Consider the following 72,089-nt stretch of genomic DNA (forward strand, 5'->3'; position numbering starts at 1 on the left):
TGCCTCATGTCTATTGGGAAGTGTGGAAAGAGCAGAATAACAAAATTTTCAAGGAGGAAGAAACAAATGATAAAATTGTCTTCCACAAAAGCCTTAACGCTTTGTTAGAAAACTACTCTACCAATAAAGGTCATAACCCTCTTCTCAGCACAAAGGATATGGATACTAATAAGAGGGAAGACTATACATAGACTTGTTGGAAGATTGGAGAGATTATTGGAAGATTGGTTTGATGATGATATGTTACATTCATGATTGAGTTTGTCATTGATGTCAACATAGCATGTTTGTTGTCTTCTGTGATATCTGACAGAAGAACAATGGAAAGATCAAGTTGGTATGGATGGCTAGTTGAGCATGATAACCACCTGAGGTTATGGGAGATACTTCTGAGTCTCTAGCAAATGCAGTTAACGTCGGAAGCAAAGAGGATAAGTCTAGAAGAAGTTATGTAGGTTTTGGTGATGTTTGTTCTGAGATAAAATTTACAGAGGCATGTTCTGGTAAACTTGTTATATCTCTCAGCAAAGTTGATATCTTGAAGATTGAGGTTGAGGACATAGAGAAGACATGTTGAGGATGACATGGCTAAGCTCGCTCATATTAACAATTGGGCATGCTAGTTTAATGTATCCCATTTGATATCTTCAAAGTTGATCAGTAACACATTCAACTCCACATTGAGTACAAAAATTGGAGTTACACTTTTCCTTCTCATTTTCCATAATTGGAGGTTTTATACAAGTACAAATTCCTCTTTTCTTAGGTTCAAATATTCTTTCACAAAATAATTCAGCTCTTATCGATTCATAAGTTCTATAATCTAAAGTATGCTATGTAGTCACTTGTTTGACTCTTTCTCCATTGGGTAATATTCTTTCAAACCAAGCAAGAATCTATTCGGGAGAAACTAATCCAGTTTGAAGTTGTTTATGTTTATTTTGGTCACTTGTAAAAATAAAAAGTTGATTGATTCTCATCAAACTTCCTTCTTTTTATCTGAAAGTCTATCTCAGATAGAATAGTATGATTCAATTCTAGAGGTAAAGATTGTAGTTATTGACTAGTGATTAGAAAGATTCAATAAAACTACTTGGTTTAGGCATTAGTTCTTTGTTAAAAATGGCACTAAATATTCTTCATGAGTGTCGATATGATCAGATTCTCTTGTATATCATGTAAAATTTAAGGAACACCAAAATCTTCTAGAACCCAAATTTCCATTTCTCCTACTCATCACCCTCCTCTAGAGGAATTTCCTTTTAGAGATTGAATAACCAACATATAAGATCCACAATGATGTGCATGAATTTTGTCATTAACTTGATGACACAATTTCAATATGTAAGCTAGTTTATTGAAACAGATTGTTCAAAAACCTTCTTGTTCTTCATCAATTAATCTATATTTATCAAGATGATCAAGTTCAAATACTCACAGATTAGTTGTTTGCTCGCTAGCTCTATAGAGCAAAAACAACACTAATTTTCTAGAAGCTTATTGCTTGTACCTTTTTGTCAAAAGTTATCAATCTATAATATTTGTTCATTGGTTTTCCTTATAAACGAAGCAAACACTCGAAGATCTACTCTACATTCATTCATGAAGGTACCCCTAATGAATCTAATTTTCGTTGGTGTTCTGTTTTAAAATAAAGCATATCTTGCCTAGGTAATTTCTTTAAAATCATACATTTATTACAATGTCATCCCACTACTTTATCACCCACTTGTCTTTTACACATTTAGGGACTAAAAAACACTTTTATTTTCCAATAGGTGCCTTTAATATCCTTTTTTCTGGAGTATTTAATAGTGTCTTCTAATTCTAGTATTTATTTTCATACTATTGTATCATTTGTTTTTATTCAAGTTCCTATCATTACAAGGACGTTTTGATCTAGATGACGAAATAAGCAAAGCATTTAAATGAGGTATTTCTCGTCATTACTTCAGGGCCCTGGTTTGTAAAATATGTTCCAATTTCCTATCATAGAAAGAAGTAAAAATGTATTCATATACTAGACAGTAACTAATAAGTATTGCATCTTCAAAATTGTAACCTTCACATGGCATATGGGCCACTAACATGTTTTTTTCCCAAAGAAAGTTCTCCCCTCACTGTCGCTGTGTTTATTATAATTTGTCCCCTCTTTACATATTCCCCTTGGTGAACTCGGTGTTGTTTATGCATACAAGTATCACTAGTAGAACATTGATATGGAATCAATTCTATTTCCATATTGTCTTGAGCAACACATGAAGTTATGGTGATATTTTCACCATCAATATATTTCATTTTCCCCCTTGCTTGACTATAGCTACACTTCCTGAATTTAGAGCTACTTGACTCTCCAATTCCAGTTACGACAATACATTTCAAATGAGTTTGACTCAAAAACTACACAGTTGAATCGTGATAGCAATATCACAATTTGCAAATATTTAAGTGACTGTGGAGCCAAAAAGGAGATTATATCTTATTTACCAGAAACAAGTTGTAAAGGAGTTGTGGAGACAAAGGGTTACCATCCGTATCTGTTTCTTCTTAGAAGTTTGAGAGTTTTTATTTCTTGATGACAAAAAACCCTTGTAAAAATACTTGTTTGAAGAACAAAAATCCTCCTAGTTGGACTTGGTTTCATCTAGAAGTCATAGCTGCACCTGCGAAGTGAAGTCTTTCAGATTGTTGCTACAAGAATGGAGGTATTTGATGTTTTTTAACGAGTTTGGATTTGCAAATGTTACCATATGTGTGGGTTTATCACTGTTTGAAAGTATTGGTAAAGGATGTTATACTTTTCTTAATGCTAGCCATTCCATACTATACAGGCAATACCACTTGCAAGTGCAAATTAAGATTGATTTCATGGTCTAATATTGATGTTTTCCCTGCTACTTTGAGGGCTGTACAAATTCAGGAAAGAATTGAGAAGGGGCCATACCATCCTACAGACAGGTCACACATCATGCCTAGGATGTATCACTCTAGGTAGGGGCATATGAACTTGGGAGCGAACTTGGAAGTGAACCATTGTCTTTGGAGGCGCCAAGGGTTTAACTTATGACATCAAATTATTACCGAGTGAACTTTGATGATTATTGGTGAGCTTTTTGTTGTTTGCACCTGCTACCTGTTTACTGGTAGCACAGTAAGTTGTTATAGACCTGTTCATGTCTAATTTTCATCATTAGTTTAATAAAATAATACTCCAATGTGTTTTGGATCTGTTTAGCAGTCTTTGAAGTGTTTCAATTGCTTTATTAACGTATGGTGTGTTTCCTTCATTTTTAGGGGTTTTGCATCAGCATACAAAAGAAGTTTGCAGCATGTTATCAGATTGCATCAGACCTGTTTAACAGTACAACAGCAGTTACAAAGTGACACCAATCCTACATCGGCCTCTTGTTTCAACTTATAAAGGTAGTCTTCCTGTCGGGCACTTGAATATATTGTTTACCCATATGTTATTTGATCTCATTGTGGATGTTACTTCAGTTTTATGTTGTAATCAGAACTTTGTATCAGCTTACACCAGTAGCTTATTTCTCAAAATGTTGTTCTGCAATGCATTTTATATAATCTTGCAAACCCCAGATGGTAGCAGTACCAGCCTTTCATCAAATAATTATCCTTTTGTAAGTTCAATAGTTTACTGCAAGTAACTATAATTTTTTTACATTTAGCCTATTTGGCATATGAACAAGCTAGATATAGACTATTAGACTATTTTAATCCAAGTGAGGATAAGAAATTAGTAGCTTTGCATTGCATACGTGTAGTGCACCAAAGAGGTGTTGATAGGCTAGCTTTGTTGTTTGCATTCATATTACCCAGTCCATTGAAGAGTGGTTGATTAGACTGGCTTTGCCACTTTCATATTCTAGCTGGCTTGTCACCATTTCATATGTTACTGCATTTATCTATATTAGTTGTATGGTTGGAAGCACTGTGTTCTCCCCCTGCCCACTACAAGATCTGGGTGAGGATAAGAAATTAGTAGCTTTGCATTGCATACATGTAGTGCACCAAAAAGGCATTGATAGGCTAGCTTTGTTGTTTGCATTCATATTACTCAGTGCATTGAAGAGTGGTTGATTAGACTGGCTTTGCCACTTTCATATTCTATCTGGCTTGTCACCATTTCATATGTTACTGCATTTATCTATATTAGTTGTGTGGTTGGAAGCACTGTGTTCTCCCCCTGCCTACTACGAGATCTGGGTGATTAGAAAGTGTTGAAGTCTAGAAGACATTACATTGAATTTTTCTATTGCAAAAATAAAATTAAAAAGTAGGACTAGTGTATACATGCATCCCCACGGTATGTTATGCATTGTTGGTTAGTGTCTGATTACATTAATCATGTGGGACTTACAATATTTAAGCTCCCATGGGAATGCTTAGAGTATGGGTGCAACAAAGAGAAAAATCACAATAGTTTCACATGCTCTTAAAGAAATTTTAATCTTAGTTTCCAGCTATTTCTTCTTAGTTTCCAGCTATTTCACTCTTTCCCAATGAATGATAATAACTGTACACAACTTAAAAGACAATAAGCTTCCTCCAATGATTAATCACAGAAAATGATAAAGAACACAACTTTTTAATAAATGCATGAACCTCAATTTACCTCACAAACAAGTCTACATTATAAAAAATTGATTTTTGTGCGCCTCCATGCAAGGCCTTAAATTACTAATAAAAACTTGCTAAATACCCAAATATAAGGGTTTCATTATTTTCATATATATAGCTTTACAGTTTTGATATCTAAACGGGACAAACCTAACAATTACACTTGTTTATGTTCAGGTTCAGTATATCAGAGACTGATTATGTTTCACAATAAGATTCCACCAGGAAAGTACAGAAAATCTCTTCAGAGAGAGGGATCCCAATTAATCTAAGATGCCAAACATTGCTTTGAAAATTTCTCACAAAAATTCACACATGCACAAGGATCAATGATACAGTTTTGCACATAGCATCCATGCCTATAAAGCCTTTTAAGATGCCAAAAAGAACAACATGAAATGAATGGAAATCGATTCAATATTGCTCCCAACAGGTTTTGCAAGTTTTTTGTGTACCACCAATTGTTATGCTTCTCTTGTTTGAAACATGTGGACTTAGATCCTTGTTAGGTACTTGAACAAGGAAAAGAAAATCCATACCCCCATCATAAGTTACTGTTCATCATCATCGTCATCCACTCCAACCCAATGTGTAAATGCAAATAGAAACTCTTTGAATGTAATCATTCCATTTTTATCAAAGTCCATTTCTTCTGTAACAAGATCAAAAGGATAAGAAAGAAACAAGAAATGAAGATTTGAAAACTTATGCATAGCTGCTGAAGTCTCATATCATTTATGAGAGATCTTATAATTTAAAAATATAGAAAAGCATAATGAATAATGGACGATAGTAGATACAAACCAAATCTTCTTGTGCCAATCCGGTCTGCAGCTTTTCCTCCCTGAGGAGCTTCATTTATAGCATTAAGTATTTCAGTCTTGCTAACATAACCATCACCGTCTTTGTCAAAAAATACAAATGTATCAACAATAGTATCAAAAGTGGCCTCGAGATCTGGTAACGCAATTCGTGATTTCTGATTGATTTGTGTTAAAGAAAGCTCAACAGAAAAAGGTAAATTAGTAATAGCTAAAAAATTATCAACCATGGAATGGTAAGTGGGGTGAACATCATCAATATTCGCAGTAAATATTTTCTGATTTCTCTTATATTAATGCAAATGAAAAGAATAACAAAGGCAATGTTGCAAGCTTTTGTTGCTCTGCTCAGAAAAGCTTGATTTTGTACAAGTCTTGTATGGATACAGAATTAGGATTATCAGGCTCCTCCAGGAGATAGACAAGAGAAAGTACAACAATAAACTCGTTGAACTGAATTCCTTTACTTTCATCCATATCACATATGTGGTGGAATTCTGTTATTTCCTCGTCAGTGAATGCAACTTGAAGCTCATGGAAGCAGTCTTTCAATTCTTGTACATCTATTGTTCCATTAGAATCTTTATCTGTAGAAAGCAATTACCATTATTCACATCAAGCTTTTCTATTTTAAATATTGTTTTTCTAGTGAAATTATGAGTCAGATATATTGTCAAAGGTAGAGAAAAGACAATATTAACCTTAAAGTAGATGCAATTTCCCAAACTAGTGACACTACAAATTTATAACAAATGACTTGTTTAAAAATTAGTCACTTATCCAACTAAATATCTAGACAACGGAGATTTTAAAAGATCGAATGCAATGACTGTAAAGAATCCAATGTCACCCAGTGGGCATGTCCTGTACCTGGGGGACTTATGAACATGAAAGGGATGTCACCTGCCACTCTCAAGACATGGGGAACAATGGGCAAGGGGATGTCTTCCTCAAAAGAAGGACCTCTGGATGTATTCATCAAGAATGATGCCTCTCAAACATCCTCCTTATGGAAGGAGAATACAGTTGCCTCCTCTAAATTAAAACTAGAATCCAAATCATTATGTATCTTAAAATCTGAGGACTTTTGATGGAGTACAAAATATGAATCAACCTTGAAAATGTGGACACTTCAACAAGCATATATCTAGACTTTAGTTCCTGAGGAAATAAAAAAAGCTAAGAAAGAAAGATTTGAAATGTTAAGGTTTGTTGGGGTATGCCTGTTAGTCTAGACTCTAAAGATCAAATGTATAGTTCAATGATGAACTATCCATACTCGCCCATGGATACCTTTTTATGTTTATATAATTATCACCATCATGGCTTGGAATGCATCTGGCCTTGATTTTTTAACAAATCTTGAAGATTCATTGTTTTCTATTTGAGGGTGGCAACCTCCATCCTATGACTCTGCAAAAGCTCCATGGCAAATCTACCATACACTTCTATGTGCAAGGATATTAGAAAGATTTTGCTTATGATAATTTCATACCAAAACCTTAATGCCAAACATTTAAAGATTCATTAACATTTAACTTTTCAAGGAGATTTACAATCATTAATATATCTTTCATTGACACAATTTGTAGCCACTCTAGAAACCAAAGCAACTATAACTGCAAAAAAATAAAAAACCAACTGCAGATCTGGTAATATATATGCAGAAATAAAGAGCAAAAGGTAGAATAGAATAGTTATGTAAACATAAACAAAAGTAGAAACGGCTCAGTTAATAATAGACACAACATAGTTGTTAGCATGCAAATAGAACCAAAACTAGAAATAGAAGTTTTGCAACTAACATGTGGAATTAGAGAGAAAAGAGCTCTTTTAATTAAAAGGGGGGAGGAGGGGTAAACTTATTAAATCAAGAAAGACAATACAAGAAGGGCCAACAAGCCCCTAGGAGAGAATATAAATAGAAGCTCCAACAAAGAGGGACCCCAAAAGAGTCAAAACTAGCCCATCTTGTCCTCCCTAACAATCCTTTCCAAATCCTGATTATACTCCAAGGGAAACTGACCCCAATCTCCTACATTCCAACCATCCAATCCTTCTGAAGCCCACTTGGCCAAACAATCAGCAACCCTATTTCATTCACAGGGAACATGGTGAAAGGAAACAAACTCGAAAGAGTCTCTAATACTGAGAATTTGACAACTCACCATATCCAAATGCCAATCCACATCACCCATCTTCTACCTATTGACATATCCACTACCACCTGAGAATCTAACTCACAAGTAATCTTGTTCCATCCAACAACAAACCCTGTCTCAAGAGCTAAGAGAAAGGCCAAAGCCTCAATGTAGTTGTTTGGTATAATGGCTCTTATACACAGAGAATAAGAAAATAGCATTACCAAAGATATCCCTACCAACTTCTCCAACCCAAGGACCTCCCCTGAATTACCCCTAGAAGACCCATGAGCATTGACCTTAAGTGTTACCAAAGGAGGAAACCACTTACCATCTTGTTGAGCCTTCTATTTAGCCTAACAACACCTTACCTGTTGCCTCCCAAAAAAACCATCTCCAGGACCTATAGTCATACAAAGATCACATTTAGCCATCAAATTTTCTTGTATCATATCCATCACACGAAATAAAACTTGTTTCACCAACACACTCTTATCTTGAAAGATCCTTTGGTGTCTTTCAAGCCACAACTACCAAATAATAAAGCAAGACCCAATATCCCAAGCCACCTTAAGAAAGGAAGTCTTAGGAGTGGGTTTGCCCAAATTGTTCCAAAAATCAACCAATGAATTGGCATAAATACAAGTGTGTTTCTAAACTCCTCTCCACCAATGCTAGACACAAAACTACCTTTCAATTAAAAGATTAATCTATCTAACCATGGCTTAAGCCTTCTCAACAATTAACGTTGTAATATTTTATAAATCACATTACACAATGCTATACGTCTAAAGGTGTCAAGATAATTGGCTCCTTCCTTTTTTGGAATAAGAGCAAGAAATGTAACATTCAAGACCTTTAGCATTTGTGTGTTCTTTAAGGATTCCTATACAACTTCAATATATCCATCTAAATAATTTCCCAAAATTTAATAGGGAAACCATCTAGTCCTAAAGCTTTCCCCTTCCTCATTCCAAACACAACTGAATCAACCTCAGATGGTAATATAGGCTTGATAAGTTCTTAATTCATTTCATTAGTGACTATGGAGGAAATGCTATCAAGCACTAATCCTTCCTCCACGCTACCAAGAGTAGAATCCTCAGGAAACAAATTCTCAAAGAATCTAGTGGCTTCCTAAGTAGTCTTTGTTTGTGAAGAGAGAGGATCCCTATCTGATGAAATAAGAGAAGTAATACAACTCTCCTATCTTCCATCCTTAACTCTATTATGAAAGAACTTGGTATTTTAGTTCCCAACATGCAGCCAATCCACTCAAGCCTTTTGTTTCCATTAGATCTCTTCTTGAAGCTCACACTCCTCCAGCTCCTTTCTCACAGCTGCTTCCTCTCTATACAAAGCACAAGATAATCCTTAATCCTTAATCTGACAAGTAATAGCTTCAACCTGCAAATTAACATTCGTTTTAGCCATGAATATATTACCCAAACATGCCTGATTCCACCTTTTTATCTTAAACTTAATATATTGCAATTGCTTGGCAAATGAGAACATTGTAGTACCAAGGCAGGCCTTCTCTCATTCCACCAATCAATCATAAGATCATTCAGGGAAGGATCCCAAAGCCACATAAGCTAAAGTTTCAAAGAGGGATTCCTAGACACTTGAACTTGGTAGCAGAAGCTTGATTGACCAATGGTTTGAACCTCTTCAATCTAAAATCTCTAAGCTAGTAGTCCAACTATCTTCCATCTAGAAGCAAGAGACTAAGAATCTATCTAATCTCTCTGCTATGGCTTCTATTATTTCAAGTAAACATCACACTAATGGTTCATCTACTAGCTTCAAGAACACAATATTAAAGCCTCGTGGAAGGATCAAGTCTGAGGTTTCCTCCCCTCTTCTCTTCCAAGCATGAGATGGCATTAAGATAACCTATCAATATCCAAGGTAGTAAAGGAGCAAGAGAGCGAACAAACAAATTCTCCAAAATTTTAGTTGGAGCACAAACATTAGTTAAAAGAAGATTCTCCCCACTATCACAACTTTTGGCCACTAGAGAGATAGAAGCCCTGCTAGAAATCCACCAAGTTGGGGCCAGCGTATGTGGATTCTACAAGAAAGCCATGCCTCCATAGTTACCCTAAGCCCCAATGCATTGGCAATTATATCTAGGCCAAACTTTAGACACCTTGCTAAGCATACCATCAACATATAACTTGGTCTCCTGAATAAAAACCACATCAAGAGAACAAAATCCAATTGAGTATTGAATAACCCTTTGTCTAGGGATGTTATCACAATCATTTTTGAGAGGTAGAGAAGTGAGAGTCAATGGTTTTCAGAAAACTAGACTCCACCAATGTCTCTTCAACCAACTTTCTCTTGATCCTTCTTCCTACCCATATTTATGATCTTCTTGGGGGGGGCGCATTTTCAAGGTCTTTTGATGAATACAAAACATAGAAGAAGTATCATTGCCTTCATTGTCCTCTTGTAAATCTTTCCCCCAAGGCGACCCAAAGCCTGCAAAACCTATCTTATCTTATATTTCAATACGTCCAATTGGCTTTACTATTGTCCAAGCTCCTAGTGGTGCATCTATGTTCATTTGTACCTTCGCCAACCTAAATATTTATACGTTGATCCTTATCTACAATTCCTATAACCAAAAGATCCTAACCACTTGGCATGTTAGCAATAGCCCCATCAAATTGCTCTGAATCATCTAAAGCCTCAAACCTATTGAAGATCTCATCAGATTGCTTGTAAGGGTCCTTTTTTGCCCTCTTCCCTCATTGCAAGTTCTAACCGATCCTTATCTAGAATTCCTATAACCAAAAGATCCTAACTGCTTGGCATGTTAGCAGTAGCCCCATCAAATCGCTCTGAATCATCTAATGCCTCAAACCTATTGAAGATCTCATTAGATTGCTTGTAAGGGTCCTTTTATGCCCTCTTCCCTCATTGCAAGTTCTAACCGGAACGAAGCCTACCTTATCTTCCACTATTGGAGCCTTCTCCTTATGAAGCTTAGGAGGTGAATTGATTGGCCCCTCTCTAGAATTTCCTACAATTTAGAATTAGGAAACATTTGTTGCAAATGGCCATATTCATGACGAATCCGAGAACAAAACTATAACAACCCCTTTTCTCGGGCCCTAGCTAACGACTAGCATATCATCGAAACACAGTTACTACTTCACATTCATGAGAAGGTACTTATAATAGCTATTTTACATATTCATGTGAAAGAGATTAATGGTTATAATCAGTTTAACTGAAATATCATAACTAACAATTGAAGGGCATAATCAAATAAAACTAAATTGAGGATTTTAAGTTTGCAATACCCTGAATTCCAAAACGGAATCCTCCTAGGGCAACAACTGCAAAACCATGGATTAGTCCACATATATCGCTTAGGGCACAAAGGTTATACCACCGTATCATAATAACCAATACCATTTAGGGTAACAAAACCACTGTAATAACCATTTTTCCCATTGCTAATTATGACTATTAAAAATAAACAAAAGATACGTTTATATTCATATTCACATGAATGGAGGACAGTTATAACAACCACCTAGTAGGCTTATCTCATACAGGCAATTACGTTTCATGTTCAAATTCAAAATCAATTGATTTCACTAATTTCCTAATACATTTATAAGGAAAATAATTTCTAAGCATTAAAGGGAATAATTGATTAAATGATATTAACCATCTAACATTTCTTCAACTTAAGATTACAAATATAAAGTAAAATACCTATTACCAGAAGATATTTGAATGCAGATTGTATCTCTGTCTTGTGCAAGCCTTGGCATCTGGTGGAAAGAAGAAGCATTGTCAGGGGCTTAACCTCCCAACCGCAAACCCTTAAATATCCCCACACAATCTCAACCGAGAAAGGCCCTCCCTACCCAGAAATAGACATGGGACACCCTATCCAACCACTGAGCATCCTGGTATTTAGAATGTCAACCCACTGCTCGAGTAGACAACAAGATCTAAACATTGGACCACCATGAGCTGGCTCAATTTAAACTCTTTTTATTACTCATTTATTACTGATCGTTATTTCTCTTATCATGCAGGGATGTACCTGTAGTTTAATGAATATCAATGCAAACCCTCATCTTGACCATGCTGATCTTCTTGGATGAATGTCTGGGTGATTTGCCTTAACATTATATATTCACTGCCAATGCATTATGCCCGACCTGGGCCTATGGCTTTGCAAAGATTCATGTTACTTGTAACAAAGCCTACCTTATCTTCCACTATTGGAGCCTTCTCCTTATCAAGATTAGGAGGTGAATTGATTGGCCCCTCTCTAGAATTTCTTGCAGATTTAGATTTACGACACATTTTCTGTAAATGCCCATATTCATGACAAATCTGGCAACAAAACAATGAAATTTCATAGTCTAATTGTTGAATCCAATTGGTTGAACCCAACTAAATTCCTACAGAATTAGGTTAAAGCTTGATCAAAACAATTTCGACACAAGTACTAGCACAAGTGATTACCTTTTTCTCCATAATCTTGTCAAAGACCCACTGGCTTGACATGCTACGCAAGAATCAAATTGAAATGTCCTTTCACTAGAATTCCAAGGGGAACCATGTGAGTCTCACCCATATTGGAACTCTTCACGGAAGCTCCCTTGTAGGGTTGAATCCAACATGCTATGGCTTGATAATAAACCAACCTAATTATAAAAATAGGTCTCCCTTTGAAAGCCCTATTTCTATCTAACATGCATGGGAACACCACAAGGAAAATAACCATTGGTAGCCAACATCACTTTCGTTTCTCCTTCTAGATCCCATGCGCACCTGGCCCATGACTCCAAAAAGGCAATGAGACACAAATTCCCATGAATTTGCAGATTAGAGCATGGTTCTATAAATACTCAATCTCTTCTTCAACAGAATCAGGGGAAAATTTCCAGAACCAGTCTAGCCTCCCTCTTAGCTATACACTCATTTCATAGGCTTACAAGCCCCAACTTGAGAAAGATATTCTCCCATATCTACACCACTTGCACTGTATAAGGGATTTTTACACATGCATGTAGAACATAGTTTTAAAAAACTGCGATATATCGCTAATATCACGAGATATTGTGAGCAAAACTGCTAGCCAATATAATCGCCAATGACATTTTAAAAAACTCGCACTGCATTTGAGATGAAACAATCACAATTTTTACGATTTTTGGGTCGAAAACCCACTGATTAAGTCAACTTGAAAACAATAAAGTTTTCTAAAAACATTTAGAGTTTTTTCATTTTCCCACAGGCCATGACGGCTAACAAAAGGGTTGTGATGGCTGCTAAGGAAAGGTGTGGTTATTGAGGACTCTTAAGGCACACAAATTCAAACTGTTGAGAAAACATAGATGCACAGATTCAGACACAAGATCTATTTCAATGATATGTCTCAAAGATGCTATCACATGGAGTGCTAATTGCAAGATACACAATGGCTTTGCTCTTCAACAAGTTATGGAAAACATTTTTGGAAATTTAATGTAAATTTGTGTAACTATGCCAAATTTCATCCCCAAGAATGACTTGGAAAGTCAATGCATAGTAGTCAAATCTCCTCATATACACATCACTATTATGCTCCTATATACACATCAGCATCACTATATATATTTTTAGAGAGCTATAAGTTGTAAATTTATATAACTATAAGTTATGAATTGATGATCGCGAGTTTATAGAAAAGTTTATAATATACAAATTTTAATTTACTTGAACTGGTTTTGTAAATTTATAATACTGTATAATACAGATTTATAACACTATATTAATAATAAAGTAGTATAATATTGTATATTAATAAATTCATTATAGAGAGTTATAAATTAGTATAAATTAATAACTGTATATCTAATAAATTATAATATTCTATATTTATTCTTAATGCTAATATGCATATGCATTGTTTATTAACAGCATTTATTAGTTATAAATTCCTTATAGAGAACAAATATATTTATTTAAAGTCTTCATAATTATATATTAATATATATCTATAAAAATTATATATGTTTAAATGTTCAATAAAAGTGCCGATTTATTGCCGATTGTTTTACCAAGTTATTGGTGATTCCGAGTTTTTCAGAAATTTTGAGCTTGCCGAGATATTGCCAAAACCGAGTTTTCCAACTATGATGTAGAAGATCCGCCTCCCATCACATCATTTTTGAACAGCGTGCTTGGTCCTCCAAAAGAACTTCTTTGGGCTTCAATGCACAACTTCCACCCAAAAACCCACCACAAAACCCTATGAACAAGCGCACAAAACCAATACCAAAGACATGCCAAGAGAAATTCAAATGTGCATGTAGAAGATCCACCTCCCATCACATCATTTTTGAACAACATGCTCGGTCCTCCAAAAGAACTTCTTTGGGCTGCCATGCACAACCCCCACCCAAAAACACACCACAAAAAACCCTATGAACAAGCACACAAAACCAACACCAGAGGGGTGACAGGAGAAATGCAACTCACTACCCACACGAGAAGGAAAAAGACAAACTCTATCTCAGCACCCCAATACTAAACCCGCCCAAATAAAAGAATCAAAAACTCCACACTTCCATCACACAGCCACCGACTTCGCACAGAGGAACCACAGCAAAGAGTACTTCAAACCTACACCAAAATGCAGATCAAGTACCAAGAACATGCTGCCCCCTGTTGAAAAGAGTTCTTTTAGTAGTGAACAGAGTATAGAATAGTTATACTAAAGAACCAAAAGTAGAAATGGATATGCAGGTATACAAAATGTCAAACGAGTAATTGCAACTTATTGTCCAAGTGACATAGGTACAAACTGTCTGAAGATTCAATCCTTTAATCTAAACAGAGGCCAACATGAGTCCTGACATCTCATTGCAGACTAGAAAATCCTTAAATACCATATTAGAAGCTTTGTCAAAGGAAATTCAGAGTGAATGCCCCATTATAAAATATAGAGAACGAGGAACAATCATTGAATACCTATTAAATCAGCCTTTAGGATTAGCATAGTGTTTGTTAACAATAATAATAGTCCATCTTCCCCTATCAACACACTGATCAATATCAATTGAAAATAAGTTATAATAGAGCATGAAAAGTAATATCCAATTCATTCTCTTATGATCACATTGCTATAAAGGATAAAATTGAAGGTTGAAAGTAAATGAACTCTCTAGATAACACAGAAAAATAACTACAAAACAAATTATAAATAAAATAGGAATAGAAGATCATGACAATATCAAATCTATAGCAGGTACTCACCGAACTTCTGAAACACATCTCGTACTTTTTCAAAACTCTCATCAATTTTATGAAATCTCATGATGATGCTATTGAATGATTTCACAGTGCTTCCTCCAGAAGCTGCTCTTTTCCTCAGAGCCTCAACCATTTTCTTTTCAATTTTTGAAGGAGCTGTTGGCTTCCTGAAGAAGCTAAATTTAGTTGACTTCCCACCCATTCTGATGAATTTCAGGCACGTATTATACCCCACACATCCAAATCCCTGCAGGAAACATGCCGTCTTTTAAGGAAAATGTTGATTAATGCTTCAAGTTTCTAATCTGTTGTTTGTGCCATACAGTTTATGCTTCAAGGAAATGAATTAGCATAAAAGGAAATAAAAAAGTTTTAACCCATTGATATTCTGCAATGCAAGGCCATGACAAGGGCACAAGATTCAACCATCACAAAAAAGCACACAGGTGGCAGATATTAAAATTTGAAGCTAATATTGGATAAGCATGTTACGATGCTATCAACAATCATAAGAATAAAACATCTACTAATAGGGTTGCTTCTCTAGCATATATTTACACTCATGCATTCATCTATTAACTAAAATCTCATGCCACTGAAAAGACAAATTCAGAATTCACAACATGACCCCATTTTTATGATGCTGAATCTACTGATGGAGAAATGTAACTGTGCGTACAGCCCTCATCCAGCAAGATGATAAAATCTGGGTTCTCCTGGACCAAGTACCATTTTCTTGTTTGAAGCATTCTATCTAGCCTCCCTCTAATTAGAAAGGCCTTAAACTGATTGACTTGAGGAACTGGTACTGTCTAAAGGCACTTAATTCTTCCTCTGGTTCCATAACAAACTGTTTCGCAACTTCCTGTTGATGTTCAAGAAAGATTTTGTCAATCAGCTCCTGTATGGAAAAATCTTCCTTCACTGTGTCATCAGCATTTATGTTAAATTTCTTTATATCCCCAGTTTCGATGATCAAGCTTTTCTGAACAGTGTATTCCCTTCCCCAATAATCTCTTAATGTTTTACAACCATTGGAATACACAACCATTCCACTACACAGGATGATCCATTGACTACCTTATTAAGAATTGATATTGTTCCTGCCAAATCTGTTTATATCTTACAAATTTTATAATGGTTTCCTAGATAAGAGTAACCTTGTCCTTCTGAGGGCTTCTATAAAATAATAAATAGATGACCAGAGGCCTCTTTTCATTCATTTTTTGTCAAACAAGGGTTCGTGTCACCATTAATTTTCATTTAACTTCTCATTTTTTACCGTATAAGGTAAGGTTTTTTCATATAGCCAAAATGCTTACAAAAAGTCATGCAGAAAATTCCCTAGTCCAATCAATTTGCAAACAATTAAACTCTATTATAGAAAAATGTAATGGCATCCACAGTGATCCTTATACACTAATATTACATACATTGCAATGTCACATTATACATGCCTGGTAAAATATTGTTATCCCCAATGTGTGGCATCCCACATGAACAAGGGCTACAAAATTAATATAAAATATTTCTCTATGCATGTGTACAACACCTTCCCAAAATATCTATGTTAATTCCATTGGATGTAATATAGTGAAATTTATATCTCTATATTTTGCCATTATTTTCCAAACATGATTAATACCAATATATTTGTGTGAATTGCCAATTCATCAACATCTTGTCCATCTATAGTTGTCCTACACTTTGTGTTGGGAGGTGAAAATAAAAAATAAATGGGACATGAAGTGGACTACAAAGTTGTGGAAAGTAGACTCAATGTTAAAGAAGTGACATTTTTTTATGGGAAATAGAGAGATAAGATTGCCAATGAGAGGACAATTGAAAACAATGTGACTGATAAACGTAAATCACAAAACTAGCAGTGCAAGAGAACCTAAGTAGTCTAAGGGTAGAGCTCATTAGTAAAGAAAGAGCTTGATGGCAGGTATGAGGAAAGCCAATAATGATAAAGACCAAACACCAAGCAAACATGAATTCATAGATTGCCTCTAATGGCTTGCAGATTCCAATGCAAAGATCAAGACCTGCATTGATAAGTGAAGGATAAATAGGGACCACCCATTTTACCAAAAGCAAAGGGATTAGCACACTGGAAGACAAAGGGAATCAAAGCAAGGTTGCTCAACCAAAGGACAATAACACCAAAATGGTTGGCAACACCCCAAAAATTTAAAAACATATAGGAAGAATACAAAATTGAAAAATGTTGATGAGAACAGAACCAATATAAAAGGTGAAATGTCATAATTGTTGTTCATTGTCCCATAAAAAGAGTTAATGGATGTGGCAGAAATTGTTGCTAACGATAGAATTCCAACAAGGTCCATGAAATACCATACTACTAGAAAAGAACATTACAATACAACAAACAAATAAGACTGACAACATTTGTTCATTTTCTAGTGGACGTGCCATGGAAATTTATAAAAACAATATGCTCTCTAAAATTCCTTATCAATGTCATTAAAGTTTCATATATCATTGTGAGAAATGCAAAAGGATGCTTTGGACAAATACAACCATTTCCTAAAGGATGGGCATTTAGATAGTGACTACTTTGATATCCATATACATATCCACAAAGAAAATTATGAAGTCATGAAGATGAATGCAACCCAAGAGCAACCACCATTAATAGTGGCCATGGATAACAACCACTATAATCAACCATAGGCATGAATGACAATCACATACCAACAACATGGGTAACCTCACGGAGTACTATAATTAGTCAATGGCTAGCCCTAACAAAAGATAAACAAATAAATCCAAAAAATAGTCACAAGCCATTATTAGCTAAGTTGTCGAATCAGGTGCAAATGCAGATGCGGGTGTGGCTGCGAGAATCGGGTGCTCGGATGTGCAATTTTTTTTGGGGGGGTTTCGGATGCATATGTATATATATGCAAACAAATGCAAGAAATATACAAATTAAATCATTTGATAGTATGATACTTCATCATTAATCAAGGTAAATATTAAATGCCAACTGATAGTTCACAAATATTCAAGTTGAAATAACTAATAAGACATATCATATACATCTATGTTTATGATTCCAATGCAAATCAAAAAATCATTACAATTACAAAATCAAATTTTAGTTCATGATTCCATGTTCAGGATTCAGTAATCAAAATCATAAGGATTCTCATGACAATCCTCATCATCTCAAATCATAGCAAGTTCAAGATCATTTGAACCCAAAGTGGTTCCACTTGTACTAGATGCACAATGTGTCGTGATGTCATCATCATCATCGTCTATGATTGCAATGAGTCTAGTAAGATCCCAAACCATTGAATCCAAGTTGGCACAATCAAGGGCTACATCTCAAAGCTTGGTTGCCCCTTGTAGTAATCCTCCTTATGTGACAAAAGACGCAAGTTGGCATGAATGTAAACCAAGTCTTCAACTTTTTTTGAGCCTAACCGATTACACTTCACTAAGTGGATGGAGTATGTACTCCAATTCCGCATAGAAGAACTTGCAACCTGGATAGTGTACACTAGATTGTGTCACACTCTAAACCATTCTATCCAAACGATTCCATGAGTTGGAATGTTTGAATGCCGGCTTAGAGCTCCCTATCCACGGAGTGCAAGAAGTTAGTATTCAAGCATGAAGGCTCTTAGCCAAGCCTTAGAAATGTACTTCTTGCTAGTAAACCATGCAATGAGAGGTTCTTTGAGACAAGAGCAAGAATGCAAGTGTCTACAATGAGTTCCTCAAGAATGCAATGCAACTAAAGATTAAACTAGAATGAATATGAAAAGTGCAGCTATTCTAAGCATGTATGAGAATGTTACAATACCATTATTAAGCTATGTGAGATTAAGCTACATGTAAAGATGAAAGTTAAGCTAAGCTAGAATGCCATGGATGAGAGAATGTAGACAAGAAAGAGAAGTTCTCCACAAAGCTCCAAAGAAACCTGTTAAAAAACTTGCAGCATAACAATATTCAAAAGATGGATTGATTGAGGGGGAAAGCTCTCTCCCTTTTAAAGATGTATGGACGGTAGAGATCAAGATGAAGATAGTAGATGATCAACGGTGGAATTTGAAAATAGGAGTGATCCATGTGCACACACAAATCAACCAATAGAATATAAGTTGACTTGTCACATAAGACAAAAGTCTCACAAGCCTTTTCTTTTAATTGTAAAATAGAAAAAGGACTTTATGTGTGCACTTTAAGTGGGTTAGAAGAATGGGGTCTTTTATTTAATTAAAAGGGGACATGTTCTTTTAATCAAATAATGAACTTAGGATAGCATAGTCAAACTATAGGTTATAATCAAATAAATTGATTATTAGCAATTTGGCTTAGGTAAGTGATTAAATTAATTTAGCCAAAATGCTGAGAAGGGGGATAATAGTCTAGATGACCATTTTTAGGTGATTACATTTGCCCCTCTTTGACTAATGTGTGATCGATCTGGGAACACATTATGTCAAAGAAAATAGAAAGCCAAGTAAGCGGTGATAGATATAGACGTTTGATTCCAAAGAATGAAATGCAGAAATAGATAGCAAGTCCTAAATGCACAGCCTGATAGCGGTAGTACTGAACATTAGGAAGATGATGTTAGGATCCAAAAAGAATTTTTAACACCTAGCAAAGTGAATAGACCAAGAGCAAGTGATAAGGTCAAACAAATGCTCCTAAGAAATAAATAGCTGTAACAATCAGCAATAGAGTATTTCTGCCCTCTCGGGATCGAAATTGAAATGAGGTAAGGGGATGCAAAAACTGGCTAGACATGAGAAAATTAGAATAGAGCAATGTCCAAGATGACAGATAGATGATTAGAACCCAAGAATGACTATAAGAAACTGATAAAATGCCCCAGTTTGACTAGAGTTGACCTTGAAGGATATAGCATAAAAATTAGGTTGAAATGAGTAGAAAGGTGATTTTAGACATGAAATAGTGAATTGAAGTAGATATGAAGTATGGAAATGATGAAGACATGAAGAAATGAAGATGCCCCAATGATGATTCAGAGATTAGACCTCAAAAGGTCAGCTAACTGCTCAGAAGAAAGTAGAATTTTAAAAGACAATTTTGACCATCAAGATGAACTCGAATTTGGATTTCGATCCCGAAAATGAATCTAGGATGTTGAAATTATTTAAGAGGTCAAAACTTTATATAATGTGATGATAAGATAGAAAAGAGATGAAGCGAAAGATTAAGAAGGTGAAAAGACATGAACAAGAAGAAAGTAAAGAAATATATGAAAGGAGTTAGCTAATATGTCCACAAAAAAGATGAAGAGAGAGCTCTCCCCATATGCAAGAATGCAAGAATAATCTAGAAAATGAACCTAAAATGAAAGCTAATATGCAATGTGGTTTACCAGCAAGAAGCGCATAACATTTAGACTCTTAATTTCATCATTGAGCATTTATTAGGGACATCATGAGATCATACAACCATCACTAGTATAACTATGAGGATATGAATATGATCGATATTAGATAGGTATGTGGAAATCCAATCTAAGCATCAGAGACATGTAAGTCAAGATAACTACACGATTAGATTCCCTAAATTTAATTTAGCAAGATTACACCTGTATCAAGGCATAAGCGCCAGGATAAACCCTGAGTGCGATCTTGCAAAACAATTAAGGATGATGCATTTATAAGTCAAAGTGTTGAATAGGACAAGCATGAATGCTTACAACACTATAGACAAACAAAAGTATACCCACAAGCAGAAATCAAGAAAATATGTCCCATGCCCCCAGTCTTCTAGTCAATGACATCCTTGAAAGACTATTAGGGAGGGAACACCTGGCAAAGAAATCATCATAGACAGCACACAAAGTAGATAAAGATCAGCATAGCTCAGTCGTTTAGGTGTTAAAGTGCGTGTGTGTAAGTCACTTGGCCATTTCTTCCAGACTTGATTCTGATAGTGAGAAATATCACGACATCGGAGACCGTAGGTAAACTATCTATAAAGTGTTGAAAAACACTTGATGTCAAAGTGGGGGAAGTGTTGAGAAACACTATTTTGTGAGTTGTCAAAGAAACCCTAATGCACAAGAATACCTCAATAGGCTAAGCAATTGTGCCCCCAAGACGAGGACAAGAAACAATTCCAAGCTAGGAAATGTGTAGCAAAATAGGTGATTGAGACTGATAGACATAGGTGCAAGGGTTTCAAGTAGCGCCTGTTTCCAGGTTTTCACCACTTGACAAATTTTCTTAGGACTTTTTTTCAATTTTTTGTATTTTTCAATTTTTCAATTTTTTTTTTGGTGATACATCAAAGCACCTATTGCTAGGTTTTCACTAAGATGATCTTTTTTCAAGACATTTTTTGATTTTTAGGATTTTCTCAGGATCATATATGGATTTTTTGGATTTTTTAGAAGGTTTTAGAGATCACTAGTTCTCAAGCAAGATCACATCATTTTCTCCCAATGTCTAACAAGGTATAGGACACGATGGAGAAACAAGCCGATGGATAAGCAAAGATGCATAAGAAAGGAATGTGAAGCAAGTGAAAGTGATCCTCAAGGACTGACTCCTCAAGAGTACCCAAGCTAGGGAAAGAGGTGAAATAGTCATATGAAGCATGTTTTGGATAAGCAATGGAAGTAATGAGAAAGATAGCATGTAGAATAAGCAGTGAAGCCAACAAGTGTGATAGCATATAAGATAAGCGATGGAAGCTAATGAGTAAGATAGCATGAAAGCATGTAGTCCAAAAGAGTAGCCATGTCAAGAGACCTATGAGAACCATGTTTCATTTATTATGATCAAGACCAAGGGGTCAACTAGATAGGATAGTGATGGGATAGAGCAATAAAAATAAAGCTCAAGATGGAGGCTACGAGGGAATGAGAAAGCACAAATAGAGAATCTCATGGATAAGATAGCCAATATGCAAAGATAGCTCAATATTGTCAAGATCAAAGAGAGAAGAGGGGATAGATGGATGATGGAAGAATTACGCAGGACGCCTATTTGCCAGGTTTTCATCATGGTACTTATCCAAGGTGCCACAAGAAGTAGTTTTCACCATAGGATAAATTTATTTCTGTTTACTTTTGCTACCAAAGTGCCACAAGAAGTGGTTTTCACCAAGGCACATTTTCATTTTTTTTTCTTCTTTTTCTTTTTTTTGAATTTTTAAAAAGAGCTCAAGCTTTTTGAATTTAGATAGTGCTCCTATAGGAAAGATAAGCCATGATAAGCCAAGACCATAGAAAGGTATGCTCAAAGATGTTGATAGGGTGATGAAAGAGAAATGGTAGTAGGAAGAGTATATGGAGGATAAGAGTTCATGTATAGAAAGGAGGTGTAAGCTTTAGAGGATTTCATGTGGGTAGCTAAAATATTGGACAAGATCAACATTGACACACACCTTGAAGGGTATTGGAACAATGGAGGAATCGTGGATGAAATAGCTTGAGATTTAGATGTTTGAGGTGGTAGAAGAGATTTGGAAAAAAGTGGAGTGGAAGGCTTTGGAATATTTTTAAGAAGATTTTTGGAAGAAGATGGAATGGAAGCCTTTGGAAGCTTTAATGTCAACTTTGAAGTATTTTCAAAATTGAAGTCTTTTAAAAGAGACTTGGGAATCCATATAGCTTTAGATTTTCCTCGTTCTTTGGGTGCTTGAGAGTGCATTTGTATAATGATGGATTTAGGAACCCATATTTTCTTTGATTTAGCTCTTTGAGTTGTAGACCTTTGCGGTCTCTTTTGTGCATTCTCCTTCTTAGCATTCACATGTCGATTAGATGGGACATAGTGATCTTTCTTTTTCAATGGATTCTTATGTTTATTCTCACTTCCAAAGGACTTGGGATTTGTGGATGAATAAGGATGATATGACTGGTTTAGATGTATAGATGGGTGAAAAGTCATCAAGGATGAGTGTCTTTGTTGATCTTGAGGTATGATGGGAGAGCTAGGAGTGAATGTAGGAGATGGAGGAACATAAGGCCCCAATATGGATGGAAGGTTTGAATGCTTTAGCTTAGATGGATAAGGACCAAGGATAGATTTAGAAGATGCAAAGGGATAGTGGGAAGGGATATCAACATCTTTAGAATGAGCAACATGGTCAAAGTCATCAATAGACTCATAAGTACCTTTGATAGGAACAACATTTTTAATAGTAGCACTTGAAGCTTGAGCACAATTTTGAAGTGGATATGGAGAAGTAGAACATGAGGGGATGCTTTGATCTTGACAAGTAGCCTTGGATAGCATATGAAGAGAACTTTTTTCATAATTTTCAGTAAGCTCAAGGGAGATAATGGAAGTGGTATCTTCATCATACTTAGGAGGTGGACAAGATAGAGGATATGGAGGGGAAAAATCTTGAAAGAGATGAAAGGGTGCTTGATTTTGATCTTTCTTGACATTTATAGCTTTTTCTTTTTGAGAGTCCTCTTGACATGGAGCCACTTCTAAGGACAAGGAAGAATGAAGAGTGAATGGAGTAGTGCTTGGATTAGGCATAGTGGTGCATGAAGGTTGAGGATGTTTAGGATTAGTAGTATGGAAAAGGTTTGCAGCCAAGTGAAGGTTAGCTTGAGTTTCTTTTAGAGGTAGCCCTTGAGGATACACATAGTCAATGTGGAAAGCATTAGGTTCTTTATTTGATGGAGGCATGTTGGAAAGATTTGAAGTGTTGGGAGATGCACGAGTGTTGGAAGAAGTGGAAGATGTAATAGAGCTGCTACTAGACATAGGTTCATCAACATAATCTTGCTCAAGAGAAGTATCCTCAACACATGAGTCACTAGAGGTTCCAATAATTCCATTATCAATAAGATCTTGGATTTTATGTTTTAGCTCAATGCAATCTAAAGTACTATGCTCATTATGTTGATGATAAGCACAATAGATATCCAAGAATGGGTTTCCATATGAGCTAGACTTAGGTAACATGATGATCTTATTGCCAAGAAGTTTTTGCAAAATGTTATCATAAGAATGTTCCAAGGGAGTAAAAGTCCTTTCAAAAATATTTCTAGGATCTTGTTGTTGTTTCTCAAGTGAATGGTATACATCCATGTCTTCATCATTATCTTGGTCAAAGATAGGTCCATCATGAAATTTTAGCATAGGCTCAAAGGAGGTATCACTTGCTTGTTCTCTAAAGAGGTCTTTAGGTCTAGAAGATGAAGACATTTGATGTCTTGAAGTAGAGCATGTAGACCTAGAAGAAGAGGATGACCTCAAAGAAGGTGACTCACATGCATGTAAAGACCTTAAGTAAGATTCATGTAATGATGCAATCTTCTCCTCTAACCTTTTCTCAAGTTTAGACTTCATTTTTGTCATGTGCTTAGAGAGATGAAGGTAAGAAAGATCATTTGTCTCTTCTAGTTCTTTGTATTGTGCATATAGATCTTGAAACTCTTTAGTGACATGGAGGATATCATGATCATCTAGATTTGGTTGAAGTTTGGTAGCATAAGGTTTAGATCCCATAGTTTTAGATGCAAAGCCAAGCATAAAATAGTCTAGAAGATAACTTGATGTTGAAACTATTGGAGGTAGAGTGTTCACTTGCCAAGATATTAGAGAGAGATTAAAGCGACTTGTCAAACAATATGTCCAAGAAATTTACGACATGAATGACTCAAGTCAATAGCTAGGCAAGATGCCCAAATAGCGAAATAGATAGAGCAAGCGGGGTGACAAGTGAACAACTCTCCAACCCAAGAGTGTAGTCAAGAAATCAAGGTAACCATTTTAGCAAAAAGATAACTAGCAAGCAAACATAGACCATGAAGATAGGAAGACCATGAGCACTAAGACCAAAGATTCACTTTAAGCATGTTCAAGCACTAGAGACATATAAAAGAAAAGTCAAATAATGAGACTCCTCTTAGCAAGCAACACAAGAAAATGTTTGCATTTGATGTTTTGACTTGGTTGATAAAGTTTGACAATAGTTGATAGCATAGCAAGTTTGATGTTCAAAAGCAATTTCTTTCCAAGCAAGATAGTGACACATGGAGTAGTCTTCAAACAATCAAGCAAGGGACAAAGCAACCTTGCATGATACAAGCATATGTGAGGTCTTAAAAGAAAGCCGTATAATTATCATCATGTGTATGTTCCAAAGATTTCTATAGGTATACCACATTCGAGAACACATCAAGCAATATCTACCTAAAGGACATGGTTCATTACTCAACAACTTGGCCCACGCTTGATACTCCTTTGCCTCACACCAAGTGGTTTCCCACAAGAGATATTGGCTTTGTCATGAAAATGCCATAAGCATAACCAAGGGAACACATATGGTGAGTGTAAAATCTTGGGGTGATCCGGGTAGTCCACTAGGATCGATCCTTGCACCAAGAAGTTGAGCGGCTAAAAAGGGTAGTTACTAACTTAGGGTGTTTAGATAGGGCTTCCGTTCATAGTGTTCCTCTTGCTCCCAATTACGGGACACCTCACCTTGCGATGAGTAACCGATCTCGCAATCACAAGAGTACCTTAAGCATTCTTGCCTAGTGATCTCCCTATGGTTGAAATCCCATAAGCGATCACACTAGGCGAAGATAATCACTATGTCTACCAAAGTTTTGTGTCCTTGATAGCCTTGAGTTTATAGTGGTTTGGAAGAGCCAGGTAATCTGCTTGTCCCCACTTGGGTCGTTCCTCTCAGGTTGTCCGAGAGCAGGCCCTCTAAAGGATTCTAAACTACACAAGGAGTGGATCAACTTTTGGAAGTTAAGATTTTTGATTCACCACAAGGGTGAAGAGCATACTCTCCTATTCCAATCATTTTCTCCCAAACACGCCAAGAAGATTCAGTTACCTCTTACTCTTGAAATCAAATGGTAAGTCAAGATTTCTGATTCACCACAAGGGTGAAGAGCATACTCTCCTATCACCAAAAGATCCCAATTGTAAGTTTTAATGTGCTTAAAAATAAACAACTAGTATATGCCACACATGTAAAAGTTAAGAACAAGAAAAATTGAGTTTTTATGCGTTGGGCAGCCCTACAAACAATCGTTAGTAGCCCTTGTGCATTTGAAGCTTTGACATGCGTTCTTTTTATGCAATGTTTCGATTTTTTCACAAGGATGGCAATCTGTAATCACAACTTGTTAGCACCAAAAGTTAGTGTAAAATAACATAAAAATCTACAATAAAAAGTGGTGAGTTGCCTCAAAAATCCAATTTATCTTCCAACCAAGTACATGCAAAGAAAGTGCAAGTTAATCACAAATGCTCTCATTTTTACTCTTTGGTTTTGACCCAGTCAACAAGATTGGACGTGTTTGCTATGATTTCGTATCCAAAAATAAAAATGAAAAGAAGAGACCCCTGTTAAAAATCAGAGAGCTTTCTAAAAATGCAAGAAATTTAAAAAAATATCTTCATTTGCACTCTAGAGATTGATTTTGTCAAAATAGGCCAAATTTCTCAAATTGAGTTTTTTATTCTTAATATGACCTCAAAATTCAAAACACAAAGAAAGAACCCCCATTAAAATTGAAAACCCTTTCTGAAAATGTAAGTTTTTTTGAAAAATTCGCTGATTTGCGATCAAGAACAGCTTTTTATGAAAAACAAAGAAAAAATCATAACTCCCGAAAATCACGTCAAAATGTTTTGAAAATCGGACTGAGACATTTTGAGCACATACCCAACCTGCAAAAAAAATTTCAGAACCAAACTCCAAGCGGTTTAAAAGATATGATCAAATATTTAAACCAACTAAGTTTTTGGCCTTCAAACCAATCTACTTATGGGTTGGCCTTAAAACCAAAGTGATAATTCTACAAAAGCATTTGATTAGATCCAATATGCTGCTGTAAAAAACCAGAGATGAAAAATAAAAGCAAATGGAGCTAGAAACTTAATTCAAGCCCCACATTTTTGAGCGCCAAAAATGTACACTAGATTGTGTCACACTCTAAACCATTCTATCCAAACGATTCCATGAGTTGGAATGTTTGAATGCCGGCTTAGAGCTCCCTATCCACGGAGTGCAAGAAGTTAGTATTCAAGCATGAAGGCTCTTAGCCAAGCCTTAGAAATGTACTTCTTGCTAGTAAACCATGCAATGAGAGGTTCTTTGAGACAAGAGCAAGAATGCAAGTGTCTACAATGAGTTCCTCAAGAATGCAATGCAACTAAAGATTAAACTAGAATGAATATGAAAAGTGCAGCTATTCTAAGCATGTATGAGAATGTTACAATACCATTATTAAGCTATGTGAGATTAAGCTACATGTAAAGATGAAAGTTAAGCTAAGCTAGAATGCCATGGATGAGAGAATGTAGACAAGAAAGAGAAGTTCTCCACAAAGCTCCAAAGAAACCTGTTAAAAAACTTGCAGCATAACAATATTCAAAAGATGGATTGATTGAGGGGGAAAGCTCTCTCCCTTTTAAAGATGTATGGACGGTAGAGATCAAGATGAAGATAGTGGATGATCAACGGTGGAATTTGAAAATAGGAGTGATCCATGTGCACACACAAATCAACCAATAGAATATAAGTTGACTTGTCACATAAGACAAAAGTCTCACAAGCCTTTTCTTTTAATTGTAAAATAGAAAAAGAACTTTATGTGTGCACTTTAAGTGGGTTAGAAGAATGGGGTCTTTTATTTAATTAAAAGGGGACATGTTCTTTTAATCAAATAATGAACTTAGGATAGCATAGTCAAACTATAGGTTATAATCAAATAAATTGATTATTAGCAATTTGGCTTAGGTAAGTGATTAAATTAATTTAGCCAAAATGCTGAGAAGGGGGCTAATAGTCTAGATGACCATTTTTAGGTGATTACAGATAGTACTCACAAAATGAAAATTAAAGAATAATAAGCACTAAAATGTAAAATACAAATGGTAAACAAAGAAACAACTAGAGGACCTTGATTGCAAGAGGTTGTAGATGCTTAAATGGTTGACCATAGAAGTACCACCATGTGATAGCTCCCATGTCGTTTTGGTCCCTTATTGCAATTGGACTAAGTTTTACGCTTGAGGCAAAAAAGTGAAATTTTGTCCTAACATTTTTGTGCATTTCTTCATCTTGGAAGAGTCTTTCAAAAGATTTGTAGCACTCATTAGCAAATTCTTCATCCGTATATGGTGCTACTCTGTCTAGTCTAGCAACTATTTCCTTGCTATAATACCTCAAAGATAGGGCACATTCAAAGAGGTGCAATGGAGTGGTCATCTTTTACCAACAATGATGAATGATTGTTTCCACCTCATCGCATAAGTCTTCACATTCTTGGGGGTCATTCTCATGTGTTTGTATGGCAAGTTTTAACTTCTCTACTATTGTGTCCATGCCATCATAAACATCCCCCAAACAAGGTTTATCTATATCAGTAAAGCAAAGAATAGTCATGATAGGATCAGTGAAATCCAATGCAAATTGTGCACGAGCCCACTATCATCCAAGATCAATGCCTTGGCCTTTTGGGCCCTCTCTAAATGTGAAGCCTTCCATACACCCCATTAGTTGGAAATAACCATTTAGTTCAATGCTACTTGCATCTTGACAAGTCATCTCATAATAATAGTATGAGATGCAAATCAGGTCTCAACAACCTAAGAAAATAACCATATGTCAATAAATATTAAGCAAAGTTATATACAATTTGATAATTAAACATGACGTAAAATTTATTAAAAACAAACAAATAAATAAAATTAGTAATTATAATTTACCTTCAATAACTCCAATTTGGAGAATGATTTGAATATCGATTGTGACATTTGATGGTTCGTCACAAACATCTATACCTTGGTATATTTGTTATACTCAATCTATTTGAGTTCCAATTTGTTGCATAACCAAGTTGAGGGAGTGTATGGTGCATATTGTCTAAAAAATATGGTCATAGCAGCCCTCAACTGAAGCACCTGCACCCCTACAATTTTTTGCATTGTCTATAATCCCTAGACCACATTCTCATTACCCAACATCTCTATGGCCTAAATGAGAATTCTGGAAATGAATCGTGCATCTTTCACTTCCCCTTCACAATTAACTACCCTAGAAAACATTGCCGTCGGGGACACTGCAATCACATTAATCAATGGACAACTTCTTGTATATTTCCATCCATTGGAACCAATAGAAACACTGGAAGTTTTCCAAGAAATTCTAATTGGTTAAAGAGATCTCTCTATAGAAATCCGGTGGTACCCACGTTTTCATACCTAGGACATGTGTAATCAATCGATGTTTTATTGATGGCTGCCACCATCCCCTTCCAATATGATGATCTCACAAAGTTGTAAGGAAGACCATTAGCATAGAGGCAACATGTAATGACTTGATCAACAAGCTCTCTTGCCTCCATTTAATGTCGTGTCCAATGGACCTCTTTTGCGGCCAGTAATTTCTACTTCTTCCTCTTCCCCTTCCAGTATAATTCCTTAGTTCAATGGGTAATTGCATTTTTTCCTTCCAGATGGAGGTTGATAAAAAGTTTGTTTTGACCTTCTATCCAATTTATTAGCCTCTTCTTGTTCTTCTATAAATCTTTCTATCTATGCATTAGACATCCACTTCCCATCTTTGTTTCTGCACATTCCCCTTCCTTTACCTGAAGGGCCCATAAAATGAAGCTTGACCCGAGAATATGAGCTATTGAATGTTCTTTTTGTATCACATACATTACACTTCCAAAAATATGACCCGCCTTTTAAAACCTATGTTATTCTTATGGTTTGTCTCCATAAAGGAGATCCTCCATCAATTTTGAATTTATCAACTCCTTGCCCTTCCACTGAACTTTAATTGCTACTAGCAGCCATTCTTGCACGATACAATTTGATTTCTTGCAATTACAAGGAATTAAAAAAATTCAAATTAGAAAAAAAACTATGAACATAAAACATACAAGTGCAAATATATATATATATATATATATATATATATATATATATATATAATGATGGATAGCCAAACTTGTTTCTTCATTTCTTTCTTTTTAAAAAAAACTTGAAAAAAATCATTAGAATCTCAAATAAATTCATTAAACGACTCAAAAATGGGATCAAATACTTACCTTAGATGCTTAGATCTCCGTTGTGGGAGCTATTTGACACCCCACCCATGATCCTCTTTAAAAATAATCACCTTGCCTTCAAAATGCCAAAATGGAGACCAAATGAGAAGACAGCCTAGCTATAAACAAAATGAGATGAAAAAACAATGAATGGCTTCTATTTGGGCTGTTGTAGGGTTTAGAGAAAAATGATAAAAAAATGTTATTAAACATGTGTTTAAATTGTGTTTAGGTTTTTTTTTTTTTGCATTTTAATGTAAAAAATGACGTTTTCCAGCCTAAATGCCTCCGGATGCATTGTTGATGCACCCACAAAGCGCATCCCAGGGCATTGGAGTGCATCCACATCCTTGGGATGCGCTTCCTGGGCACATCTGTAGAGCATCCAGCTTCACCTCCACCTCCAAATGCATCTACTTCCGCATCAGGGGTGGGGGAGGGGAGAGAATCCGATAACCTAGATTATTAGTGAGCCATAATTCTATTTCAAATATGATTGCTATAGAATAAGGTAGTAAGACTTGATAGTCAATTTATTTAGTAATTCATTAATCATGGAAAATTTAAATTGTATAAAATAAAACATAATGTTCTCTGAAATTCCTTACAAAAGTTTCTTTGAAGTTTCATGTATCATTATGAGCAATGTGAAAGGATGATCTCGAGAAGTGAATTTCACGTATCATTAGAGAATTGTCCCTAAAGCTTGCTTTTTAGACATTATGGATTTTGGAATCTTGTAATCTCTAAAAACGAATGTAAAAGGTTAGGGAAGCCACTCAAAACATTGGAAAATTTTTAATAATAGACATTATGGAAAACAATTTTCTTTACATAAAATATGCAGTCCGTCTTGTCCAAGACAACAAACTCAAACCCTCAACATAGAAATTTGATTAAGTAGAAGTTTTATGAAGTCTAAAGAGGTGAAAATAATCAAAAAAAGAAATGAACTCATTTGATGAACTAAACGCACTTGTAAATTCCGTTCAAGCAAAATAATAGTCTATATGCCACAAGAAAGGAGCCTTAAGACTCAATAAGGCAAGTTCATCCAAAAGATTTTTCGACACCCCAAGATTGCTAAATTAGGTGAGTTTGTTGGACACTAAAAGATCATCCAAGAGTTCATCCACAAATATTGTAGGGCCATTTGGATTAGTTACACTCGTTTTTGGGAAGCCCCTACCGATCTTAAAACCATTCATTCATTTGAAATGAAGCCTCCCATCCAAGCATTAGGAATTTATCCATTTGAAAGGGGATGTCTAACCAAGATAAGCATTAGAGGGACCATCTAGACTAATTTACCCCATGAAAAGCATAGAGTTCATCTGAAATTTTGTATGCATTATTTATTTTTGTAATAATAAGAGTAATAAAGCAATTTATGAAACATATTGGGTCTAGCCTTGAGCCTTAAAATTGAACAAATGGACATGCTTGTCAGAAAGGATTCTCGATCTCCCTCTTAATGTTAAGAATATAAAGGATGCAATTTTCATTCAATGAAACATAAATACTTCATTTTTGGGCTATAAAAGTTTTTTTTCAGGCAAACTAAAAATTTGAAATCTATAATTAATACAAAAAGAACAATAATGTCTTGAGTCAAAAGTCATGGCCTCCAAAAGTTGGACTCTTGCATTAGAAATGTAAAAGCGAATACAACATAAAAATGAGCTCTATAAAAGAGATACTTGTTGACCAACATATGACATTTAACAACACATCATAAGGTATCTTTGAATGGAGATAATGAAGCCAAAATGGATCACCCAAGTTGATGAATGGATTATAAGCCACTTATTTTAAGTAGAACGAATTTATTATTTTTAGCCTATAAACTCATATTGGGATCTGAGTGTTGGTCATGATTTTGTAATTTCCATACTTACAGGGACAGGGGGACAAATTTCCAGGACATGGGGGCAAGGGGGCCTTAATTTTGGGACAGCAGCAAGGGGGGTGTATATACTATATACTATACATATTATAAGACATAAAGATGTAATATAGTGAATTATAAATACTTAACATTGCATTGAACATTGAACATTGAACATTGAACGTTGATGTTTTCAATATCAAATTTTACTAATTAGAAATTAGAATACTCAATACTACTTAATGATAAAAAATTAAATTGTTTAAACAGCAAATGGAAGACTTTTATTATATCATATTGTATCAAAAGAATCTAATCATAAAGATGATCACAATGACTTTGAAAATCTGATCATGTAAATTTTAAAAAGTGACTTTTTTATGATTTGCTTTTTCATGATAGTGTGACTGGGGACGCCTGGGCATCCCTAGAATGCTCGAGGGACATTGTTGTGTCCTCAACGTTCAGGAACATGAGGACCTGTGGCGGGCTGAGTTTGTGGTATCACCGCTAGGGATGCTGGAATGGCGTGCCCACGTCCTCGGTGCATCCCTATTTCAGGAACACTAAGGTTTTTTTTCTTTTTTCTTTTTTTGGCAAGGGGGGGAGGGGCGACACGTCCCCATGGTACACTAGTAATTACCATTTAATGGTTTTGTGTATTACAAACGGTTTTGTGTATTACTTCTATTTATAGGTGCTTGAGATGGAGGTGTACATAGCAAGTTTGTAGATGTTATGCTGCCAAAATTACAAAACATTGGTTAGGGATACTCCTGTAAAGGCTTTCTCTACAAGTCCATTATAACATGTTTAGATTGATGAACATACAATGAGCTGTTCTGAAAAGTGGATTCTTCCCCCTGAAAAGTTTTCGCCACTTACCCATGTATAACATTTGTTATTTTTTATGTGTTTTAACTTTTTGTAATTGTAAATCTCTAAAATTTGCACATTACTCTCCTTAAGATTGGTTTAGCAAGCATTCCCACATACCTTTTCACACTTTTGTACTAGAGATGTTTCAAATAAAGTTATTAGACATATAGAACCTGAGATGAACACACTTCCAATTATTGAATTATAAAAAAAAATTATTCTAAGGAGAGTCTCACAAATGAAACATACCTTTTCATACTTTTGTACTATAGATGTTTCAAATAAAAGTTATTAGCAATATAGAACCTAAGATGAACACATTTCCAACTATTGATTTATAAAATAAATATTCTACGGAAAATCTCACGAATGAAGTCAAGCACTTAGAGGATAATGAAGAGATGAAAAGCACCAAGGAAAATGGATTGGATGACATGGGGAAAAGACACTCAAAATGATGACAAGTCATTACTAGGCACCAGAGTTAATAAGTAGATGTCAATTACCTCTCATAGAACCCCAGCTCCTAGTTCTTTTGATACCAAGTCGTCGCATTTGTGTTCATTTAAAAATATTGGAGTGAAAATGACATTGGTTCTCTTTCAAGCACCATGATCCCCAAACTTTCGAAGCTCAAAAACATCCAAGGATTGATCTCAAATTATATCTCCTAAATGTCTTTCTTGTGAAAATATTGTCAAACTGAGATTTAATGCAAAGTAAGTTAAAGGGTGCTACTTTGGATCCACAAAAAAATCACGTCAAATGCCAACTTAGATTAAGAAGGAAAATACATTGTCAAGAATGATGACAATAAGACCAAAATTGGTGTCAAATTTGGACTGATTACCAAGCATGCAAAAGGTATTTTCTTAAATCACCTTCAAGATTATACCTAGCATAGGGGCTACTACTATAAATCAACAAATAGTACATGTTGGTTCACTTTCTATGAAGAGAAAAGAAGGCCTCGTGAGTGGATGCAATTGCACTCATAGTTCTCCAAATTTCATGCATGGTTCAGGGTAGCGATGAGAAATATTGAAATGACATAATGGAAAAACTACAAATATAACAATTACTTTGCCAACCATGTTGGAAAGTTCACCATTGGTACAAAGAAAAATATCACAAATATTTCAAAGACTAGCTATGAAATACTTGTACAAAATGCACCACCCTACACCAAAGAGTGCTAGGGTGATGAATGAATAGGGAGATGATTCAAATATCCCAAGAAATAGATCAAATGGCTTATCTATGTCCCCAACCAAATGACACTAAATCATGGCAAAACTAGCATATAGTAAGTGAATCAACTTTCAAGACTAGTATAAGAAAATTATTTGACAAGATGGGCTCATTAAGACAATGCACATTATGCAAGTAAACACAAACTAAAGTTTGAAGTTGCAAAATTGAAAATGTAAATCAACTAATCAAAGAAGCAAGAATGAAGGATACCAAGTGAAAAGAACTAGGAAAATCAAACCAAATACTTAGAATGAATAAGTTGCTCCTAACAAGACAATTAGACTACAGTAACTCTAACTAGGGTTGAATAGATAGAAAAGCAAAAGCAAATGAGATAAAAGAAGAATAGAAACTTATCATGGTGCCAAAAAAGGAAAAGGAAAAGAATCTTGGGGTTGATATTGAAATGACATTATGGAAAAACTACAAATATAACAATTACTTTGCCAACCATGTTGAAAAGTTCACCATTGGTACCAAGAAAAATATCACAAATATTTCAAAGACTAGCTATGAAATACTTGTACAAAATGCACCACCCTACACCAAAGAGTGCTAGGATGATGAATGAATAGGGAGACGATTCAAATATCCCAAGAAATAGATCAAATGGCTTATCTATGTCTGCAACCGAATGGCACTAAATCATGGCAAAACAAGCATATAGTAAGAGGATCAACTTTCAAGACAAGTCTAAGAAAATTATTCGACAAGATGGGCTCATTAAGACAATGCACATTATGCAAGTAAACATGAACTAAAGTTTGAAGTTGCAAAATTGGAAATGTAAATCAACTAATCATAGAAGCAAGAATGAAGGATACCAAGTGAAAAGAACTAGGAAAATCAAACCAATACTTAGAATGAATAAGTTGCTTCTAACAAGACAATTAGACTAGAATAACTCTAACTAGGGTTGAATAGATAGAAAAGCAAAAGCAAATGAGATAAAAGAAGAATAGAAACTTATCATGGTGCTATAAAAGAAAAAGGAAAAAAATCTTGGGATTGATACATATTATTTGTGTGTAATTCCTTGCAAAAGTGCAAGGAGAGAACTTCAACATTACCATAATCTTCCCAAACTTCTAAATCAAACAAACCACCTACTAGAACTCCCAATCCTACAATCTTTCCTTCTGAATACATTCTCTCCAAATTTGTATGCATACAAGATCATAAAACACTACAAAAATTTAAAAAAATAAAGCAGAATTTTAAAGTTAAAAGGAGGAACCATCAATATAGTAACAAGACCACCCCTATTAAGCCTATTCTACATACAAATGTTTGTATGGAATAGTAATTATTATACCTGTGACAACGAGAGTTGTAATCTTTCCCAATGCAAAAAACTTTAAGACACATTAGGAACAGTGTAAAACTAATACAAGAGTATCTCAAGATAAGGATAATCAACAGACCAAAAACATATTTTATTTTCATTTTTGCTCACAAATAAGTATCTATAAATAATGTTCCTTCCTAAGCATTATCATCTAGGTGACAGTGAGTCTGTTCAGCGAATTTGTCTTAGGGTAATGAACTAGGGTTAGCGAACTCAAGTGATTTGGTGACCATTCAATTCAACTAATTCAACAATAAATAGGTGTTGCATTTAGCTTTGTCAATTCGGATTTGCATTATGACCATTTCTAGAGGGAATCTGGGCAATTGTCTATTTTTACTATTTTAAGTGACAGTTTAGACACTGACTTGGTTGATTGGATTGCATATTTCCTTTTATGGAGGATAAATTACCACATTCCAATTATATATCAGATATACGGGTGCCCTATTCAATTCATCCGGAAATTTTGATTCGACTTTTTCATCGCTGGATCCTAGATGCTCCTTCTTTGAGTGTTTCTGTTTAGGGAATTTCAGTAAGTGTATTTTGTTTTGGCGAAAAGGCTACAAGCCTAATATACTAAGAAACCGATTCATCCCCAAATCAAGTGGATTCGAGGGCGGATACATTCAGATTCTGGACGCATTTGAATTTCCTATGGATTATGGCCTGAAGCCAGCCATGGGCAGACGCATCTAGAGGCCTTTGGCTGGCTTCCAGCTAAAATCCACAAGGAATACGGATGCATCCAGAGGAATCCACAAGCCCAATGCCCAGAAAACTAATAAAAAATGCCCAAACTTAAGTTATTTGTATTTGCATGTTCTCTAATGATCTTTCAGCAGTTGGAGATGATGATGAGAATGTGGAATTTCTTGCGAATCCTTATGATTGAGACTTTGATGCATATTAGTTGATTGAATCTTCAATCATGAACTAAGTTTTTGATTTGTTGGAATCTTGAACATGACCTATTGGAACTTATTGTCTAAGACTAAACTCTAATGTTGAACAAGCACATATTGATATGTCATATGAATTTTGAAATATCTTCAATTTTGATAAAGGGTGGTGAAGTATCATAGTCATACTATCAAATTATTCTCTTTGTATATTTCTTGCATTTCTTTGCATTTATTATATATATATATATATATATATATACACACACACACACACACACGCTTCCTCCCGTATCCACATTCAAAAAAACATTTCCCTGCATCCTATATCTACTTCCGGAATCCACTCCTGAATCCGCATCGAAATCGGTAACTTAGCTGATATATATTAATTATAGTGAAATTTACAAAATAAAAAAAAAGGCTCTTTAAAGCCAGATAAAACTTATGCAAGTTTTGAGAAGCAAAATTGGGCATTATGTCATTGCCCCATGTTTGTATAGAGTAAGGAGCCGATTAGAGTATAGCCCGACTACTACTGAAATCCTGATTAAATAAAATGAAGAAAATTAACCCTACTTCTAAACCTGTCACCTTATTCTTCCATTCAATCAAGCTAAATCACATTTTCTCACTGCTCTTGAGAATCTCCGACCCCAGCTGGATTCAGCATGTGAAACAAACCAATATTGTCCCCAATGTGCTCTGTAGCAACAAATTGCCCTACTGGGACATTAAGATCCAGAAACAAGGGTTCGTTTTGCTGTTGAACAGGTTCAGTAACTGGTAAGGAGTCAACATGATCGTGGGCCAATAATACTGGAAGGGCATTTACCTTTCTTTAAATTCTCTTTGTTAAGTCTTGACCTAACACAGCATTATGTCTCTCAAGTGCCTATTGAAGATCCCTAAAACTCTCCATCTCAAGTGTGTGCTTGATGTTGTCATAGATTGAGATGAATTGATGTCCATTTAAGATAAAGTCTCAAGGGAATATCAAAAACATTGGACAAGAAAATGAAGACTAATTGAGAACAGAAAAACACTCGCCTCACTTGAGGAATATAATTTCATCCCCAATTACTCATTTGATGCTCTTCTTGTACTGACAGCAATGAATTTTGAAGACTTGTTTGAGATGTTGATCAGTAATGTGATCTGCAAATGGCAATTCCCAATCATAAATCGGAATCCATACTCTGTAGTTCCTTGGCAGGTACACTCCACATGCGCTCTTCCACAAGTTCTACATGGTTGACAGCTGTGACTTTCCCCTTCTTTGGAGGAAGAATATCGCTGTATTTCCACTAATGATATTTTGGCAATTAATGTGGTCCACAGGAATTATTTAAAATAACATTAAGAAGTGTCAAGTTAAATTGAACATTGAACTTAACATTGTTTAAGTTAACAAAGTGACTTATATATGGGCATCCAGGGAGTAAAGTAGTTTTAAATTATAATAGTAAGTGGAAACTTAAAAACAGGTGCCAACTTTGTGAGACATGAGGAGAAAATAAATTAAATTAAAAGTGCAAAACCCTAAAAGGGGCTGTGGGGTTTGAAGGAGTATATACTGGCAATTTGAGGTCATTCTTCATTAGGGATGATTTGGATATTGGAAATAGAACTTTCTTGGATTGAATTTGTTCATCCCACAGTTTTGTGCGGATGAAAAACCCTTGCAAAGAACATCTTCCTCGTTGATGAAAGATCTAAATGCAGAGATCGACAGGGTTTTAATTCATGAATTCTATTTGCGCTTTCTGGGGAAATTTATTGGTACCTATGGAGAATTCAAAGTGCAGATTTCAAAGGCAAGGAGAGCAGATTATATTGAAGGATTTATTATTTATTTTCCTTTTTACCAACAATCCCGTTCCTCTTGCTGGTCATACTAGCTAGGATACGTGGTAGATTGCGGCAAGTGGCAGCTAGGAATTTGGAGGTTTTGCTGCTTCTTTAGAGGGGTCTAGGGCCTGCACACTATGTGACATTCAACTGTAGTTTTGGGGGCTGAATGGTGAATTTGGGAAAATGACATCCAAGTTCGGTGTTGTCAGTTTGCTGTTCTAAGTACAAAAATCAGATATGTATACTCTAGATTTAATGGGTATGTTTGTATTGTCCATTTGAAGCCATTCAGTCATTTAGGTGTTGAAAATATTGAAGATGTACTGTTGTTCTTAGTTTTTATTAAATCTGAAAGCAATTTCTAGCTATTGATCTGTCACTTTGAGAATATTGGATATATTTATGTTTATTCATTGCTACAAATACTATAAGAGCAATATCTATTATGTATTATGTTTGATTCCAAACATTATCAAACATTCAGAAAATCAAAAAATATACAAGGGTGTATATTACAGTGGTATCAGAGCAGTGTATCTTGTCATCCTTAAGGGTTCAAAATGAATAAAGAGTTACATGGTTTGATCATCAGCCTTTCACTCATCATTATAATCGTAGAAGAAATATATCCAATCCAAACTTAGCCGTAGAAAGTGAACAGAGAAAAGCGAACATGGGTGATAGAGATGCTGAAGGTGGAGATGCATGAACCTATTGAATACTTTGGTTAATGGAGGAGGGGAAGCACATAGCATGCACAAGCTGCAGATCAGCATGCAAGAAATAGATCAATCCTAACTCGGTTGAGCCATCACATGAACCTATTGAATACTTTGGTTAAAGGATGGGAGGAAGCAAATAGCTTGCACAAGCTGCAGATCAGCATGCAAGACTCAGATCTCTTCATCTTGGGGTCAATAACAGAAATTACAATAATGTTGCAAAAACTGGTATCAATAGTGATCAAGGGGACAATTCACTGAACAACAGAAACACAAATTAGCGAATCAGAACAACCAAGTCCAGACCTCTTATGTTGGTTTTCCTCCCACAATCTAACATCAAGAACCCCCAATAAATGATTTACAAGATTATTTTATACAAAATTGGATGGATAAATGCTCAGGTTCTGCTGTTTAGGCCTGGGTCCTGGTACTGGTACAGTTTTGATACTGGTTCTTCCTAGGTACTTCATGGGTTCTTTGTGGGTCCTTCTGTGAAGAACCTAGAGTGAACCTGGGCACCTAGGATGTACCCCAGGGTGGTAGGTCAGTTTAAGTATGCATTTCTGATTTGTTCATTAGCATGTTCTTTCTATCAGCTTTAAATGCCTAGAATAAATGCCTAGATTTTCAAGCTAGAATATTAATTAATATTACATGGACCTCATGCAGGTGGAAGAACAAACAATAATGCTTTGCAAAAACAGGTTGGGAACTAAGCCTTCCTTATTAATGATGTATCTGAGAAGACTAAAGCAAGCTCCTGTGTGCAGAAAGTTGACACCTATTTTCAGCTTAATTCTATGATAAAAGATGGAATTATATACTGCTATTCACTTGGATGTTATTGCTCGAGCTGTGGCATCAAGGAATGATCACTATATGACATGACCAGATTACTTCATACATAGAGCTCACTAAGAGATTTATTGAAATGTTTAATAGAAATGATCTAGAACTGCATTTCAAGGAATTGGCATAACTAAAACAATAGGGTTCAATGGATGGTCAGTTTTGGTGACAGATGCCTCAGAGAGGAGACTTGTTCTCTTTATTACTGTTATATCTGATCCTTCAAGGGGATGGATTATGACACTTAATCCACCTACTCTACAAGAAGCCATCAAGAAGGCTACGGACATGGAAACTTCCACTTCCAGGAGCAAATTTCAGTCAAAGAAATTCCCACAGAGGAAGGATACAGTTCAGAAACATTTTCATTGAGAATCAAATCAGTCAAGGCATGAGGCAAACAGATTGGATTGTGACCATTTGAATGACTTTGAAAAGAAAAAACTACTCTTTTATTGTAAGGACCATGGGATCCATCTTATAAGTGGAATATTATGGCAATGACTAAGGAAATATAATACTTTTCAGCTGATGAATCTATTTCAGATAAATCAGCTCAGCATTCAAAATTATGAGAATGGTGGAGATGAGAGTTCATCAAAGGACACAGAGAAAGAACAAGGTTGTGATGGTACCATTGCCCAACTCTCCAGCTTATGAAAGAGGGACCATTTAAGGTTAGAGGTGCTCTACACAGGCAGTGAATAATATCTCTTATTGATACAGGTGCCACCCAAAATTTCATTGATGAGGGCTGTGTGGCAAAGAGAGGACTCCAACTAGAAGAATTTGAGGGGTTTACGGTAATGGTAGCAGATGGATAGAAGCTCACTTGCACTTGTAACATTTCTGATTTAGGCAAACAGTTGGGGAAATATGAGGTCAGAAGATGATATCTGGTGAATAACGGTGATACTAATGTGGTCCTAGGAATGCATTGGACAAGAACACTTGTGGAGTTTATGATGAAGTTGCAAGCTATGGAGATGAGATTTGAGTCTAACGGGAAAAAGATAGTGCTAAGAGGGATGTTAGATGGTGGTCCGAGATTAGTCTCCCTTAGAAGCATGGAAAGGCCAATGCCATAGAACTATCCTCAGCTGCATGCTGAATGAGTCAACCATATAAAAAGGGTGCTCTATGGCGACTTTAGCTCCCCATAATTAATCTACCCGGGTTGGGACCCTACTGTTACAAGTTGGAGGATATAGTTGCTAAATTTTAGGGGCCAACCTAAATTATGTGCATCTCAATCAATGATTACTCCAACCTATAGACGTCCAAAGAGGCATAGGGATGAAATAGAAAAGGCCATCAAAAAGTTGCTGAATATCAACACATTCAACCTTGAAAAAGCCCTTTTGCTTTTGTACTAGTGCTCCTTCAAAAGGACTGCACAATTGAAAAGTGCATTGATTACAAAGCTCTAAACAAGAAGACTATCAAGAATAGGTACCCTATTCCTCAAATTGATGAGCTGATTAATGAGTTGGTGCTTTGCTATTTTTTTAAGATTGGTTTGAGGTAAAGATACCAACAGATCAAAATTAGAAGAGGATATAGAAAAGACATCTTTCAGATATTATTTTAGTCAGTTTGAGTCCCTAGTGATGTTGTTTGGTTTGACTAATGCTCTGGCCACTTTCTAGTCTTGTATAAATCAAGTTTTCCAAAAGAAGTTGAGGAATTTTGTTCTAATATTTTATAATGATAACCTGATGGTTAGCAAAGTGTGGGAAGAATGTGTGATGGATCTTGAGGAAGTCTTGAGTACATTAGAGAGTGAGTCATTCTATGCCAAGGAGTCTAACTGTGATTTTGGCATGACAAAGCTTCTCTACCTTGGCCACATTATCAATTCTGAAGGTGTAAGAGTTGGACTTGAAAAGATCAAGGCAATTGTTGACTGGCCTACACCAACAAACCTTTGTCAGCTTAAGGGATTCTTTGAACAACATGGACTCTATATGAGACTTCTTAAGGGATTCTCATGGATTATAGCTCCACTCAAAAATCTGACCATAAAGGGGGCTTTCGTGTGGTCAGATGCAAAGCAAAAATGTTTTGATCATTTCAAATATGCCATGAGAACTTGCCCAGTTTTACATATTCCAAATTTCTCCAAACCCTTTGAATTGGAGTGTGATTCTTCAACAGAGGACATAGAAGCAGCATTGATGCAAGAAAAGCACCGAATTGTTTTTGAAAGTAGAAAGGTGAGGATTGGAGAAGAGCTATTCCATGTATGACAAAGAGATGTTTTCTATTATGCATACCTTGGCCAAATTCATACCTACCTAGTGGGAGGCAAGATTGTTTTGAAGACCAACGACAATAGCTTAAAATACTTCATGAATCAGAAGGACCTAAATGATAGATAGCAAAAATAGTTAAGAAGACTTCAGACACATGAAAAAAACATGGTAGTCGATGCACTTTCTAGGAGACCCCACTTGTGCTCACCAGTTGAGATTACTACTAATTGGAGAGAACTGTTTCTAGCAAAGTATGCTCAGGACCCACTGGCAACAAGGTATCATCGAGGGCACTATACAACATGACAAGTATACAGTGATTAAAGAGTTGATAATTAATAAGAAGAGAGTTTATTTGGGACCTAATTCAAGAGTTAAGGTAAAGATGCCTATGGTTGGTCACTGGGGGATCTTCAAGACTTAAAGGCAATATGGGAAAAGTTCACATGAAAAGGAGTTAAAAGAGAAGCCCTTAAGTATGTTTGAGAGTGTCTCACATATCAATAGACTAAGAATGAACATACTTGATCTAGTTATGTTGTTGCAGCCTCTTACCCTTCCAACCAGAAGTGGGAATGCGTATATATAGACTTCAATGCTAGGATACCTAATGTACAGTGGAAGAACTACACATGTTGTTGTGGACATATTAACAAAATTTGCATATTACTTTACGGTTTCTGCAGCATAAACAGCAACACAAATAGCTGATTCATTCTTATGGTAGATGTCCAGACTTGATGGGAAGCCCAATAGTATAGGCAGTGATGGAGACAGCAAGTTCATGAACCTCTTTTGGCAATAATTTTTCAATCTGACTGGGTTGAGCTAACCCCAAACACTGGTTACCACCCGACAAATAGACGGGTACGGGAGATGGTGAACAAATGGGTGGAAGGGTATCCGAAGAATGACATTTTTGGACAACAGAAAGCACAAGTTAGATGGTTGTACCTCAGAGAATACTATACAGCGCTCATGTCATATGTCTATCAGGACGTCAAAATTTATAGCATGAAGCTCCTAATTTTCATGATTCACTTTTTACAGACAGCAGGGTGCCCAAGGCAAGATATTGCCACAAGAAAGTAAGGATGTCATGAAATCATTGAATGAAAACTGGCAATAGGCATGGAATCAGCAGAAATCATAATACAAAGTGCAGGCGTGGTATATGAGAATACAGCCATGCAAACAATCTACTCTCAAGAAGAGCTGTGTCATGAGGTTTTCACACCATAGCCTCATTACAAATGGAGACCCCCTCTTCTCACTCATAGTTGTTTAAGTTTGTTAGGTGTTGGCAGTTTAGTCACAGTTCAAAGCTTTAAAAGATTGAGGGGTGACTAAGAAATCAAGTTGTCAATTTGTAATTTAAAGTGGGAGTTGTAAATATTAAAAGACCTTCAGAGTCAAGTTTTAGGGGTAAAGCCTAAAATCCTTGGATTAATATTTTAGCTCGTCACAGTCCAAAACATATTATCAAGGCATATTTTGTGCATAAGGGTCTTAAAATCCTTGAAAACTGATTTTCATATTTAAAATTGTCAAAATCCAAGGAAAATCATTTTTTCTTTATAAAAATACACAAAATTTGGATATGGAATGAAATTCCCCACTTAGAATGATCAAAATCCAAATATGGCACGATAATCCCCAATTAAAATGATGAAAATTCAGACATGGCATGAAGTTCCTCACTTTAAATAGCACTTTATTGAAAAAAAACGAAGTGTTGAGATTTTATCCAAACATGGATCAATTTTCCCCACCTATAATTCAAGGATAAAAGATGTGAATGAAGAATCCAAATGCAAGGCAATTTCCCCCTTTGAATTTATATTTGGTCATATTTTGAGATTCAATGTCTTTATCTGGGGACATGTCAATTTTCCCCTTTGAGATAACTAAGATTGGTGAAGAAGTAAAGAGAAGAGCTTCTAAGTAAGAATGTGAGGATTTATCCTTTGCATAGATTGATTTTCCTACATGATTAAAGAGAAAAGAGGTATGAATAAACTTTTTGGAAGTATGGATTCCCTATTTTGAATGGTGGAAAGGGGACTTAGTAATATTTTTGTAATTCCCTACCTTGGTCGATTTTCCCCTTGGTGGTTTTAAATAAAAAATTAATCAAATAAAGGGGAAAATAATTAATAAAGTTCTACAAGCTTCTAAAAGGGAGAATGTTTTATCCCATATTGCTTGCGTGGGTGAAAGGCCCACCAAGAATCACTTTAAAAGGAGAAGCTACAGCCATAAAGAAGAATAAGCAAGTCATCAAGTGGCTGAAGAAGATACAAAGAAAGAATACAGCTGGCTTTGGAGACCGCCCAACTCCAGAAGGATGAAATAAAATCATGAGTAGGAGTCATTCAGCACTTAACAACCTGATCTAGTGTGCATACTGGGTAAAATTAGACCTCCAAGGGAAAAGAATAAAGTGAGTTGGCTGCTATAACAGATTTAATTCTGAAAACACAAAGCTGGGGTTTTTTTGTAAAATCTTTGGATTTTTTCTATTTACCATGCCCAAACTGATTGCAGACCATTGCAAGGACAAATTCAGATTTTTGCCACAAGATTGAAGGCAAGAAGGGGCTGATAACAGGGTGTCTTCAGACTAAGTCTGAGATTCCTTTTGTGAAGGGTGATTTCCTTTGAAAAATCATGTGAGATTTCCAGCCTCTGAAATCTATCCAAACATGATTGCAGACCAATGACAAGGCTGAAAGTGGATTTCTGAGAATGATTGGAGGCATCCAGGCACTGATAAGTAAGACGGATTTCCTCATAAAGGGCATTTTTTTTTAAATCCATATAAAATACACAAAGCCCCAACCGCTCCAGATTTATTGTAGACTAATGGCAAGGTTAAAACTCATCTTCTTTGATTGATTGCAAACATGAAGGGGCTGAATATGAGAGTTTACAGACTAATTTTGAGAACCTCCCATAAAGTTCATTTTTTCTCAGGAAAATTGCTGAGTTTTAATGATTCTCAAAACTAATATATCTTCATGGCCGACTTTCTAGACCAATTTTACAACCATTTCAGGGCCAAAACAAGTCTGATACAGCATACGTCACCTGACTAATATTTGAAAATGTCTGAAACCGGGGTGATTTTGGGGAGTTTTTCATAATTCACTAACTTACCCGATCTTCAGGGGTCTGCTGCTGAGTCTTTGGGAGGTATTTTGTGCAAGGATCAGAAAGCTTAAGGACTAGATTCATCCAAAGAGGGCAATTTACAGACTTGTCCTCAGAAAGTTAAGTTTGTCACTATGGAGAAAGATGGATTTTGACCATGGTTGGTTGGCATTTTTATTCATAATTTGCATATAAATCCATGGACAATGGTGATGGACTTAATGAGTTGTTAGGACTGATTTTAGATTGTTTTCAGACTTACCAGGAATCGTCCTCAGAAAATCAGAATTCTTTCTTCATTGGTAGAGGTCTGATTTTATCATTCTAATGGCCAAGTTTGATCATTTGTTGTCCTACGATTCTCCTTCAAATGCTCATTCAATTTACAACCTTCTTTGGATTGAATTTTTATGTAATAGCATTGAATTCAAGGATTTAAAGGTCTGAAAATTTTATATTATGATTAAGTTCCTTAAAGACAATACTCAATACTGACTTCGACCTTCGTACCAAGAATCATGTCCACATTAAAGGCAAGGATTGTTGCAGGGAAACCTGGAAATGAATAAAGGAAGGTAGAAGAAAAGTTCAAGCTCAAGGCCAAGGCTATCAATGAAAGAGAATTAACCTAAAACGGTCAAGATCAAAGGAAGGCAAAACTTCAAGATAATGCACTTCAAAGTTGGGACAAAGGGTAGAAAATTCAAGGATCAAGCTGAAGGAATTATCTCAAGATCAAGCCTTCATCAAGCAAGGACATGTGTATAAGTCCGGATTTAAAACAAGGAGTCCATGGACAAGTTCAAGTTCAAATTCATGGATATTCATGCGTTCCTGTGCAAGGCAAATTTCCACATGATTAAATGGATCTTCTCTTGGTGCTGCTGGCTATGGCTCGTGTTCGAATATCTGGATGGATGGGAACATGTAACTGGGCAACAATAATAGAAGAGGGCCCCCTGCACACACATGAACACCCCAAACTATATTGTTTTCGCCAATCGGTATCTTATTGGGAGATCAACTTGTCCCTATTTGCATCAGTTATTCATAAGGATTAAACATGCCTCAATTCAAGGACAAGTTGTTAGGGACTCCAATTTGTCCCTATGAGGGATCAAGGATAAGGGATTTCAATCCAAGGAAGAAAAGGTCTACAAATGAGAAAGATAGTCATCATCAAGTGTTCAAGGACACTTTCTCATAACAAAATAAAGAAGCTTGTAGCAACATAAACTGCAAATGTTTTTAACAAAAATTACTAGAAATCCTCTCCACTACAGGTCAAGATACAAATAGCTTCATCAAAAAATAGACCATATCTCCCAAAAAAGTACAGCAAATTAAGGCTAAAAACAACTGGCCTTTAATTTCCCAGCAAGTGTTTTTTCGGGAGCTTTCCCATCGTGTCAGTACCATAATATGACAGGGTTGAAAGGTTGTGATAAGAGCACACATGAACACAAAATTACAAGATCAACTGCCAAAAAATCTGGTCTAAGCTGATTTCTCCCTCAATTCCTTACAAAATCCCTCCAGCTCTACACCATACCAAAACCTTTTCTCCTGCCAAGCTTCTGGGATCCCCCACCTAGCAGTCAAGACCACTAGAACAGCCGAGAAATCTGATAATGGACATCCCTCTTTTATTTTCTTGATTTTTATTTTTTATTTTTCATATTCCTTGCTTTACTCAACTTCCTTTACCTCACTTTGTGTTTCAGACTCTTTGTACAATACATCCAAAAAATACTGGGAAGGATTTAACATTCGTATGTAAGACAAAGCAATGCGTTGGTTTACATTATAAAAAACATCCATTCCTCTTCCCCGAGGTGTCATATCATTGTCACCCATTGAATCTAAATTCGGACTCTTTGCTTTTCCCTTCATTTGTTCTATCTTATTTGGTTAACCTTGTAATATTTTACATTTTTTCAGCCTTATGATATCATTCATACATAAATAATAGTTCCACCAAACTAATGCAGGAGCATCCAGAGGTATAAGGGCAATCCTGTGTCATCCAAAAAAAAAATGTACTTAGACTTAGTTTCTATTTCATGTGTTTTCATTCTTGGATACCCATTTGGGTCAAATATAGGTTCCAACTCTCACAGTTCCACTATTAGTGTTCTAGGTTAGAGTTTTTAATCACCTTGGGATACGTGTAAATGCCGAAAAAATAGGAGTATGTAATTGAGCCATCATTTTGGTGACCTAAAAAGGTGTAAATTGGCCAGATGAATGTAATTGTAATTTAGAGCATTCCCAAAAAAGAATCAGGTCAAAAGGCCCCACGGTTTGAAAGTTATTCCAGTTTTCCAGTTTCTGGAGACCTCCTAAGAATGCTTCAAAGTCAGGTTAAGGGCATTAAATAACCTCGAAAAGGGCCGAAAAATGGGGGACGAGCAAAGCTGGTCCACAGGGCTATAGAGCGCTTTGAGAGCTTTCCGAAAATGTAAACGATTCGTCAATCGGAGCTACGGTTCAAAAGTTATGCCTCCCGAAAGTTCGGTTACCATTTCTAGATTCTTCTAATTTTGTGCCGACTTCTAATGCAAATTCTAGAGCCTTCTATTTGGTCAGTGGATGCCAACTAGCACTTTCTAGAATGTATTCCTAATCCTTAACCCTCCGAGATATATTTAAGAACATTTCTAGCATTGTAACAGGCAGTTCAAAGTGGAGTTTGAGAGAAGGTACTAGGAGAAGAAATTATCTCCAGTTTTATGTTATTGTAACCCCATAGGGCCTGTTTTGAAGTCTATTTTCTCTGCACTAGATGTACTAGCATATTTTTACAGTAAATAAAATTTTCACTTTCCTGTTGTGTCCATTCTGTGCTTGGGTCGTGTCCCCATCAAGTGGTATCAGAGCTGATTTTCCTGAGTGTGTAGACACAGCGCTGACTGTGAGGCAGTTTGCACCAGGACTGTGTGGTTGTGGGTTTGAGTTAAGAAGATGCCTCCATGAAGAGAGCTTGGTGGAAGGGCCGGAGCTATTAATCCTGAGGAGGTTAGAGCCCTCCAAAGGCAGGTACAAGCGTTGCAGAAGGAGCTCCATAGAGGAACAAATGTTGCTGCAGGCGACGAAAGTGAGGATGACAATGAAGAAGAAGAAATTGGACCAGAAGGGGAATTTGACGAGGAAGTTCTAAATCAGGCAGAGGAAAGGCTTTTTAGGGCCATTACTAAGTTCGGGAAAAGACCTACAATTGATGTGGGTGAATTTTCAGGAAATCTGAAACCAGATGAGTTGATCGACTGGATCAATGAACTGGAAGAGTACTTTGAGTATGAGGATATCAGGAACCCAGATAGGGTTAAGTTTGTAAAAGCCAAACTGAAAGGCCATGCCAAAATCTGGTGGCAAGAGGTTCAATTGGAAAGAAACAGAATAGAAAAGGAGAAGATCACAAGGTGGGATCCTATGGTGGACAAATTGAAGAAGCAATTCATTCATGTTGATTATGAGCTTGATTTGTTTAAGAAGATGCATGGGTTAAAGTAAGCAGGAAAATCAGTCCAAGAATATACAGAGGAGTTTTACCGACTTCTGATTAGAGCAGGGCATGCAGAAGCAAATAAGAAGGTTGCTCGTTATATCAATGGGTTGAGACCTAGCATCCAAGAGGAATTAAGTCTGGTAAGAATGACCAGCGTTGAAGAGGCATACCAGTTTGCCCTACGAGTTGAAGAGAAGCTAAATAAGAGGTTTGAAAGGAGACAAAGAGGGCGTGATCAAGGAGGAAGGGGTAGTGGTAGGTCATCTAGAGGCCGAAATGAAACCCAAAAGAAAAATGAAGATGTGGGTACTAGCAGGAACCAAAAGAACGAGGGTTTCAATCGCTCCCGCGATCAAGACTTTGGAAATCAGAGAGGAAGAGCTAGAGGACGTGGACAAGGAAGAGGAGGCTTCCGTGGTACCTGTTTCCATTGCAATGAAGAAGGTCATCGTGCCTTTGAATGCCCTCAACGACAAGGAAGGACAGATAGGAGAGCTGAGGGTCAAACTAGGGTTGCTCATGTGGATGAGGATGCACAATCATCACACTCAAAGGATGCAGAAAGAGGAGAGACTTTAGTAAATGAAAGGGTCCTACTAAGTGGTGAGATTGAACCAGGACAAAGAAGGAGTCTATTTCGTACCAAGTGCAAGTGTGAGGATAAATGTTATGATGTGATCATTGATGGTGGTAGCACTGATAACTTGGTATCAGAGGAGATGGTCTCTAAGCTGAAGCTCAAGAGGGAGAAACACCCCCAGCCCTATCGGATTGCTTGGGTAAAGGATGATCATAAGGTCCTGGTAAGTGAACAATGTTTAGTGAAATTCAAAATTGGGAGTTACCATGATGAAGTTCTCTGTGATGTTATTCCAATGGATATTTGCCATCTATTGTTGGGTAGACCGTGGCAGTTTGATAGGTATGCAGTACATGATGGTCATGCAAACACATACTCTCTAACAAAGGATGGAGTTCGCCACAAACTGAAGCCCATGAAAAAGGAAGGCGAAAAGGTATGTAGCAGTGCTAGGATTTGTCTTGTTCATGGAAGGAAGTTTTTAGATGACATGAAACATCAGTGTATGTGCTATGCTTTGATCCCTAGGAAAGATAAAGAAGGTAGTAGTGAAATACCACTTGAAGTTTCAAATTTACTAGGTGAATTTGGAGATATCATCTCTGATAATGTTCCAGAAGGATTGCCACCGGTAAGGCAAATTAGTCATCAGATAGATTTAATTCCAGGAGCTAGTTTGCCTAACAAGGCTGCTCACAGGATGACTCCTACTGAAATTGAGGAGCTAAATAGACAGGTTCAGGAGCTATTGAGGAAGGGCTTGATTCGAGAGAACCTCAGTCCATGTGCAGTACCTGCAGTACTCGCACCAAAAAAGGATGGAGAGTGGAGGATGTGTACAAACTCTCGAGCTATAAATAGGATAACCATCAAGTATCGGTTTCCTTTGCCAAAAATGGATGATCTTATGGACTGCTTGAGTGGAGCTCAGTACTTCACAAAGATAGATCTCAAGAGTGGCTATCATCAGATACAGATACGAGAAGGAGATGAGTGGAAAACAGCCTTCAAGACCAAGGAGGGTCTTTATGAGTGGTTGGTCATGCCCTTTGGATTAACGAACGCCCCAAGCACCTTCATGCGGCTTATGAATGAGGTACTTAAGAAGTTCTTGGAAAAATTTGTTATTGTCTATTTGGATGATATTTTAATTTTCAGCAAGACTTTGGAAGAACATTTATTGCATATTCGTAGTGTCCTTGAAAGATTAAGGGAAGAGAAACTATTAATTAATCTGAAGAAGTGTATCTTTGCAAAAAGGGAGTTAGTCTACTTGGGGTTTGTTATATCACCTGAAGGTCTCAAAATGGATCCAAAGAAGGTAAAAGCCATCTTGGAATTGCCTACTCCAAGGTCTGCTACTGAGGTAAGATCATTTCATGTTCTGGTTAGTTTTTACAGGAAGTTCATTAAGAATTTCAGTGGCATATGTGCACCCCTAACTGACACAATAAGAGGGGATAGAAAAGAGTTCAAATGGACTGCGGCAGCTGCGAGAAGTTTTGAATTGCTGAAGAAGAAGGTGACAGAACAACCTGTGTTGGCACTTCCAGATTTTAGAAAGGTGTTCCAGGTGGATTGTGATACTAGTGGCAGTGCTATTGGAGCTGTATTAAGCCAAGAAGGTAAGCCTATTGCATATTTTAGTGAAAAATTGAATGATGCGAAAAAGAAGTATTCTATTTATGATCAAGAGTTCTATGCAATAGTTCAGGCCTTAAAGAAATGGAGGCGTTATTTATTGCCAAAGGAATTTGTTTTGTATACTGATCACCAGGCATTACAGTACCTAAATAGCCAAGGTAAATTGAATCAGAGGCATATGAAGTGGGTAGAGTTCTTGCAGAGCTATACATTTGTGTTGAAGCATAGAAGTGGAATATCTAACAAAGTTGCAGATGCACTAAGTAGGAGACAATTGTTGCTTACAGTAATGCAGGTTGAAGTAGTTGGGTTTGATGAACTCAAGAATCTGTACCCTGAGGATCCTGATTTTGCTGAAGCGTGGAAAGCTTGTAAAGAGCCTGTTGCTATAGACAGAACTAAGTGGTTAGACTATCTGATTCAGTATGGTATGTTATTCAAGGGCAGTCAATTATGCATTCCAAGGATTTCCATGAGCGAAAATCTGATTAAGGAGAAACACAGTGGAGGGATGGCAAGACATTTTGGTCGAGATAAGACCATTGCCATTCTTAGAGAACATTATTTTTGGCCTCAGATTTCACAAGATGTGAAGAAGTTTGTACAGAGTTGTCAAATTTGTCAAGTTGCCAAGGGATTTAGTCACAATACTGGACTATATCAGCCATTGCCTGTTCTATCAAAGCCATGGGAAGACATAAGTATGGATTTTGTTCTTGGATTGCCGAGGACACAAAGGGGTAATGACTCAGTATTTGTGGTGGTTGATAGGTTCTCCAAAATGGCACATTTCATTCCATGCCACAAAACTCATGATGCTGTCCATATTGCAGACTTGTTTTTCAGAGAGGTGGTAAGACTACATGGTCTATGAAATGATCTTACCTCAGTAGCAGACCTTGGAGTAGGCCATTCCAAGATGGCTTTTACCTTCTCTGGATCCATTTTGAGACCTTTAGGTGATATAACAAACTCCAAGTAGACTAACTCCCTTTTTGCAAAGATACACTTCTTCAGATTAATTAATGGTTTCTCTTCCCTTAATCTTTCAAGGACACTACGAATATGCAATAAATGTTCTTCCAAAGTCTTGCTGAAAATTAAAATATCATCCAAATAGACAATAACAAATTTTTCCAAGAACTTCTTAAGTACCTCATTCATAAGCCACATGAAGGTGCTTGGGGCGTTCGTCAATCCAATTCCTACTTCTAAGAAGGAGATAGAAGACATTCTAGATCATCGTGCGGGCAGGAGTACCAGAAATAGGCAGTATGAAGAGTATCTAGTCAAGTGGAAAGGACGGCCGATAGAGGACTCAACTTGGATATCAACAGCCGAGGTTTCCCATTTGGGATTTCCTCTACCATTCATAAAGTGACAGGGTCACTTTTCAATCTACCCTGGGTGTCTGATGCAGGAGCATCCAGAGGTATAAGGGCAATCTTGTGTCATCCAAAAAAAAATGTACTTAGACTTAGTTTCTGTTTCATGTGTTTTCATTCCTGGATACCCATTTGGGTCAAATATAGGTTCCAACTCTCACAGTTCCACTATTAGTGTTCTAGGTTAGAGTTTTTAATCACCTTGGGATACGAGTAAATGCCGAAAAAATAGGAATATGTAATTGAGCCATCATTTTGGTGAACTAGAAGGTGTAAATTAGCCAGATGAATGTAATTGTAATTTAGAGCATTCCAGAAAAAGAATCAGGTCAAAAGGCCCCACGGTTTGAAAGTTATTCCAGTTTTCCGGTTTCTGGAGACTTCCTAAGAATGCTTCAAAGTCAGGTTAAGGGCATTAAATAACCTCGAAAAGGGCCGAAAAATGGGGGACGAGCAAAGCTGGTCCACAGGGCTATAGAGCGCTTTGAGAGCTTTCCGAAAATGTAAACGATTCGTCAATCGGAGCTACGGTTCAAAAGTTATGCCTCCCGAAAGTTCGGTTACCATTTCTGGATTCTTCTAATTTTGTGCCGACTTCTAATGCAAATTCTAGAGCCTTCTATTTGGTCGGTGGATGCCAACTAGCACTTTCTAGAATGTATTCCTAATCCTTAACCCTCCGGAGTCTATTTAAGAACATTTCTGGCATAGTAAAAGGCAGTTCGGAGTGGAGTTTGAGAGAAGGTACTGGGAGAAGAAATTATCTCCAGTTTTATGTTATTGTAAGCCCATAGGGCTTGTTTTGAAGTCGATTTTCTCTGCACTAGATGTACTAGCATATTTTTACAGTGAATAGAATTTTCCCTTTCTTGTTGTGTCCATTCTGTGCTTGGGTCGTGTCCCCATCACAAACTCAAGCACCATAAAATACCATGCCTGCATAATATTATCTGTCAAGCTATACATAACATAAATGCCAAGTATATACATATATAAAGGGCTCTATACAGAGTATTCCATACACCCATGAAAATTATTGTAGCAATTACTTTCGTTATATTTCCAACTCAAAAAAATGATTATCTTGGTTACATGGACAAATACATCAAACATATACAAAAGTTGGGACTCGGCAAATCTAACCAATTATTTGTTGATTGGAGTACAAGAATAGTTTGAGAAACAGAAAATCAACTTGAAATAAACATTTTTCCATATATTATTTCTTTTTCTAATAGCCGAGTGTCGTCAAATTCTTCCACCTAATCACAAAACAGCTTGTCAAGTCTTTGTTGAGTTCAAGTCTCAAAATGATGATAGAAACACAATTGAAAAACACATCTAGGATCAGATATAAGGAGAAAAGTAGCTCAAGACTAAAGACTCCAATTAATTTTATTTTTATGAAGTCTCCGTCAAGACTCTATTCCTCAATAACCTTCTGAAATGTTGATTTCGGGTTATAACGTTCTAGATTTGATCCATCTGGTTCTGATTAGAGAGCTCATGGCCAAAAACTCTGTAATTTTTCGTATCGATGCTTCAAATCACACTCCATGATACATCATCAAGATGGAGATGGCGAAACTTGTAAATGATTATAAGACTAAATTTCAGAACGACCTCCTGTTTTATTCCAGAGCCATTACCATTACTGACGTAAAAAGCACTTCAAATATGTCACTTGTTTGAAACGGCTGAATTATCTGCTTTTAATCAGAATGAAAACCAGTTAAATCTGGTAATTGGTAAAATGCAAAAAGGCATTAAATGTTGATCAACAATGCTAAAAGCTAAGATGTAGGAGACCCCTTCCATGCTCCAGGTTTAACTCTGATGTATTACACAAATTATTTTAATGATGCTTTGTGCTAATCTCACTAAAATCTCTCTGTTCAATCTGCAACGATCTAAGATATCAAACAGGAAAAAATAAACATCCTGTAAAGAAGGGAACTTTACAGAGTGCCAAGAAGATCTAAGAAGATTAAAAGATATATTCTAAGGTTTGTACCAATCCCCACTCATTGAGTTGCTTTCTCAGAGCAATTACAGTGTTGAATGTAATATTTATGGACTTTTGGGAATCCCTTCACAAGACATGGTACTCTTATAATACCTCATTTCCAATATTGTTGGCCAAAATGATTTTTAAAAACACAACCTTATTCATCTAGAGGTGGCAAGACATTTTAAACTTTAATTTTTTTGCCAAATACATTATTCGAGTATGAGGGATGGTAGGTATTCTGCACTCATGTTCAAATTGGCATCTCAAATGTGCAGGAAGCCTCTCCTACTATTGTGAAGATCTTGTGAGTATTGTGGTGACACAGTCCAAGCTTCTTTAATTCCTTTCCCTTTAATAGACTTTTGCTTATAGGATTGTAACTTTAGAAAAACCAATCACTTCTCTCAAATTTTCCCACTTTGATGCCTGTCTTGCTAAAATTTAATCTTATTTTGTACCACTGTATGGCTCTTAATTGGTTATTTCAACATATGTTAATTTCCTTCAAACAAATCATGGAAGCTCACACTTGCGTCTCTTTGATAACTCAAGTAGTCCACAAGCGAGGCCCAAAAGCATCTGTTCAGAGATTTTGATACAGACATTCCAATAGCTGTATGATATGATGTATTCTACCAATTCTCAGCAAAATGTAACCATATTGAACAAGAAATTATTGTTTTGCAACATGGTCCCTCGAGTACTCTTTTAGACATTCAATTACAAGAGGTGCACATCCAATTAAGGGTGATGGCTGCTTGTTTTATTTAAGGAGGTTGAGAGTTCCCAACACATTTAAACAATTCATCGTAAAAATTACTACAAAAACCGGGAGACCAGCAACAAAAAAGAGTTTCACAAAGGTCAACCCAAACTTTTAACGTAAGTCAGCAACCTGTGAAGCTTTATCAATGTATATGATGTCCATGGAAATAAAATGAACATACTTTAACAATCAACCATTCGCTACATTGGTTTTGGTTTTTCTCTCAATGCTGGTCGGCCCACAATAAGTCCATTTCAATCAACTGCAATTTTTGGTTGAGAATGAACAAGGACTGCAAACTTGGATTTCTCACATTTTTATGTTTTATCCTTTGGCAAGATTCATGTGCAGCCACAAAAATCTCTACAATTGCTTTTAGTACCTTCCAAACATATATATAAGCAGTAGGTAAGGAATCACATTGTCCAATGCTTTCTTTTCAACTATAAAATTTTCAGTAAAAGATATGTGTGATTCTTATAGAGAATTATATCATTTCAAAAGGTATAACTGATGTATTCCTCTAGTATTTCTTCTAGAGATAGCATAGGACCAACTCTTTCATCGCAAATATTTCTTCCCTTTATCTCAAGCTACATGCAGCTCAGATAGCCTCAATAAGGACTCTACAACAGCATTAAATAGTTTTTCCACTATCATTTTGAATTTCAAAGTCAAATGCTTGTAGTTTGCTTATCCACTTTAATTGTTCATTAACATTTCTTCAAAGTAAAAAAACTTTGGACTTGGATAACCTACTTTAATGGTGATGTGTTGGCCAAATAAATATGGATTGTGAACTCTTCTATAGCATGCAAGATGGGCACCATCGCCATAATAGATTCTCCTTGTCTACTGAAATTCTATTTCCAAAAGCAATACAGCACTAATTTTGTATGAGAATAGAACTGTGCTTTCTGCAACTGCAGGGTTAGAATTCATTGCCATTATTTGTTGGAAAGCAGTTTCTGCCTTTTCCATCCATCTCAACAGTCTTGCTTTGTAAAGTCAATAAGGGACATCATAATATCTCCAAAAGCCTTAACAAATTTTTTACAGAAACTGGACAATCCATTAAATCCTCCCAATCAGGTATGAGGGATGTCATAATATCTCGGAAAGCCTTGGCAAAGTTTCTACAGAAACTGCACAACACATTAAATCCTCCCAATTGGGTATGTTCATGGGAGTTATTCAATCAAGGATGGCATGAATTGTAGTTGAATCAGCCATTTCTCCTGCACTGATTATATGGCCCAAAAACACAAGATGGCTCTTCCCAAAGCCACAATTTAATTCATTTGCAAATAAGAAATTTAACATCAAAAGTTCTAAAACAATATTCCTGTGCTTCAAATGAACCCCATGGTTTAGCTACAGGCAAGGATAACATCAAGAACGAAGAACAAACTTCCTTTTGGGTTAACCAATACCCAACTACCAGCAAAAATAACCATTTGACCCCGATCTAGATTGACACTGATCGCTGAAGATGCATTTTGAACAATCAAGTAGACACTTTGGATAGTATCAACATCAATGTGGGAGACATTAGAAGATGTAAGGGAAAGCCTTTGTTCTCAGTAAAGGAGGTGCAGGGGATGGCTTGTGGAATTCACAACTAGCTTTTCCATGGAAATGGTTTACCCAAAAACAGTGATGTAATGCAAAATATGGGGATTGTTTAAAGAACAATTTGTAAATTGTATTCCTCTCTGATTTCTGCTTTCTTGTCAAGTTGATTTTCAAATCTCTAAAACTTCAGTGCTTTATGCATCTTTTTGTGATGAAATAAGTGTTTTACATGTAGAAAAAAATCTATACCTCAGCTATATCTATTGATAAATTTCTAGATATGACTTGTTTAAACTGTCATAGTGATCCATAACCTATTAATTTTTTATTAGCACTAACAAATTCAAATCTGTTACATTATGTACAAAAGCAAACAAAAGCAAACTCTTTTATCATTGCAGAAACTCTATCATTCAGAGTTAGTCCTTCAGGCATAGTTCATTTGCTTGAGTTTTATTTTATTTTATTTTACTTGAGCGATTAAACCCCACACATATATTTATTAGGTACCACTCAAATAAGATTTCAGGTAAGAATCTGTTAAAACCTCCATAATTAGCACTCTAAACCATAAAGTATTGTTTAATACACAAAAATGCTTTCAGATGCTATTCATGAATATGGAGTACCTGAAAATGACCATGATTTCAATTTGAACCCATGCTTAATTGAAAGAACAAACCCACCTGCAAGTAACCATGAATTGGAATATTGCACTTTAACCTGCCATTAGGTGTGATCCTGTGATACATAGCAACCCACCCCTAGTAAACCCCTATTATTCCTGTTCCCAAGATGTTTCGAGACACAGGGGCATACATCCCCAGGGCCATCCCTACATGATAAAAATGCAAATCTTTCAAGGACAAAAAGAAAGGGCCAGAGGATGTCAGGGGGCAGCTGATCATCATGACCATCCCCAATCGCTCAACATCTAAAAAAAAGTCTCCATTCCCTAGTAGTATTATTCATGCTATGAGCATCTTTAGAGTATCAGTACTCATGATAGGAGCATCTCTAATGCAACATGATTCTCTCTAGGAGTACTCTGATAACCTTGTTAGTACAGAAAGAGGCCAGTGCCCCAGCACCCATCATTCACAGTAATTTCATTCTAGTGTGCCACCATACTAGGAGCTTCTATTGGGTATGCACTCTTTGAAAATATTTATTTGTCCAATGGAACTCCTTTATGCAGGTTCAGAGTAAAATAATTTTTTGAGCAATCAATTAATTTTGAGTGCATCGTTAGAGGCATCAATAAGAGAAGCACAATGACAACCAAATTGACTTGAATGAAGCCTAAATATGAAATTTTGAGATAAGAAGCTGAGATAAAGTGCCAGTGGTGAATGAATGATTGATGATTATATCCAAGTACGCATACTTATGCCTGGTATTTCTAAAGACAGAAAAAGAGAAGAGGTTGTACGGTGTAAAACTCTTGCATGATAGCAAGTGAAATAATGTTTATTCCAAGGCATTTAAGTCAAGGTCTTTTATTTTGATCTTATAGTGTTTAAGCAAATCAAATTCAAGTGGTCTGTAATAGCTACTAATAAAGTGTTCCTTCTAGATCTAGAGATGGCAAAGAAAATAATATAATGTTTCTCACTCCCACTTTTGATACATATGTGCAGATTGACAACAATAATTTTTTGATTAATTTTTGTGCCAACTCTCATGTGAATTGTGAAATCAACTCTTCAACATTATGTAATATGGTTTTAGGCTTTCCACATGTATATGTAATATGATGAATGCCTTATATACGAATATTTGAACTCTCCTATATTTTTTAAATTTTCCCTACTTTTCAATTCTCATCCCCAGGCAACCTGGAAACGCATACTGCCGGCACCTACCCAAAAACTGTGTGGATCATAGGTATAATTTCCATGTCACCGAGATTGCGAGATTGACTAACCTTCAACAACTGGTCACTACCCCCTTTCTGGAGAACGTGTCTATAGACCCTTGCCAGAGAATCTCTTCACCGTTGAGATCTAAACTCGGACCTCCTAAGTTTGGATGAGCCTCTATTCCATTAAACACACTACCTGGAAACTGAATCAAAATACACGTTAATATAGTCTCACTATTTCTGCCAGAACATGTAAAAAACCCCATGCCAGCAAAAACTTCAAACTCAAATCAGATGTCAGTTGCAAACCACCTTAATGTGCAGTTGCAGTCCCAACTATATTAAATCACAACCTCCAAATATCATGAACCCCAATCCCAAATCATTTGATATCAAATATTTTGGTATTATTTGAACTTACAGCAGAATGTGCACACATGAATTTGATGGAAAAACAACTACCTCGGGCCTTCATATAAAGTCCCCCTAGTTTAAGAACCCAAGATGTTTAATCGTTAAAGGAATAATGCCAGTTTTAAGAGTTCGAGGCTCCTCTTTTGGGCAACTTTGGATATGATCAAAACCATCCAGGCACTTACAGAAACGAAGTTTCGGGAAGAAGGGGATAACCAACTGATCTTCAACAACTGCACTTACGAGGAGCATAAATTTTTAATAATAAACAATCAAACATTTCAAAATTGAAGTAGATGATCAATTTTATTCATACAAGTAAGGCAGTTACGCCCAACATAAAAACTGGAGTAGATAAACTGTTGTAGGATATAAATCTCCATAGCCACTATCATAAAATCATTCGATATGCAGTACCGGATGAGGAATAGGTAAATTATTCACTCCGACGTATGTCTTCAGAAAAGTAAAAGGTAAAGTAAGAATATACCTAAATCGGTATATTAAAAGAAGAGCAGTGAATATTGGGCATGAGCAACAGCCATGAGATGCTCCAGAAGAATGCTAGAGGGTCAATACAGGGAACATTCCAACCTTCCTTGCACCTGCCACGATTATTTCTATGTCGATTACAAAAGCACTGTACACAGACAAATCGGTAACTTCATCTGTCTCGGTAAATTGAAAACACGTCTATGAAATTTGTCGTACAGGAAACTGATTTTTAAGATTTAACCAACCCGGGAAGTAAAAATCTTGCTGCTTCGTAGAGCACGAAAAAAGGTAAACTTTGGGAAGCTAAAGGAAAATTATTCATGTTGCCCGTTTGTTTGTTCGCCGTTAATTAAAGAAGTTGCAGTATGGGATGGTAGAAATTAAATAGCATTTTAACAAGGAAATGGTTGTAATAACACAGTTTTCTGAAATTTAATAATTATAAAATTAGCATGGCTACGCCGTAGATTTTTGAAAGGTCTATTTGTCTCATTCTTAATCTTTCATTTATCTTTTCTTATCTTTTTCGAATCTATCTCAATGTATCTCTTCATTTCTATCATTTCCTATATAAATATCTCCGTAGATATATTTCTATCTCTATTTATGTATTAATTTATCTTTCATCCTTTCATTATACATTCATTTCTACTTATATCTCCAGCCTCCCTCTCCACATCTCAAGCAATCTCTCTATTGTATATCTCTTTGTATTTAAATAGTAAACTAAATGCAAAATCAAAATATACACATTGATAGAAACAAATAATTTTTAAAAATTAAGAATAAATATTAATCCTATAAAGTTTAGTGATTAATTAAATTTAAAATATCATTTTAATTTAAATATAGAGAAATCTTATAATATTAGTAACAATAATGATTAAAATTTAAATGATTTTTTGAATAATAAATATATTAAAATTGTGAATGTGGAAATTCTAATTTAAATTCTAAAAGTTAAAAGTAAAACTTATTGATAAGGTGAAAAGATATTTCTTAGAAAAAAATTTAAAATATATCTATTAGAATAAAAATAACTTCTATAAATACATAATTATAATTCTAAAATAATTATTTTAATAAAAATTATATTTTACAACATGAATAACAATAATAAGAAAAAAAAGAAAACTATTGATTTCAATGCTGAGAAAATGGGGGGAAAGAGGAAAAGGGTGGAGCCACCTAGCTGCTCAGAGTGGAAGAACAAGACGAAGGTGTGGGACATTCTGCAGAGGGGCAATTTCATAGGGTACATGGAGAGGCTTAAAGGTAATAATCTGGCAATTACGCACCAATTCATTAAATCCTGGAAGAATGGCTCTATGATGGTTGGGAACCAGCGCATGGATATCACTGAAGAAGTTATTGCAGAGGCTACGAGGTTGGACATGGATGGGATTAATTTTTATCAGCAAAGGAAGCTTTCGGACAAGGCTATTGATGATTTTGTGGAGATTGAACAAGAGAGAAATTGTCTAGTCAAAATAGGTAACTCATATTATAACTCGGCCTTTGTTTCTCGACCATGGCGTTTTGTGATCTTTGTGATAATGGAATATTTGACTTTAGATGGGAGATTCACCAAGCTGTATGGGTATCACTTCATGTTGGCAAATCATTCCGACATGATGTGAAGATCAATTTTCCTTTTTATCTTTTGCAGTCTCTTAGTATTTCCACTTAGGTCATTCAAAAAGACCCAAATGGAGAGCATGTCTACCATGAGGGTCTCATGGTCTTAATTATGAATGTGTTAAAAGTCTTTAAAAAAATTGAAACCTAGGAGTTTGAAAGGGCCTGATCAAGAAACGGAAGTGAGCATCTCGAATATAGGCTATGATTCAAATACCTAAGATGAAGTTGTAGGGGGTTTGGGAAGCATGAAAAGGGCTCAGGTGGTAGCTCAAAAAAGAAGAAAAAGATTGTTGAGGATGATGACTATGACCGGGAAAGTGACTTCATGGAGGAAATTGTGAGAGACCATTACAACAAGAGGAGTGGAGGCAAAAGAAAGAGTAAAGGCTGTTAGGATGATCAAGTCTCTCCTCCTTCTGATGACGAGCTTCTGGCTCATCGGTTGGAAAGGAAAAAAAAATCCTTAAGGCGGCAAGAGGATAGGAATAAAAGAAGGAAGATTAGGGATTCGAACAATGAGGATGATGGAGAACAAGGGTATATGTCAGATTTGGGTGATAATGCCGAAGGTGGGCTTGGGTCTTCCAAGGGCTTATTTGGCAACCCAGGTTCAATTCAAAAGGAGATAGGTACCCTTAAGCAACAAATGCAGCTACTAGGCAAGGAAATGGAGCAACTCAATAAAACCTCCAGAGGGGAGTGAACATTGGGCCAACATATTGATAAACTTTTGGAAGTTATTGGGAATGCAGAAGAGGTGAAAAATCTCATGCATAAGATACCACTGCTTGAAGCAAAACAAAGGGTTATGGATAAAGAGATAAGCAGTATTTAGGGGAAGGTATTGAAACTGGAAACAAAGCTAGGCAATCTTGATAAATTGATCAAACAATTGGCAGACAATGTGAGTAACCTCTTGAAGAGGAACGAGAGTGACAAGGGCCAGGATTCTCCTTCGGGGGTTGAGACTCAGGGACCAAGCAAACACACCCATGCTCACTCTAAGAAGAATGAGGAAGTCAGTAAGAAGGACGAGGTGAAGGTTGCTACTAAAAATATGCAGACTCTGGTGGACCAAGCTATTGACCTGATCAAGACTTCTTAGCTGGTCGGTTGTTGTTCTTTTGCTGTACTTTTGATGTTTTTTCCAGCTCTATTTTGTGTGACCTCATGAATGTTTTTGTTGGAGGTATGTTTCATGTTGTTATGTGCTTCTTCTCTCTGATGTTTATTTTTAGACTTCTGTTATTGTAAAGGTTTTGGGTCCTTTAAAACCTGTTTTTACTTAATCAAAACAATAATAAGAAAAATAATTTTTTTTTCTAAAATAACCTATAATATAAATAATAAAATAGAATATTCCTTATTGCTTAAATATATTGATTCATTTTAGCAATGAAATATTTTTTATTTAAATTCAATTAAATTATTTAAATAAATAAATGATCAATTATTTTATTATATTTGTTAACTTAAACACTTTCTAAAAGTATGTTTCATGCCTGTAATTATTATAAGCTTTAAATCTCCCAACTTAGAACAATTTAACTCATTTTACATAATGATTAGTAGATTGTTGAATAAAATATCTTTTTATGAATGATTAGTTATAATAAGAAGAAAAATACTTCATGTCTTTATATTTATATAGCATTTTTTTTCCAATTGCTCAAATAAAAATTAAAAATAATTAATTGTAAGTCTTACACAATGATAAATTGTAAGCCTTTTAGAAATCTAGGTAACAAAATATATTTTAATTTAATACATAGTTTTAAATATAATTGTGTTGAATATAACTACATATTAGTAGTGTGATATTATGGGAAAAAAAAATTGTCAAAATATTATATTTATATTAATAATAACTGGTTCAAAAATGGCTCCCAGAGAAAAGAACCAAAAAAAGAAAAACTCTGGTCATTGTCTAATACAAGGAGGATGCAAAAGAAGAAAGATTGCATCTAGAGAGAGTTTCTATCAACACTAATGAATTGTGTCCTTGTAAATCTCAAAACTAGAACATCATAATTACAAAGAGCCCAGAACTCATATAATTCATTATTTGGTGTTTGAGACAACACTAACAGCTAGGCTAAAACAAATGTCATAAAAGTTTCCATCATTGATCTTTATCCAAAACTCCAATAGAGACTCTGATATTAGAAAAAAGCCATCTAGTGCAAGTGCAATTCAACAAGACCCTAAACTACATACAATATCTCAAAAGAACAAGTGAGATCCAAAAAAGTAAAACATGAGATATCGTAGAGAAGTCATGATTTACTATCAAATAATACTTGAGAAGGGCTCAAAAACAAATTGAGCCAATCATATCTAAGATAAATAAGTTATATAATATAAAAAAATTAATAAATAGAATTAAAACTTTAGAAATATTTAATTTATGAAAAAAAGAATTAATTTTAATTTGGTGCAAAATAATATAGTTATTGCACTTGTTTTAAAAGTGAATGCAATTATATATATATATATATATATATATATATATATATATATATATATATATATATATATATAAAATTTATTTATTTATTTATTTATTTTTTAATTATTATTTATTTATTTATTTATTTATTTATTTATTTATTTATTTATTTGTTTTTTTTTTTTTTAATTTTTTTTTTTTAAATTTAATTTTTATTTTTTAAAAATTTTTTTAAAATTTTTGCTCGGTAAACGGCTGAAGCCATGATTAATTTTATTAGATTGAAAACAAAATTTACATATAGTTCTCCCATTCTGACGGGCACAGGTAGGAAAGAACGGGGAAAGAAAACCTCCTGTCTTGCCCGGGACCTTAGTCCTATATTATACATTCATAAAAGGGCATACCCTAGTAATTACATCAGTCTGGATTACACCAGTTCAATTGTCTATCTGATGAGGTTCCAAATTGGCGAAAAGATAATCTGCAACTGATCTAAATTCACCACCATCAACATAGGTTAAGAGTTAAGGATAAACCATAAATAAAAGGAAACCATGGGGAGTCATTTCAACATAATAGATGAAATCATTAAAATAATAAGATGAATTAAAACCTGTTATAATTATTAATTGATCTACCGTTAGTTCAATTAAATTGATTTACATTTAACTCAATTATTTTCAAATTTCTTAAGATTTGATTATATATCATATGGTGACCGATATTCTTATATCTAAACATTATTAATCTTCATATGCACTATAGGGGTTGGTTTAATCTAAGATTAGATACCAAAGTTTGAACAGTTAGCTTTAACCCAGGGAGAGCAAACCGAAATCCAGTTGCAAGCGTTAATGGAGAAGTGTTGATTTTCTCATTGTCAATATTGATAAACATTAAGTTTTAACTACAGATAAGCATAAAGCCCTAAATAATTGGCAGGTCTATACCAAATTTAATACTGTTACTTGATCAAAAGTGCCAACATATAGGAGCCAAAGCCATAACCAAAAAAGGGTCTGGGCAATAGCTAAACACTATTTTTCATTCTTATATATAAGAGTTTACATTAACTTCTATATCCTATTGAAAATAACACTATATTAACTGAAGTCTAGTTGACTGCTACATCCTAATTATAATTTGAACGACTTATATACAGAGGCATTCTTGCTAAAAATAGAGCTTTACATATCAGAATTTTGGGTCGAGTTCTAATACAAAATGACCCATGGATTATTTCAGTCATTCTTTCTTGAAAACCATTATGATTTTCGAAGCTTCGTGCATAGTGGTTGCATTGGATCTTGGGGGGAATTCGTAAGTTGACCTACCCCTACTAGTTTTGTCATAGTTTGGAAGACAAAATGCCACATCCTCCATGTTGTTGAAGTCCACCTCTGAGTGTATATAGGCATCAAACGCCCTCAGATAATCAATTAACCAAACCCTTCCTGGGTCTTCGATGATTCCCCTCCATCTCAGTAGAAAATTAATGCTCAACTCCATTCATGGCCATGCGTTAAAAAATTGAATATTATCCCTAATTACCATGCACGGGCGTCTCGGGCTCCTTCCCATTTCTGGGCTATTAACTTCAAATTCCATGTATGCCTCTAGGAGAGGAATGCAGAGCCGAGCATCTATGTTTCTGACTGCTAGCTCCAACCCCACTAACCAACAAGGGTTGAAAATATTGTATGTAATCCTAATAATGTCCCATTTTTCAATTCTGGCCTGGACCAAGCATCCTACCCAGAGCCCTACTACATCACTGTTAGTCCTCCATGAGTAATCATATTTGAATACTCCCTCTCCTAAGACCCAACTAACAGCTATACGACTCATGTCATCTATTGGCCTCAAAATTATGTTCCATCGCTCCTGTGTAATTGGCCCACAGAAGGCCATGGTGTGATTTTCGTATGTGTGGAATAGACAAATGTTAGAATCCATAGCACCTAAACTTAATCCTGCCTATTTATTGCTGAAACCTAATGTGGGCCGAAGAGTGCTATAAAATAGCCCCAGACTTACTAATAAATAGGTGAGATCAAAAATTTGAGATGCCTAATAATGAGGAGGGCATGCAAATGATTAATGTTGCTCCTCACAAGATCATCATATTGAAAGGACATCCTAGCTTAAGTGAAAGATTGCCCGCAATGTGATACTCTGGCCAAAATGTGTGAAATCACTATAATGCATCGAGGTAAGATAGAGAAATGATTATTTCGGCCTTTATCGAGGTTTATTATTAATGATTGTATGTTAATGTATTAAAACCATCAGTGCCAAGATTTGCTAATGTATCGGCCTCCTTATTACCTTCTCTGAAAATGTGTTTAAATCTTGTTTCTTCAAATGTCGACAGGGATTTAATAATGGCTTCTAATTTGGAATTTAATACCCAATTTGGGGTAACTCCTTTCTGGAGAGCATTGATAATAATTTGTTAGTCCCCTTCTATAATATTTTTTCTAATATTAAGTTTAATACATAGATTTATACCTTCTTCTACTGCTTCGAGTTCTGCTGTATTATTAGATGTCATGTCTATTGACTTTGATCTTTTAACGATCCATTCACCTAAATCATCCCTTATGATACATCCAATTCCTGTTTTACCAGAATTTCCTCTAGATGCCCCATCAAAATTCAATTTCTTCCAACCAGGCAGGGGGAGCTCCCATTTCCAAGACCATCTAGCGAGGACATTCTTTCTCTTATAATAAAGGGGGGGGGGGGGAGGGTTGATTAGTAATGACCACTATTTTTTAATTTCAACATCCCAATCAGAGAAGGATCCCTCTTCTCTAGGTCTCTTTCTGAGATCACTATTCATTACTTCTGAGATTGCTACTTCTATTTTCGAAATTAGGGTTTGTTCCAACAAGTATTGGTCTGAGAAGATTCGGTGATTATGTTCTTTCCAAATTTCTCAAAGAGCTATAGCCAGGGATATGTTCCAAAGTTTTCCATAGATTTTCTTTGGATCCTCTTTGGGCCAACCCAACAGACGATTTTTGCAATTATCGGCTAATGGGGAAAACCAATTCAATTTACTTTGAAGCCATCTCCAACATTCCTGTGAGAATTTGCATGAGAATAAGAGTTGTTCTGCATTTTCTACCTCTTCTTTACAGAGGGAACATCTAGAAGGTCCTTCAAATCCCAGTTTTCGAATCCTATCTTCTGTTAAAATTTTCTTCTACATGGCCATCCAAAGGAGCATTCCTACTTTAGGAAGACCTGTTGGATCCCAACATAAGTTCAATGGCAGGGAGCTAACTTCCCATTGCTGTGAGTTTGTGATCATCATGTATCCTTCTCTAACTTTATAAGTTCCATCCTTTGATGTAGCCCAGATTAGCTTATCCTCCCTACCTTTAATTGTAATTTGTTAGTGTAGTTTTTTATTTTTCCTATTTTGCTAGATTTTTCCTACACTTTTAATAATCTTGCTTAGGTTAATAAAGCATGTCTTATTAGGTGAATGGTTGTGAGGTGTCACCTTCCTACATGTGAGCATCCATTAGCTATCTTGGGAAGACACCTTGCTATCTTTAGTCCAATAGATGATTGCTCCTCATTGGTTGGTGTTGCCACCTCCTCCCTCTTTCTAGCCTATATGAGCATGCTACATGGCTTGTATTTGTATCTCTGGTTTTTGCATCCTATTAATGTTATTTTGCTTCCAGCATTTGCATTACTCTCTTGGAGACTAACTCTATGATGCTATTTTGATTTTGTATCATTTGCATTCATAGTTTAGATATTTATTCTTTGCACTAGTTTTCTGAGTTATTAATCTTATCAGATTCTAACATGGTATCAGAGCTTTTCTATGTACAAGAGTAGATTTTAGTTTCCTTATTTGAGAGATTCGGGGGGGGGGGGGGGGGCAAATAAACTTTATTGTAATTTTTTGAAAAATGAAGTATGCTCTTCTCTTGCATCTTTGGATGATCCTAAGAATTAGAAAAGTTTTGACAAAAATGATTTTCCTCTAGGGTTTCAATCTCAAATCTGACAACCAACTTGCATATTTGGAGTTTTCAATCAATTTTGCAGGTTCCAGCATGCCATTGATGGACTTAAGAAGTTGATCCAACATTTGCATGTCATATTTTGGTTGCTGGGGTCATTTTTTAATTTTTGGAGTCATTTTTTACTGTTCAAGGCGTCTAATTTACACTACAGCAACATCTACTGTACATCAGCAAGAAAAACGCTTTCTGGGTTTTGTTCGCAGCCTCAACAAACCATTTGGGTATCTTTTAGATTTTGCATGCAAGTTGTATATTTTGCAAAATCGAGCATGCAAAGCTACAGCCATACCCCTCTCCATTGGCAGTCACAGATTTGAATGCAGTTTTCAAATATCTCATTCTTGCTCATACAGACTCTGATTTTGATGATTCTTGTTATGAACTTAGCTATTTTTTTGTGCTTTATCCACTACTAGATTTTTTTTTTGATTTTCATGCATTAATTCTTCAGAAATTGTAGATTCTCAGCCGTGACTGTGCACAGTTCTCGTTTTGGAAACTTCGAAGGATCATAACTTTCTCATACGACCTCGTATCAAGGAAATTCTTTTTTTGAAAGTGCATGATTTTTTGAGTAGATCGCAGTGGTGCTATTTGTTTCCTTGATTATTGTGCCCAAGTTTCACTTTTAGCATATGCTCTTCTTGAGGAGGCCCTGTCGGTTTTTCTTCTATAACTTGAGCATACGGACGTATTTTTTCGATCCGAAAAATGCGTCGAAAAGCTAGTTTTGAGACGGAGATGATGGTATAGGTTTTTTTTATTTTTGCTATAGTCTAGTTGCTTATTTTGGCAGTCAAAGCCAGATGTTCTATTTTGGCTTCCGGGAGCCATATCTCGCTCATTCAAACTCTTTTCTGGGCTCGCTAGATATCGTTGAAAATCTGGTTCTATGATTTATTCAGTTGCAGAGGTCTTTTATCCAGTTTCTGCTCCAAGTTCTTTCTCCTTCAAGTTTTACACTTTTGCACTCTAGCGGATTACTTGGATTTTACAGGTCCTGGAATCTCTTCTTCTATTCTTTTAGCTCACTCTTCTTTCTGACTTCTGAGCATTGTATACTTCTATTCTGTTGCATTCTTTTTTCTGTAAACGCACTGAGATAAAGTGCCTACTTTTGCATATCTGGGATCTTGTACACCTTGTGTTTGTTTGTACTCGCACTCAGTTATAAAGTGCCATGGGGGGTCATGATGTTTTGCCATTTTGTGCTCATCCACCTTTGTCAAGTGAATTTTTCTTCCACGACATTAGCCCATGCAGTGTGTCGATGACACCGCCCTTTATCCTGTGCTTGTACTTCTATTGCACTATTGGTGTTCTTGATTCTTCTTCTTGTAGATGTTTTTGGCATTGCATTTCAGTGTTCCTGTCACCCCTCTCCCTGTTTAGCATTATGGGGGGGTTCACCTATTGTCTCTATTGCTTCTTTGGTTCAGTTGAGTGATCTACGTATTCAGTTTTTGTTCCTATGTACTAGGCGGATGCAGTGGCTAGGCACCTATGCATTTCAGTGAGATGGTTCATCTACTATATAGAAACTCATTCATTCCTACCTTTGGAGGTCACCTCTTCGATTGATCAGCTCTTCAGACTTTGTCTTCTCTACCTGGTCATGCACTATTTCAGTGGGGGTTCCAGCAGTTTCTTTTGACAGTGTTTGCAGCTTCATGCTTCAGAGATGCTTCATGCTCCTTTTTTGTTCCTCTCTTTGGGACACCTAGATTGGAGGCTTAGTTTCCTTCATCTAGTTCTTTTTCTTGTATTGGGTACTTGATCAGGCCTTGTTGTCGGGACCCATTTTCCTACTTTCATAGCTTTGTTAGGTTAGCATCCACCTAAGCTTCGCTTATGGGGGGTGTTAGTGTAGTTTTTTATTTTTCCTATTTTGCTAGGTTTTTCCTACACTTTTAATAATCTCGCTTAGGTTAATAAAGCATGTCTTATTAGGTGAATGGTTGTGAGCTATCACCTTCCTAAATGTGAGCATCCATTAGTTATCTTGGGAAGATACCTTGCTATCTTTAGTCCAATAGATGGTTGTTCCTCATTGGTTGGTGTTGCCACCTCCTCCCTCTTCCTAGCCTATATAAGCATGCTACCTGGCTTGTATTTGTATCTCTAGTTTTTGCATCCTCTTAATGCTATTTTGCTTCCAACATTTGCATTACTCTCTTGGAGACTAACTCTATGATGCTATTTTGATTTTGTATCATTTGTATTCGTAGTTTAGATATTTATTCTTTGCACTAGTTTTCTGGGTTATTAATCTTATCAAATTCTAACATAATTGTCCAAGATTTTAATAATGATTCCATTTTATCCTTTTCCTCTTGATTGATATCACATTCAGCAAGTGATTTCCATGCCCATTCCTTACTTATATCTGATACAGTTTCCTCTAAATAGTCTTTTACTTTTGTTCCCCATACTGTTTTAAGATGTGATATTGTGTTAGGAGAGAAATTTGAATTAATCAAAGGAGGTTTCCCATTCCAGGAGTCTTCCCAGAATAATGCTTCATCTCCATTCTCTATATCCCATGTGAGGTATTTGGAAATCAGACTTCGATTCTTCAAAAGAAAGTTCCAGCCTGCTGATCCTTTGGGGGGAGAATTAATTCTGAATAATGAAGTTTTATCTAGTGGATTTAGATATTTATTGTATAATATTTTAGCCCATTTCCTATCTCTCTCTTGATAAAGTCTCCAGATCTGTTTGGCTCCTAGAGCTTCATTCTGCCACTCTAGGTTCTTAATACCTAATCCATTATATTCTTTAGGTTTGCAAATTTTGTTCCAACTAATTAGTGCAGTTTTTTTCTTATCCTCCAATCCTTTCCAGAAGAAATTGCAAAGTTTGCTTTCCAATTTAGAATTAATATGTTTAGGTAGACGAGAACAGGACATTTGGTATGACGAGATAGTTATCAGGACAACGTTTATCTTTATAGTTCTCCCTGCCTTTGTTAACCATCTTCCTTTCCATGATTCAGTTTGAGAATCAATTTTCTTGAGTATTTGCTCCCATCTGGGGTTAGTTTGCTTATTCTTATCAAGGTAAATCCCTAAATATCTAAATGGGTACTTGCCTTTTCTAAATCCTAATTTTTGACAAATTTGGTCTTCAACTTCAATATCAGTATTTAGAAAGAAGATTTATGATTTCTTGGCGTTGATTATTTTCCCAGATGCCATTGTATATGTGTTTAAAATATCTTGCATATGGTTAGCCTCTTCCAATGTACTCATTCCAGCTAGAATTGTATTGTCAGCAAATTGTTGATGGGTGGTATTTTCAACTTCGTTTGTGACTTTCATCCCGATGATTTTGTTCTCTTCTTGCACTACTTTAATTGCCCTCCTGAATGCTTCTACCATGATAATAAATAGGAAAGGGGATATAGAGTCTGCTTGTCTAATACCCCTTGAGATACTAAAGAAGCCTTCTGGGGTGTCAATTCTGGTGTCGTTAATAAGAATCAAGATTTTGGGAGTTGAAATACATTGGAAGATAATGTTAATCCATTATTTGGAGAAGCCAAATGCCTCTAAGGTTTTACAAAGAAATCTCCAATCTACCTTGTCATATGCCTTTTGTATATCAATTTTTAGTAACATACTAGCTTCTTTATTTTTTAATGTCAAATGGATAGTTTCTTGTATAATTGAGATACCATCTAGAATAGATCTACCAGGGACGAATCCTGTTTGTTCTTCTGAGATGAATTTAGGTAGAAATTTTTTGAGTCTATTGGCTAGAATTTTTGAGAATACTTTGTATATAGTATTACATAATGTGATAGGCCTAAAATCTCCAGGAGTTGTGCTTTCATGCTTTTTGGGGATGAGGGTTAAAAATGTATGATTAATTTCAATTAATATGGATCCACTATTACGGGTAGCTTCTAAGGCTTTCCACAAGTCCACACCTATTATATCCCAACATTGTTGAAAGAAGAATGCTTGAAAGCCATCTGGACCCAGGGATTTGTCTGGGTTCATACTGAAGAGTGCAGTTTTAACCTTGTTAAAAGTAAAAGGTTTGCTAAGGAATCTATTATCCTCCTTGGTGATTAACTTGGGAATGTGTTTCAACATTTCATCTTGGTCAAGTTTATTTGATAAGCCAAAGTTATTAAATGTGTCAAAAAAGTGTTCTACAAAATTTTCAGCAATTTCGACCAGGTTTTCCATTTGCTCCCCCTCTGAGTTTCTGATTTTGGTAATATTAATATAATTTATATTGTGAATGGTACTATTATGAAAAAAAATTGTGTTGCGATCTCCTTCTAGGAGCCATTTTTCTCTGGATTTCTGCCTCCAGAATATTTCCTCTTTTGCTAGAATCTCTTCATATTTCAAAAGATATTCTTTCTCTAGTTGATAGGATTCATTATTCATTCCTTCCATTATAATATCCTTGTTTAATTTACTCATTTTATCTTCAATATCTAACTTTTCTTTAAAAATATTTTTAAAATGTTTTTTGTTCCAGTTTAAAATCTTGATTTTTAAGTTTTTTAATTTGGAAACTAGGCAGAACATTTTTTATCCTTTAGACTGATCCTCCTTCCACCAATGGTTTATCTGATCCATAAAACCTTTATCCATAAACCACATTTTCTCACATTTGAAAGGATTTCTA

General features: G+C 35.8%; 1 protein-coding gene across 4 annotated transcripts; it reads right to left on the bottom strand.

Moving 5' to 3' along the window:
- Positions 1 to 4,709: 4,709 nt before the first annotated feature.
- On the bottom strand, positions 4,710 to 59,748 carry LOC149578636 (Calcium-binding EF-hand family protein). 4 transcript variants are annotated; one of them, XM_089830540.1, is made up of 7 exons: positions 59,293 to 59,668; positions 58,810 to 59,035; positions 58,452 to 58,591; positions 14,879 to 15,122; positions 5,847 to 6,046; positions 5,443 to 5,617; positions 4,710 to 5,290 (listed from the first exon to the last, which is right to left on the bottom strand). In XM_089830540.1, exons 4-7 carry the CDS (start codon positions 15,075 to 15,077, stop codon positions 5,190 to 5,192), a joined length of 675 nt encoding a protein of 224 aa, XP_089686666.1. In that variant the 5' UTR covers positions 15,078 to 15,122; positions 58,452 to 58,591; positions 58,810 to 59,035; positions 59,293 to 59,668; the 3' UTR covers positions 4,710 to 5,189. The 4 variants fall into 4 exon arrangements, with proteins under 4 accessions (XP_089686666.1, XP_089686669.1, XP_089686660.1 ...); XM_089830543.1 differs by lacking the exon at positions 58,452 to 58,591 and having other exon boundaries at positions 58,988 to 59,035; XM_089830534.1 differs by lacking the exons at positions 58,452 to 58,591; positions 58,810 to 59,035 and having other exon boundaries at positions 59,293 to 59,748.
- Between the last annotated feature and the right edge of the window lie 12,341 nt (positions 59,749 to 72,089).

The sequence above is a fragment of the Cupressus sempervirens genome, chromosome 1, assembly GCF_028749045.1.
Source record: "Cupressus sempervirens isolate cs-2001-9-10 chromosome 1, ASM2874904v1, whole genome shotgun sequence".
Classification (NCBI taxonomy): domain Eukaryota; kingdom Viridiplantae; phylum Streptophyta; class Pinopsida; order Cupressales; family Cupressaceae; genus Cupressus; species Cupressus sempervirens.

Excerpts from the sequence above, each read along its gene's own strand:
- LOC149578636 (XM_089830534.1), bottom strand. The coding sequence starts at position 15,077 with ATGGGTGGGAAGTCAACTAAATTTAGCTTCTTCAGGAAGCCAACAGCT. Across the intron at positions 5,618-5,846 it reads AGCCTGATAATCCTAATTCT|AAATCACGAATTGCGTTACC; the intron begins GTATCCATACAA and ends CAAATCAATCAG. Across the intron at positions 5,291-5,442 it reads GATTGGCACAAGAAGATTTG|AAGAAATGGACTTTGATAAA; the intron begins GTTTGTATCTAC and ends ATCTTGTTACAG.